This window comes from Empidonax traillii, unplaced genomic scaffold (genome assembly GCF_003031625.1).
Source record: "Empidonax traillii isolate 1590-97213 ecotype Southwest subspecies unplaced genomic scaffold, ASM303162v1 scaffold1388:size117283, whole genome shotgun sequence".
Taxonomy (NCBI): Eukaryota; Metazoa; Chordata; class Aves; order Passeriformes; family Tyrannidae; genus Empidonax; species Empidonax traillii.
The window spans coordinates 3,440-70,747 of NW_020956581.1; the positions used below are offsets into that span (position 1 = coordinate 3,440).

At 49.8% G+C, this 67,308-nt stretch overlaps 1 protein-coding gene across 1 annotated transcript; it reads left to right on the top strand.

The window, feature by feature from the left end:
* The first annotated feature begins 11,425 nt into the window (after window positions 1–11,425).
* COL6A3 (collagen type VI alpha 3 chain) lies at window positions 11,426–60,015 on the top strand. The gene is made up of 45 exons (XM_027906981.1): window positions 11,426–11,553; window positions 12,455–13,066; window positions 16,634–17,236; window positions 21,191–21,793; window positions 24,232–24,831; window positions 26,157–26,723; window positions 29,388–30,008; window positions 31,140–31,739; window positions 32,312–32,914; window positions 33,321–33,923; window positions 35,282–35,628; window positions 36,144–36,222; window positions 36,565–36,710; window positions 38,154–38,246; window positions 38,658–38,711; window positions 39,587–39,658; window positions 40,564–40,590; window positions 40,704–40,748; window positions 40,856–40,909; window positions 41,068–41,130; window positions 41,524–41,589; window positions 42,314–42,367; window positions 43,153–43,188; window positions 43,668–43,730; window positions 44,028–44,090; window positions 44,768–44,830; window positions 45,293–45,355; window positions 45,534–45,584; window positions 45,707–45,742; window positions 45,839–45,901; window positions 46,032–46,094; window positions 46,816–46,848; window positions 46,937–46,973; window positions 47,073–47,084; window positions 47,247–47,740; window positions 48,398–48,497; window positions 48,982–49,680; window positions 50,883–50,991; window positions 51,908–52,158; window positions 53,143–53,397; window positions 54,790–54,864; window positions 57,049–57,228; window positions 57,342–57,395; window positions 59,326–59,496; window positions 59,633–60,015. The coding sequence occupies exons 1-45, from the start codon at window positions 11,466–11,468 to the stop codon at window positions 59,671–59,673; spliced, it is 9,612 nt and encodes a 3,203-aa protein (XP_027762782.1). The 5' UTR covers window positions 11,426–11,465; the 3' UTR covers window positions 59,674–60,015.
* The last annotated feature ends 7,293 nt before the right edge of the window (window positions 60,016–67,308 follow it).

The following is a 67,308-nucleotide window of genomic DNA, read 5'->3' on the forward strand; positions in this document are numbered from 1 at the left end:
TCCCCGTAATCACAGGAGCTGAAAATCTCGTCAAGCAGAAGGGCTTTTTTTTTTTGCAGGATGCAGTTGGTCAGGGCTCCAAGTTTCACCTTTTGAATTATGATCTCTCCTCCAGGCCATGGATTAAGAGTATATATATACACTCAGAGTAGATATTCACACACAGCCTGGGGCGGGCTTGCTTTTGTTGCTGAGATTTTTAGGAGGGGGAAAAAAAAATCCCATAGAATCATAAAATCATCAAATGGTTTGGGTTGGAAGGGACCTGAAAGCCCATCTTGTTCCATCCCCTGCCACGGACAGGGACATCTGCCACTAGCTCAGGTCACTCCAAGCCCCTTCCAACCTGGCCTTGGACACTGCCAGGGATGGGAAGGAGGTTTTAAAGAGGTATTTTAACATCTTGTCCAGTGCTGCCAGATGGAAAGGGCAGAGCTCTTATCTTTCCTTACTTCCCACTCTGACTTGCCCACCCAGAGGTGCCCTTGCCCTTTTCCCTGGCAGTTTCAAAGCCTAGAGAGGTACTGAATGCAACAGAAATACATCAAGAAACATTTGCACAGGGGCAGACAGACAAACAGAAAGAGAAGGAGAAAAGCAGAACCAGGAAAAGCTTCAGGGTGCTGGTGGCATGGGAAGCAATTGGGATGAAAGCAACAGCAAATCGTTTCAAACTAATGTAAATTAAGTAATTTGCAGCCCTGCCCTTGTTCCTGCAGAGCAGCTCTCTGCATTGATTTGCAGCCAGGAGAAAGATGGGTGTGAAGGCCCCAGCTGGACCCCACATCTCCAATCCACTGTGTGGATGCTCAGCCAGGGATGGAAAAGTAACAGAGCAACCCTTGGTTTTGGTGGAAATCCCTGATTTCAGGGCGAGCAGCAGCCCCACCTTGCAGGGGCAGTTTTTACTTGAGGGGGGAAAAAGATGACTTTGGGTTTGGTGGCTGCCCAAGGAGCCCCCGGAGGACAAGCCAGCAGGTGGTGCTCGAGGATGGAGCCAAGGTGGGACGTTCCTGGGTGTCCCCCTGCACAGGGGACCCGGAGCCAGCCCCCCCCCCCAGCTTGTGTGAATCACACGGGGGGAATCCACAGAGCTGCTTAAATCAGGGGGAAAAACAGCCCAGCTGAAGCAAAACTTCACCACCCTCCACCAGTTCCACTGAAGTTTTTTATGAGGGGCTCCAGCTGGGACCCTTATTCTGGGGATGGGAGGACACCAAGGTCCCCTTTGCATCCAGGCAAGGATGTGGCACACATGGCTTTTTTTTTTTTTTTTTTTTTTTCTGTCGTGGGTAGAAAGAGAATTCCTCAAAACCCTTCTCCTGACTCATAGCATTAATCACGTCTAGTTATTAACACACCAGGGACAAAATCTTGCTAAACTTAATCCCAGCCGCCTCTACAAATTACCAGTGTGATGTGATTCAGTCTCTTACTAATTATCAGAGGGTTTGCTGGTGTCTGGGGCTGGAAAGAAGTCTGTCCCTGCAGATTGTCACCCCCCAGGTGTCACTCACCCCCAGAACGTCCCAGCAGCCACAGAAGGGACCTGCCTGGGTTCCTGTCGCTGCCAGGATGGACTGGGAGTGCTTTTCTGGGGGTCACCAACACAAACTGCTAAAGAAAGGATTGGAAAGGATCGTGAGTGAAAGGGGAAAAAAGTAACCCCACCTCAAATAGTCCTGAGCGTCCTGGCTGGCTGCTTCCCAACTGTGTGCCAATGACAAAGCCCCTTTTTGGAAAGCAAAACCTCTCAGCTCGGTCATTACAGCCATAAAGGCAGTCAGATGGGAACTGAACAGCTCTTACAGCCCCATTAATTACTGGAGCACTGGAAAAAAAGTCATTTCAATATTAAAACCATATTAAGACAAAGAAAAGAAAAAAAAAAAGGAACAAATGCTACAACAAGAAATGAGTCTAACTTCCCAGTTAAATATGTTCTTAATCGAGCTGTGATAGGCACTCAGCACAGGTCGTGCACGTTTTACTAGCACTGTTACATTATTTATCTGGAATCCTCTGTCTTGGCTGTTTTCACTACAGTTCTGAGGGTGCCTGGAGCTTTCCCGTGGTTTGTTCTTCTGGTTGTTTTTTTTTTTTTTTTTTTTTCAGTCAAATAAAAACGTTTCCCTGTGCTCCTCCATTGCCACACAGAAAATTCTGGTTTTCAGAGGTGTATCTGAAGTAAAGGCAATAAAGATCCCAGCTGCTATTGAACTGATAGGACCAGACCATACTGGTTACCACTAGTGGTGGCAAACTGGAACCACTGGACCCCATCTGGTGGATGTAATTCTTCATACAGGATCATGAGCTGCTGCTTTACTGGGATGCTGGTGCTGCTGAATCACAGAATGGCCTGTGTTGGAAGGGACCTTCAGGACCATCTCACTCCCACTCCCTGACACGGGCAGGGACACCTTCCACTAGACCAGGTTAATCTGGAGCCTGTCCAACCTGGCCTTGAACACTTCCAGGGGTGGGGCAGCCCACTTGGGCTCTCTGCCTGACATCCAAAATCACCTGGAAAAGCCCTTGGTTTGGATGCTGCTGCTGCTGACAGAATGCACCTCCACCATACGTATTTTATCCTCCAGCTGCTGTCCCTCACCCACCGTGAGTGAAAATACAAATTAAAAGAATTAAAATAAAATAAAAATAACCGGCTTGTCAGCACTTCCCAGCTGCTCCCATTCCCCCCATCCCTGTTCAGCACCCACCGACCCCCAGCTGTAGCTCCCTCCTGCCAGGCACATTTGTTATTTGGGAACATTTGTTTTGTTTTGTTTTGTTTTGTTATTTGCCTCTGAGCTCCAGCCTGACAGATCTGGAGGGGGGACACGACACTCGGCTTTCTTTGAGGCTCGAGGCTGGGGAGGGTCACTCTGGATCCCACTGCGAGTTCGGCGTTCAGTCTCTGCCAGCACCAAGCCAAGCCCCATTTCTAGAAGGAGCTATTGCATCACTTCAAGGGCTCAGCACTTTCCTGAAACATTCCAGCTATTTCTTTATGGGGCTGGTCTTGCAGAACAGGACAAAAACCCAAGAGCAAACATCGTAAATCCCCATTTGAAAGGAGGAGAACTTGACTGTTTGATTCCAGGGACTCCATCTCTGTTCCAGCCTTATATGGAACCAAACAAGAGCAAGATGATAAGAATTAATGTTTCCATACCCTTCCTTGGAAAAAAAAACCCACCCAAAAACCAGTCTAGGCTGAAATGTTTAACTTTGGCTAGTGATCTGCTCTCGCTCGAGGCAGAGGAATAAAATTAGTCCCAAATTCATTAGGCTCTGCTGAATAAAAGGTTAAAGGTATTCTTCCACGTTATATAAGTTTAAAAACTTCCAGAACTCGATTCGTTGCCTTTTAAACTTTTCCTTTAAACCTATATGCATTTTAAAGTACGCATCCTTATGCTAAGGAATTAGCTTTTATTTGTAAGTCATGCTATAACATAAATCTCCCACTTCTTCATTGCATCTGGGTAGGTAAAAAAAACCCTTATGTTTTCAATAGGAAACAGCAGATCTCAATAAGAAACCGTATGAGGAGACTCTGCCGCTGTGTAGATGCCCGTGACTGTTCAGGGGGGAGAGTCTGAGCTTCCCGCAGCCTCGAGCATCTCGGAACGGCGCTTCGCTGGAGCCCCGCGTCACTCAGCATGGTCCTTGGCACCTCCTGCCTCCTGCAAATACACCCCCAAGCCCAAAAGGCATAGTTTAATCGGCTCCTTCTATCCCACAGGGCTTTTTTTTTTTTCTTCATTTTTTAATTTTTTTTTTTTTATTTATATACATTTCTTCTCACAGATAAGGGGGAAGCACTTTGGATACCGCACGGTCAGCGAGGGAATGGGAAGCCACCCAGCGCGGAGGCGTCCCCCGACCCCCGGGTGGAAGGGGGGGGGGGGGGAGATTATGTGTGATGAGCAGCTCTGAGCTCAGCCCCGGCAACGCCAGCACCGACCATCTGGATCCAATTTGCGGCGCCGGCTGGCCCGGCCCCCCCCCGGCCCTGCCGCGCCCGCCGCCCGCTCGGGCCGCGCTCAGCCAGACGGACAGACAGACAGACCCACGGCAGCCGCCGCGCGGGGACCAGCGCGCCCCTTCCCTCGTCCCACGCAGCGAGGCAGGCAGCCCCCGGCAAGGCTGAGCGGCACCGCATGCCATGAAGCAAGGGTGAAAGAGGTGCCTCGGAGCAGGAAATCCTGGAATAAGCAACTTTTTTTTTTTTTTCTCTCTTTTGGAGGTTTGCTCAGGGGTAAGTGTCGCTCTCTGCGCGGGAGCCCTTAGCCTGGGCTATGGCCCTGACCAGCTGCTGCGCCGTTTATCCCCTCCTCAGCGGGGTGTTAGTACTTGGGGAGTTTTGTTGTACTTGGGGAGTTTTGTTGTACTTGGGGAGTTTTGTTGTACTTGGGGAGTTTTGTTGTATTTGGGGAGTTTTGTTGTACTTGGGGAGTTTTGTTGTACTTGGGGAGTTTTGTTGTACTTGGGGAGTTTTCGAGGAATTTTGGACAAAACCCATTCCCGGGTTTGCATCAGTCTTGGAAGAGCGGGGTGTGTGTGTGTGTGTAGGGGAGGCGATTCTGCCGGCTTGCTACCCTGGGATCCTCCTCCCGCAGCTGATGCACCGCAGTTGTTACGGGGACACGCCTGTCCCCGCCGCTGCAGGTGAATGAATCCATTCAAAAGAGCTCAGCGGAGTATTTTCCGCCGCTCCTGCGGGGTGGGTTTTGCCTTTGATGCCTCGAAATCGCTGCAGCGGCAGTCTGATGGGATCGGGGCAGGGTGACGTGGGAAGGCAGTGCCCCGAGGAGGGCATGTAATATTTTGGGGAGCCTCTTGAGCACAAGGAGGTGGGAGCATGAGTGGGACCCTGCAAGGAGCGCGGCTAAGGGGGTGTCTCGGTGCCTCTTTCCTGCTCCCAGGGCTCAGGGGGATGTTTGATAGCCACCCTCCCCCCTCCTGTCCCAAGGTGAGGCAGGATGAACCCGGCAGAGATGCCGGTTCCGTGCCACTCGGGTTCTGCTGCCAGGCATGTCCCCACTGCTCCGGGGTGGGCCAGGATGTGGCTCCAGGAGTAATCCTCATCCTCCTGTGGTCATCCCCACGGAGGGAAATGAGCCAAACAGACTTTCCCCTGAGGGAACGGGGCTCTCCAGCCTTGCTGTCACCTCCTGTCTCCAGGGCTCCCGTCCACGCTCCCCGCCGCCTTCCCCAGCCCTTTTCCCCCGTAGCCCCAGCTGCCCTCGGCTCCCTGGGGCTTTGAACAGCAGTGCTGTCGCTGAGGGGGCGGCTCTGACTAATGCTGGAGACACCGCTGGGCTCGGCAAAGCCCTCCCTTCCCAACCGGAGCCTGGAGCCACAAATGGTTGTGGCCAAGCTGGTTTCCTGACCAAGCGCGGGGGCCAAAACTGGCTGGAGCAGAGGTGGCCAAAGCCACTCTGGTTCCAGCGGGTGTACTGGGAAACTCTCAGCTCATTTCTGCCTGCTGTGATGATTCATGTGTGCTCTCGGGGGAGGAATCCTGCGTTTTTCAGACTTCTGGCTTTACCCCGTTACTTACTGGTTTAAGGGAGGAAAAAAAAGTCAGTGTTTGCGGTTGGATAATTACTGTGCTTACATAGTGCTGTTTCTGGGGCACAGCCACCCAGTTTAGGATGTTTGTGGAGGACAGACAGATGTCTCCAGCCTGAGTGTGTTGCAGGGAGCCGGGGGATTCCTCCAAGGCTGTGTAGGAACGCAGTGGCAGAGGAGAGACTCTGCACTTCCCTGGCACCATCCCTTGAGTCACCGCTATCAGGGCTCAGGGGAACAGACTTTTCATCCCCAAAACTTACACCTTCATTCCATCCTGCTCTTTGCAGAGGGGTTGGCCGTGACCAGGGCTGTGAAGGCATTTTTAGGACAGGAGCGGAAGGCTTTGTGCTTGTTGCCACCACATTGCCATTCATTCATTCATTCCCTTTCCATTTTCCAGCACTCTTCCCGGTCCTCTCTCTGGTTTTTCAAACATTCCTACCATTTTCCATCCAAATGCATTAACTTTCCCCGATTTCAGGGTGAGCTAAACCAGCCCCTGCTTTACTCCCACATGTAACGGGGGGTATGTTCCTCTTCTACTTTTGCTACGTGCCTGTCCAGGAACAGGAGGGGAGGGGAAGGGAACATCTTATTCCTTCCATTAGTACAAACTGTGGTAACTGCACAGCCTTGCCAGCCTTGGACTGTATTCCCGCAGCCTGGATGCGCTGGAATTCCAGGGGTGAGGCTGTCCCTGTGCTGGGCGTGCCCGGCAGAGGGTGGCAGTGCGTGCCTGCTCTCTGCCGCGAATCACAGCCAGCCTTTACCCCTCCGCGTGCCCATCACTTTTTCCACGTTTTTAAGTGCTCTGTGTTCCACATTAAGCAGCCGATCGGTTTGGGTGGAGAGGCTCCGGGAGGCTTCGGTTACTATACATAAAGAGTCATTGATCTTCGAGGGAGTTTCCTCTTCTTTTTCTAGCAAATACTCCCTTTCCCCTTATTAACGCCTCTATTTTAGTCTCAGCCTTAGGATGGAGAAAACAACCAGATTTTAAGCCAGCAGCACGCTTAGAAGGACAAAAATGGGTATATGATTCATATCAAACTCCAACAGCCAGGGAGCTAGCCCGGGTAGGACATAAACACAGCCTGACGCTGTCACTTTGCTGAATTGGAGCTCACAAGGCTTGCAAAAGGAGGAAGATTTTTCCACCCTTTCAGGCTTGTTTGCTCTTAATATTCAGATCTACCTTTGTAGGAATAATAAATGTTTTCAGGTGCCCCTCAGCCCAACAAGCCTCACCTTCCCAGTGCCACCTGGCAGCAACCTGGATGGCTTCAGAAGAGCCCATGCAAATTTAAATGGCTCCACCTGTAGCCATGAATAAATCCAGGATCTGCCCTGTTCAAGCTCACCCTGAGCCTCTAGAAGTAGCTTTGCCTCTCCTGGACTCTGTGGAGTCAGGTGAGATTCAGTGCTCTGTGATGAAGAGGCAGCCAGGCATGGGACACACCTAATGTCCCTTGGAAAGATAACCCAGCTGTTTCACACGGAAAAATCCTGACATTTAGCCCTCACATGGGCCCAAATCACTGCCAGGAGTGGCTATTGGTTAACAGTTTGCCCAGCTCAGAGGAATTTAACAGGGTAGTCATGCAGGCAAGAGAGAAGCGTGCCATCTGTGCCTCCACGGCTCCACGTCAGGAGTTCAGGTTTCTCCTCCCTACTTGCTCCACGGCTGTGACCAGATGCATGTCCCAGTGCTGGGGGTGCAAATAGATGTTCTGGGTGGCTGGCACCCACTTTCAAGCCACTGGCAGGCCTTACAGCAGCCTCTTGTCCTCACTGCCACTTCCTATGGATGTAGATACAGCAGAGAACAGCCAAGCCGAGGGGACTTGAGGCCGAGCAGTTTGACTGGGAGACAGGGTGATGATGGGCAAGGGGAGATCCCCCACAAAGCAAATTGAGATGAAGGCAAAAGCAGCTCGGTTTTGACTCTGACATCCCCGTGAGACAGACTTTTAGAGGGGTGTGGAGGATGCTCACAGCACCTCATCTCCTGCACCATCTCTGGGATGATGCTGTGCCCTCCCTGATCCCCTTCCAGGAAGCCTGTCCCAACAGCTGAAGATCCACCTCTTTCCCCCAGTCCAACATGGTGCACCCCCCATGCACAGGGAATTTCGGAGATGACATTGTTTCTCAGGGGTTTTTTACTCAGTATATTCCTTGGAGATGCTCCAAGGCTAGGCAGGAAAATTGGACAACATGTACCGTGTTCTGAGGCAGAGGGGCATCCCAAAGGTCCCTGGCTGTGATAGGTGGCAAAGCTGCACCTTAGGGACCTTAGGGACCATCTCATCCCATCCCCTGCCACGGGCAGGGACACCTTCCACCAGCTCAGGTTGCTCCAGCCTGGCCTTGGACACTTCCAGGGATCCAGGGGCAGCCACAGCTTCTCTGGGCAACCTGTGCCAGGGCCTGCCCACCCTCCTCGGGAAAAATTTCTTCCCAATATCCCATCTAACCCTGCTCTTTGTCAGTTTGAAGCCATTCCCCCTGATCCTGTCACCCCATGCCCTTATCAAAATGTAAGCCACTGATTTTGGATTTCCTGCTTAGCACATGCCAAGAGTCAGTTCTGTCCACCTCAGCCCTTTAACCTTAACAAAAAAAAGCATCAAACCACAAAATGCCAGGACAGAAAACCCCTCTGACAGCTTATTTTTTTCTCTTAAGAGTCCAGCATGACAGATAACATTAGTGCCTGAAGCACTGTCCAGCTGGGAATTCAGATTTAGGAGGGATTTTGCAACATCAGTTATTCCCTCTACCCTACTGATTGCACCTATCTCTATCCCTGCCTGACACACATCACATCCCTATGGCCAAAGCCAGGGGTGCTTCCCCTCCTTCCCAAAGCCAGGCAGCCCAGCTCAGAGGCAGATAGGATGAACCTAAGTGGTATGCAACAGCTGCAGGAATTTTCCCCTGCCTTTTATGTTTTGCTTTCTAAGTCTCCTCATCTGCTTTGCACTCTCACAGATTTTCTTTTAAATGCATTCCAGTGGAAAAAAAAAATACAACAACCCACACACACAAGCACATGATTGCTTAGAAAGTGAATTCGAAACATTGCCTCAAGGGAAACACACACAAAAAAAAAAAAAAAAAAAAAAAAAAAAAAAAAAAAGAAAAAAAAGATGTAAAATGTTGAATTTTATGCACGGAGAAATATGCAATACGCAGAAAATAGCTGCTGGGGAAAATATTTAAGGAAATCACTTCATTGTGTCAGGGATAGAAATGATTGCTTTTTGAGAGCGTTATTGGGAACAGATGTATTTCTCCTGATGGAGGACATATTGTAATATTAAGAGGTCAGCACACACCATATAAACTCTAGACACACATAAACCCTTCAGATTATTTAAGGCTGTAGGAGTTAGTCTTTTAGCACACGAATCAATGATTAGAAAGGGTAGCCAATTTATTATTGCTTGGGAAAAGGCACTGTATTTCCCAGTCTGGGAAAAGAAAGAAAAGCTGAGACGGGGTGTTGCTTTGGTATTGTGTTATCCAGGTCCACCCCGTGGTGCCTGTGGGCTGTGGGAAGGTCACAGGGGATCCCATGGGCTGAGGGGGGGATTTTGTGGCACCAGGGGGGTTTCACTTTTCCCTTCTGCTGCCTTTCATGGCTGTAAACAGGCTCTGTGCAGCTGCTCAGGGTAAAAAAACCCAGAGCTCCCAAATGTTTGCTTCAGTCCTGTCATTTATTTGCTGGCAAGACATTCATTTTCACTGGTTTATCCTGATGCTCTGCTCGTCCCCAGCTGTTGCTGGGATGGGCTGCCAGCATTCTGATAACACAGGATGATAACGTGACTTCCTACCCTTTGGAAAAGAAATATGAGCACTTTGACAGCATTTTTTTTTCCTTAGCATGAATTTTAGTCCGTGTTTTTCATTCGTTGCTTGCAGCATTTTGAATCTATGGCATCCCACCCTTAAAGGGGAAGGGAGCACCCAAGACTCTTGGGTGCTCAGGGTTGAAAGGAAAGACGAAAGTCAGAGGGTCCACAAAAGCTTACCCAGTTTTATGAGGAAATTACACACTTGGCATGGAAATTGGTCTGTCCCTCCGTGGGGAAGAAGAGCTTTTCCCTCTCCACGTGTCCTTTAGGTGAAACTAGTTTTTCCAGGAGCAAGCTGTCCATCCATCAGGGAAACAGTCCAGCAGAGCAGGTTTGTTCCCACTGGAGGCACTGGTAGGTTGGGCTTGGAGCGGAACAGCCAGGGGGATGGACTGGTGCCAGCTTACAAATGTGATTTTTAAATTTATTTATGAATGACAGTGATACCTCTGGGCTGCAACAGCTGCCTCTGTGGATTGAGGGATTGCCAATAACAGGGAAGACTTGCTGTGTCTTCACTAACATGGTGTGCTGACTGCTGGCTCTGGGTGTCTGTCAAATGTCTCTCCATCTGGCACCATTGCTAGTATTATTATTGTTATAATTATCATTATTATTCACAAATATGAAGGGAAAGGTAGAAGATAGCTTTTTCCAAGCTCATAAATGCCAGAGTCAGGATCCAGTCAGGTTTTGGGAAACCAGGTGAAAGTTGTCCCCTCCCTTCCACTAAACTGCCCAGTGATAGCCCTGAGGAGTGTTTCTCCAGTGAAAGTGGGGTTAGCTGTTTATTTCCAAATTTTCCCAAATTCCCAGCTCTTGGTTCCGTTTCCAGCAATGGCCATCAGTGTAGTTACCATGGTTTTCCTCAAAAAGGGGACTAGTCTTTCCCCTAGCCCTCTTAGGCTCTTGTATTGGTCATAACTCTCTGGATTGATGGAATTGGCAAGGATGGTATGAAGAAAATTGAATTATCTTTTTTTTTCTTTTTTTTTTCTTTTTTTTTTATGATGATGATGACCCGGTTAACAGTTTGATGTATTTGAGCCACTTTTGGCTGATTTGAGTAATTGAGCTCCTTTTGGGGAATGAAAGGTATTAAATCACTGCGTTCCCTTTCGGGAGGATATTTTCTCAGTTAAGCAAGCCTTGCTGGTTTCTGTTCCGTATGCTTGCAAATGAAGATTAAATAATAAATTTGTCATCTCCATGGCAACAGAAACACAGCTTTCCTGACAGAGACATTGTTTCAGAAGGCTTGCCAGGTGGATCACAGATAACAAACTTGCTTGAATTATATTTTTGGCTCCAAGAGATAAAATATTATTCCTGGGGCCTTTCCAAAAGACGATCAGCCAGCACAGGCCATTCCACCACCGGGGCTGTGAGCTTGGGGGAGTCCAAGGCCTTCTTGCCGTACAGCCAGATCATGTGGTTCAGTCGGGTCTGGAGCATTTAAATTTCCATTTGTACATTTGGGACAGCTGAAAAGGTGAGCTGAGGCTAAGTGGGATGTTCAGGGCAATTACTGTGGTGTTTAGAAAAAAATAAAGTAGGAAAATGGCAACAGCAAGAGGGAACATCTCGACCAAGATGTTTCAGCTGGTTGTCCACGGGTGAGGAGGGCAGGTGAGAGGCAGTGATGTATTTTGACGGTAGAAATATAGGCTCAGCAGCTTCCTATGGACTCAGTATGACCTGGGACGGGACAGGCAAGAAGAAAGTCATCTGAGTCCACAGGGGTGATTAGATGTCAATCACGTGAGTGAGGATTCCTCTTGCAAAGGACTGCTTGCTATGAAGTAGACTGTCCAGCAGTAAAATATTTTCTTTCCTGCCCAAGTGCCCCCAAAGCCTTGTAACACCACGATGGTTTCGGCTTTTCTATCTCACATCTCATCTGTGCCTGGCCAGCTCTGCCGCCGCTTCTCACTCTCCCTGTTTTTCTCCCTCAGGTCCCACACTGGGTGCTTTGAAACGAAGGGAATAAAAGAAAAGCTCAGATAAAAGACCAAAATGAGGAAACACCGGCATTTGCCCTTCGTGGCACTGTTTTGCCTCCTGTTCCCAGGCTTCTGCTCGGTTCGTGCCCAGCAGCAGGCAGGTAAGACCGGACTGCTCCTCCTCCTGACTTTGACTCTGTACAGATGAGCCACTAGCTCGCCCTGTTTGGTTTTTAACACGCATGTCGATGGTTATGTGGTGGATTGACGACCTTCTGCTCCGCAGCTCCCACCTCGCTGAGGGTCCCTCGGGACCCAGACCTTACCCGGGTGCCTCCCCGAGCATGTCGCTGGCCCGTGCCGTGCCTTGGAGGGTGCTCTGCGGGGGACTGGGCTGTGGGATGCGCACCCAGCGTGGCCCTCAGAGGGTTTTCGTGTGGGCAGAGCCGTTCTGCCCTCCTTGCATGTGTAGGATGGCTTTTAGCAGTGAGAAGAGCACTGGCCGCTGACCTGCAGGGAGGCTGCTTTAAGAGGAGGTGCCGGTGCCTTTGGGACCGGAGCTGGGTGTTAACAGCAGGAAAAATGTGGAAAACTCCTGCCAGCACCCAGGCTGCTTAAACCAAGGAGCCCTTCCTTTCCCTGAGAACCGCCACAGAGCCAGCAGGGCCCTGAGTCAGCAAAAAAAACGTGCAGGAGACTGAAATGGAACGAGCCTAAATTCACACGTGGAGCTGCCAGCGTCTTGGTCTGGCTCGGGGCTGGTGCCCAAACCTGTGAGGTGAGGGTCTGGGAGTGGGGAAGCACCTCGGCTCGCCCTCCCTGGGCAGGGTAGGGCGCATGCTGTCCCCTCCTGTCCCCCAGCACTGCGGTGTCAGGGCACTGACGGCTGCCTGGGTGTTCTGCAGCGCTTCTTGTTGTGCTGCGGGCGATGAGGGGAAGCTCCGCTTCACTGTCACCCTGCGGAACGGGCTGCCGGTTGTGTTAGGGCGAGGAGGCGTGCTTGTGCTGACCGTAGACAATCCTAAACCCCCCCCTCCCCCCCCATCTGTTTTTTTTTTAAAGCTGTCAGAACCGTTGCCGTGGCTGATATAATATTTCTAGTGGATTCCTCCTGGAGCGTTGGGAAGGAGCATTTCCAACTTGTCCGAGAGTTTCTGTATGATGTTGTAAAAGCTTTAGATGTGGGAGGAAGTGATTTTCGCTTTGCCCTGGTCCAGATCAGCGGAAACCCCCGCACAGAGTTCCAGTTAAACACCTACCCCTCCACCCGAGACGTCCTGTCCCACATTGCCAACATGCCTTACGCGGGGGGAGGCGCCGAGCCCGCTAAAGGATTAGAGTACCTAATCGAGAAGCACCTCACTAAAGCTGCTGGAAGCAGAGCCGGTGAAGGCGTGCCCCAGGTTATCATAGTGCTGACGGACGGCCGGCCCCAGGGCGGTGTGGCTCTGCCCTCAGCCGTCCCCAGATCGGCCCCTGTAAACGTGTTCGCGGTCGGCGTGCAGGAGGGGCAGCTAAAGGAGAGAGCGGGCACGCCACCCCTCGATGCGCACCGTTTCAACCTGGAGAATTTTACTGCTCTCCACGGCATAGTTGGGGACTTAGTGGCGAGCGTGCGCTCCTCCATGACTCCAGAAAAGGCTGGGGCCAAAGGACTGGTTAAAGACGTCACAGGTAATGGCTGGCTGGTGGCATCTGCTGGCACTGCGCTGTTTGGAGCCTCTGTAGGGGCGAGACTGAGATGGACGTTCAGGGGTTTAAAAACAAAGGTTTGAAGTGCGTGGCCCGGTGTTTGTGGCCACCGAGCGTGCCGTTGTTTGCAGACCGGACTGGTATCCCTGCTGGGAATTAGCTCAGGAGGGCAGCAAGCACGCCGTGCCTGTCCTCTGGCACACGTGGCGTGGAAATGCAAATGCAGGGGGCCCTGCGGAGTTTTTGCTCTGTGCTAGTCACTCCCAAGGCAGGGAAATAGGGCGTGAACACACCAGACCCGGTGGTGACTGACCGAAAATCCTCTGGAGGGTCACTCCAGCAGTAAGGTCACTGCTGATGGCAGGGACACCATGCAGGATGTCACCTCGCAGCTAGCGGGGGTGGGGAGACAGGCAAAGTGCCGCTCCAGGGAGTCACATTCTTGGCTGAAGACAGCAAAAGAAGTTGGGTGGAGAATTTCTCTGCTGAAAGCCCCACCCCTTAGCCCCTCTCCTCACGCACTTGGGAGAAGGTGTGTGGTTGGAGAGTCACGGGAATGCCTTCTCTACAAGCCGGTGGCTTCCACCTGCTGGAGTGCTGGACCCTTCCTACAACCAAAACCTCCCTCCAAGCCACGTTGGCTTCGATGGATCTGCGCTGACCGCAAGACAGGGGCCCAGTTTTCCCGGAAAGAAAATAAGACAGTCTCCCTCCGTCCCTCCTCTGTTTATGACATAAATTCCAGCATGGAGAGGGCCTTCTGAGCAGCTTTGTTGCGTTTCAAAACACAAGTCCTGGAGTTCAAACCTTTCTTTTTATTCCTGAGACTCCATCTGAAGGTCGATAGCTTGTGGGGTGACGTGAGGCAGCGGGAGTGTGATGAGGCAGCGTAGCATTAATCTCCCTGTGCTGTCTTGCCTATTAACCCTCACGCCAGCCCCGCTGGGTGCTCTCCATCTCTGCATGACACCCAGCAGCACCAAAAGGCCGTGCTCGTGTGTGTTTTTGTCTTGCAAAGCGCTTGGCAGGGCAACCATGCAGGCCACGTGAAAGCCATGGGGGAGCAGCTGCCCCAGAAAGATGGCAGAAGGCTCACTGATGCTGAGAAAATGATACCAATATACGTGGAAAACGGGTGTTACACCCAACCTGATGACAGCACTGCAGTGGCTGTTGAGCATCTTCGCCAGGAAGGACCCCAGTGATTCCTTCCTGAAATCAGTAGAGGAATTGGTCTGTGGCAACTGGCTGTCCTCTTCTGGGCCATGCCAGCAGGTGACCCCATAGCATGGAGGCACAGACATTTCTTTAAAAGCATTGGAGCCAAAATCCTACTCTGTGTATATCATGAATTCCCAAGTTTGTTTCTCCTCAAAGATATTTTTTGCAAGTATTTCCTTCCCATCCTGTAGCACAGATTTGAAAAATCCCACTGTTGTAGTTTTGCCCCTGTGTGACTTTCAAGGACAATACACAGAGTGTCCTTAAACATGGGAATAGTTGTTGTGGGTCCTAAACCTCGGATGACAGTAGATTGAAAAGCATAGTACAAAGAACGGTTGGCTTAAGAGTTCAAGGAGTAATTTATTGAGCTGATAAGTAGGACCATCAGCACCGAGTTTGCCCTGATGGATTTGTTCAGGCTGAGCTGTCTGTCTCATCTGACCTTCCTTGCTTAGTTGTGTAACCAGCACGCTTTTTACTTGTTCTCCACACCGGCTTGTTCCACAAATGTGCACTGAAGTACAAGGTTTGTTTTTTTTTTTTTACAGTGATGACAAATTATCCAACGCATCTGTTTCAGATCTGTTTTCTCTCTGGTGGGAGCGGCCCGAGCTGGTGTGATGGCACCCATTAGTGGCTGAAATCTTGCTCCTCGAAAGAGATAAGCAGCCCTGGGCACAACCAGCTCGAGATTTCCCTTTCATTTGTTTGATGAAGTAGAAGGTGTACATCCCAACTGAAAATGGCACGGGAAGGACAGCCCTAAGCACCCCTAAATTTTGTCTCCGAGGAGAAGTAAATCCTGTAGCTCTTTGCTGAACCCTGCTGAAGTTCTCCAAACCAGCACTGGATGTTGAGTTGGCCCAGGGGAGTGATGGTGACCTGGAGACCTTGTTGCTGGAATTGCAGCATTATTTGAATCTCCAGAGGGCATTGCAGTAAATGAAAACATTTACAGAGGAGCAATCTAACAGGCAGTAAATAAACAAATTGGCACTGCTGGTTAATAGCAGAGACCTTAAGTTTATTCCTGGCCTTGCCAAACTACCTGTCAGTTTTTCTACCGGTTTCACCTTCAGCTTTCAAAAGTTGAGAGCTGATTGATATTTCTAAATGCTGCTTGCCATTCATTTGCAAGTAGTCTGAAATTTGAGTTCTTCACAAGATTGGAGATCAATAGCATGGAAATACCCAAGCATGCTTGGGGTATTTGCTTTATTTTTTCCAAGCACAGAGCTCTTGGTGGGGTTGGTGGTAAAATTAGTTGAGCAAGAGGAGTAAGAGCAGGCACCAGGGCATTTTGGGTCTGCTTTGGTAAGTCTCACAACAGAAATGCTCCCCCTCAACCCCGTGTTCATGCCATATACAAACATATACAATGTTTGGTGTGTGTATATTCTCAAGCAAATGCTTGTGATTATCTGGTCACAACAAATAGAGTTGGATAATTGTGTCATGACTGATTTCATCACCCTTTCTTAACCTGATTCTGCATTCTTTGATTGAATATCCAGAGTCCATAGAAAAAATACAGACCAGACCCCTCTAGCAATAACCAGCCCGTCCTTGTGCATAATATTTAAAGTGGGACAATTTTTGCATGGCCTGGGTTGAGAATTGTGTGGGTCCACTTTGCTGGACAAGTTGGATGCTGGCAGCTGGTCAAAGAGTTACAGTGCAAGAAAAAAACCTTTTCAATTGTTTCTAACAAATGCATTTCAAATAATAGTCCTTCATGGTGGGGGAAGCCAGTATATTCAGCCCCTGTGTTTAAGCAGAAGACAGCAGGATTGTGACAGAGAGGCTGAAACGTTCCATACATGCAGCAAATGCTGGCTTTTTACCTTCCAAAAAATGAGAGACTGCAATGATAAAACCCCCCAGGGAATATTACTGTCCTCACCTGCCAGCTTCGGTGTGAATTGCCACCAAAATCCACCTTTTTCATGTGGCTCTGTCTAAACATTTGGGCAGTGCTGGTGGAATGGATCTCGGTTTCCCAGGTTTTTTATTTTGCTGAGTTTTCTCTCTCCTTGTGTGCCGGTACTGCTGACCCCTGTGCAAATACAGCCACCGGCTCAGGTTGTGTCCACTCGAGCCCTCTCCTGATGGGTCGTGGGTGCTGCTGGGAAGGGGCTGGGAGTTCATATTCAATCAGAATGCAGAACTAAGAGGCAAAACGTCACCTCCTCAGTGATCACGTGTTTTGTTTTCTCGTTTTTGTGTTTCTTACTGGTTTTCCAAGAAACATGTCAGAACACTGTACGACCGCATGTAATCACCCATTTTAATGCTTTCACCTTTTGCATTTCTGTTTTTTTAAAGCTCAAGAGTCCGCTGACCTTATTTTCCTTATTGATGGATCAAACAACATCGGAAGTGTCAATTTCCAAGCCATACGCGATTTCCTTGTAAATTTGATTGAAAGCCTCAGAGTTGGAGCTCAGCAGATACGCGTTGGGGTGGTGCAGTATAGTGACCAACCCAGAGCAGAGTTCGCTTTGAGCAGCTACTCCACAAAAGCGGATGTCCTGGATGCCGTGAAGGCTCTCGGCTTCCGCGGTGGCGAGGAGGCGAACACCGGTGCAGCACTGGAGTTTGTGGTGGAGAACCTCTTCACCCAGGCGGGAGGCAGCAGGATAGAGGAAGCGGTGCCTCAGATTTTAGTGCTGATAAGTGGTGGAGAGTCTAGTGATGATATCCGAGAGGGCTTGTTAGCGGTGAAGCAAGCTGGTGTGTTTTCGTTTAGCATTGGGGTCCTGAATGCTGACAGTGCAGAGCTGCAGCAGATTGCTACTGATGGAAGCTTCGCATATACTGCCCTGGATATCCGTAACCTCGATGCTCTTCGAGAATTATTACTGCCCAACATTGTTGGAGTGGCCCAAAGGCTCATTTTGTTAGCGGCCCCAACCATTGTGACCGAAGGTATGTATGTCTTTCTAGACCCTTGCCTTTCCGTGAATCGATGAATGAATGAGCTTTTGCACACTTGACAAACTCTTTAATTTAGCTCTTTAATTATCTAAAGAAAATTTTTTTTTTTTTCAATTCACCTCTCTGGTCTGGTTATGGACAAAGACAAATAGTCCTGTGGCTGATGTGCAGAAACTCGTTGGACCAGTGGGTTATCTTTCAAAAACCATGAGGTTTTGTTGCACTGAATCACGTGAAATGGTGTTTTAAAGGACAGAAGCAGAGTATAAAAAAAAGAGTATTAAAAGGCTCATGTATAATCCTTTTTGGGGTATCTAAGCAGCACTGTCAGCTGTAAAGCATTTATGTCACGTAAGCTTACATTATACGTCAGTTGAAAGTGTCATGAGCATAAAAGGTGACTGGGGAAGTTAATGGATCCCTATTTACCAGAGTTGAAGTGCCCAGCTTGCTAAAACAGTAAAATTCCATACCTCGTGGAAGCTGGGGGCTGTCCTTGGGAAAAGGGTGACGCTCCTGTGGTGTTAACTTGGTTAAAAGGCAAGCAAGCCCTTGGTGCTTCTGAAGTGAAATCTCTACCCGGCTAACGTGCATTTCCCTTTGGTCTGTTAGCTGAGAAAGTTTACAGCTTCCCACGAGGCCATGGGGCATCAAAATCCAGGTGTCAACGTTCCACTTAGGTCACTTTGTCACCCTTAAGCCCCACTGACTGTTTCTGGACTAGCATTATTTTGGGGTTCAGCAGATCTGGATTTACAGAGCAAGCAGGTGATTACGAGTTTCTCACCTTCTGGGTTTAGGACTAATTTAAATCCACCGATGGAGAGGTTTTATGAAAGACACAATATGTCATGTTTCAGAGGCCCCTGGAAAGGGCCAGGCTGGAGTTGCTGCACTTCATTAACAGGATGCTTAATGCAAACAGCACTTTTGGGATCCCACTGCCAGTCTGGAGTTCTGTACACACTGTTCCTCATGATGTATGTTGACATATAAAACTGCATTCCAGATGTCTTCACTGATCTGTGTCTAAACATGATTGCTGTCCTGTGGCTCAAATCAAAGGGAGGAATTTGCCTGAAAGATCATTTTATGACCTTGCCTTGATTATTCCAGGAAAGAACATAAAGAGCTTTTCCTTGTAGCATCCTCCAAGCACCATATTTAGCTCAGGAAGATGAAGTCAGTGTGTCTGGTTAAAATGTGCATGCTAGGACCCCTGCAAGTCAATGGAAGACTTCTCTTTCCTCCCCTCTGATTTTTAACAGTTTGCATGGCAAGACTGAAAATGTGGGTGCCTTTGGTTTCATCTTCAGTTGCCTGTTTCTCACTGAGAATGCCCGCTCATCCGTGGAAGGTACCACAGCAGCACTGGCCTGTGCAATTACATGCAGGTGGATATGCTAAATGGAGAAGTGGCTATTTTCAAAGGAGCTTTAGGGAATTTCCTATCCCTAGCACCCATGGAAATCAATTCTGACTGCTCTGCTTGGTTTGCATCAGCATCTTGGAAGCCTGGAGTGTAAAACACTGGTTTGGGAGACACACCACAGCCTGAAGTGGGTGCCAAAGCCATTGGGGTGCCATGTGTTCCTGTGAAATACTGAAGTCACCTCACTTCACTTCAGCTCTCTGGCTGTACACTCATCCTCCTGGGATGAATGGATATCTCAAAGTGACTTTCTGCCTCTCTTCTCCTCTGTCCTTCAAGTACTGGGGGAGCCTGGATGATTAAATTAGATGAGGTGCTTCACCAAAGGTAGCTGGGATGGCAGTGAGGAGGGAACTTTGATGCTGACACCCTCTTAACGTTCCCAACTTTTGGAGTCAAAGATGCAATGCTTTGATCCCAAACTCTTTGAAATTCTTGGGAGGCTTGCCATCAGCTGTACAGGGCTTTGGATTAAACACTAGGAGATGTGTACAGCCTTGCTTAAAGTCTTTTGCTCCAATTGTATCCACTGACATTAGCATCATGTGTTGTTTCTTCCTCTGGGTTTTGGTTTTGGTTCTTGCATTCCTCTAGGGAATCACAGTGCAGGATTTGAGAGCTGCAAGAGGAATGAGCAGTGGAGGGAGCTCTTCCTTTCTGGCCTCCCTCATCTTTCTAAAGCCCCTTTGATGTTTTTTCCCCAAACCTCTATATAAAGTCAAAAGTTTCCAGGGTCTCCATTTTTGGGTTTCTAGCTGCTGACAAGCTAAGGACATGCTTTGGGCTCTCTTCTGGGTGATGCAAAAAGCAGGGATTTCAACCCTTGTTATCAATTTGAGAAGTTTTCCTGTTTCCAGCCCTCTCCTCCTTGGAGTAACTGCTGAGATAAAAAGCCAGGCTGGAGGGGTGAATGCTGGAACGGGATCACTGAAACAAATGCTCGTTGCTTTGTTGCATAGCTCAGTTCTGACAGCCTGGGCAGCCAAAAGCAGCTCACAGACAACTCACATTGCGGCCCTGGCCTCGGGGAGGGCACCACCAAATACACTTGGGGCACGTTCTCGTCGCTCCGTGTCCGAGAGCACCGCGGGGGGGCAATTTCAAACCTCTTTTTTTTTTTTTTACAATTGACAAATGAAACTGTTTGCAGCACAAATCTGGGAGAGGCTTTTGCAAAGGCTGGGGCTCACTGGTGGAGACAGGCCTGAGGGCAGAGGGGCAGCTCAATCCACAGGTATCATCCCAGCTCTAAATCACTCCCTGGGCTAGCCCGGCCTCAGGCTGAGGAACCCGACAGCCACCAGCCTTTGGGAGCACTGCTATCCGTGGCCAGCTGGTGTCTGGCCAGGGAGGACTGCAGCCAAAGCTTTGTTCTTTGCTGAAATCCAAAGTAAACAGCCCGCAGGCAGAGGAGCCCCGAGGGGCTGCCCTTCTGCATCCAGGCAGGGCGAGGCAGTGTTTGCTACCGCTCGCCCTGAGAGCTGTGAGATCCCAAACGTGCCAGGGCCCCTCTTCCCCCAGGCCCTGTGCTGGGCATAGCAGCGAGCCTGGGAGCTGGTGGGCCTGCCTCCTTGAATATTGACTCCGTCTCAGGAGCTCTTAGGTGGGCAGGGGATTTAAGGACGCCCCAAGTCCAAAGCACAGTGAACCACAGTGCTCAGCATAACTGGGAAGCAGCACAGGGTTTCCTCTTTAACATCAGTGGCATGAAATCAGGGGCACGATGATGTGAGTGAGGTCATCTAAAAGATGGTTTTAAGATTAGGCCCAGTGATGATCATATAGAAAACTGTTATCATAATGGTATTGGTCTTGTTAATATTTACCTTTTAAAAAATATCATTGCTGTTTTAAATATGATGGTACTTTGGTTCTAATGCTGCACAACAGGACTTTTTTCCTTCCTAACTATCCTTCTTCAAACTTAGCCAGGGCACTGGAATGCTCTCCCATGATTGGGCTAACTGTGCCAAGAAAAATCCTAACATGTTTTTGTTAGATAAGGAATAAAATGTAGGATTTGAAGACCCAAAATCAGGTATGTCGAGTAAGTGGAGACTGTTCTTTACTTGTGTCACTGGTCTTGGGAACTAATCCTTCTGAGAGGCTCAAGCACGATTCAGACGGTTTCACTGCAGATAGAGGGAGCATCACCTGCTTATTTCATCTGCTGTGCCAGCTGAGTGCCAAGATTTCTCCTCACTGTTTGACTTTCATTCTTTGCTTTGACAGGTACAGACAGTCTAATGTTAAAGCTTGTTAACAACACCATTTTTGCCACTCTGCAACTCTTCTGCGTTTCAGAAAGGGGAAACATTCAGATTTACTATTAGCCTTCTGGTAGAACCTGAAAAGCAGTTCTGTTTTGAAAGCAAGAGCCTTTTAAAGGTGTTGAGATTAACAGTACTTCAGGCAAACACGTAGTTTCTAAACATTGCTGAACTGTTGATATAGAAACGATGCGGAATGTGCCGAAGGCTTCTGCTAACGTGGTGTTCATGTGTTACTTGCAGTTATTGAAGTGAACAAGAAGGACATAGTCTTCCTGATAGATGGCTCAACCGCCCTGGGGGCCGCCCCCTTTAACTCAATCCGTGATTTCGTTGCCAAAATTGTCCAGAGGCTGGAGGTGGGGCCTGACCTGATCCAGGTGGCGGTGGCGCAGTACGCGGACACGGTGAAGCCGGAGTTCTACTTTAACACCCACCAGACCAGAAAGGACGTGATGACCAACGTGAGGAGGATGAAGCTCATGGGGGGCACGGCGCTCAACACGGGCTCCGCCCTGGACTTTGTGAGGAGCAACTTCTTCACCAGCGCCGCCGGGTGCAGGGTGGAGGAGGGGGTGCTGCCCATGGTGGTGCTCATCACCGGGGGTAAGTCCATGGATGCTGTGGACCAGGCTGCGGCAGAGATGAAAAGGAACCGGATAGTGACCCTGGCGGTGGGGTCAAGGAACGCCGACCTGGCGGAGCTCCAGGAGATCGCCCACGAGAGAGATTTTGTGTTCAACCCAGAGGACTTCCGCCTGCAGTTCATGCAAGCCATTCTACCTCAGGTGCTGTCGCCCATCCGGACGCTCTCAGGAGGGCTGATTGTCCAAGAACCACCCTCAGGTAATTAATTACCCTTTTCTGATTAATACAGTTTATATATTTGTCAGCCCTTATTTCTGTGCCATGTGGAGATAGTGGGGGGGGAGAAAAGCACCAAACAGATGTTCCAGCGTGGTTAAATGTTGTCTCTTGGTTCAGTAAGTGCATGAACAGGTTGGTGTTACAGCTTTATCACCCCTTCCTGAAGGTTTTTGTCCTGTTCCATATTTGTCACCAGGGCCTGGATGTGGAAGATGGGTTTTACTAGTTAGGTACCAAAATTGTTCAAAACATTGTTTTCCCTCCCTTAGGGTTTGTGTAACCTGTTAATGGGGCACACGGGGAATGTTAAAGTCTCTTCCTCAGTTTGAGAATCACTGGTGGTGGGTACTTGCTCAGGAACACAGACGTTTCTTTGGGGTGTGAAGAACATAAACCCATTTGTTCATGGAGATGTCCAGAGAAAGCTACCCTGACCCTGTTGGACTGAGACTCACCCTTTAAGAACGTATTTACAGTTTCCTCATAATTTATTAAGCTCAAACCCTAAGAGGGGTAACTGAGAATACTGCAGTGTTGTTTTTAATTTAGTCTGTTTAGAAGATGATCCAGAGCCCCATGTGGATTCTTTTTAGTTGGTCTTGCCATTGACACCAGTAGACTTTGGAAGCAACCCAGCTGCCAGGGTTGTGGCTTTTGAGGGAGTCTCCCCTGCACTTCAGGACATGTTCTGGGTGCACAGAGATTTTATACCAGATTTCTCAGGATTTCTTCCCCACAGAGATGCCTGAGGTTGAATCCACGTTGTGCTAGATCAGATTTGAACCTTGCATTTCCATCTCATGGCATTAAAAAAACCAGGACTTCTTCCAGCCCCCAGAAAGGTCAATAGTGAAGTTCCCATCGGCTTAAGTGGCTGTTAAACCATGTCCGTATTTTTTCTACTTTATAAAGTAATTTAAAATTATAAACCAAGTGCAAAAGAAAGAGAATGTTTGGAAAGAACCCATAAAGAATTAAAGCCTGTAGCTGATCTACATGCAGAGCAGACATTCTGAGGTCAGTTTACCAATACTTGTCCTTAATTAGGATGAATATCACAGGACTTATCATTTAATAAGCTTTGTTTCAGAGCGTGTTTCCTGCTAATACAGTTTTGCATGGCTATACACCAGATCTCGCATTTTTATTTTTCAGTGTAAATTCAAAATGTTCCTGTATTTCCCTGTTTAAAGCTCATTTGAGCAGCTTCTTCTTTTTTCCAGTCTTTTTGTTTTACTGTACTCGCAGCAATTCCCATACATAATAAGCAAGGGATCAGATCCTACTCCTTTAAATTATTAGTAGCGGTAACAAAACTGATTTTGACACTGGGCATTCCATTTTAGCTGGATATCGCCTCACCCTGGGCCTTGAATGGGATTTTCTGGGAAAAAATTAAAAATACAGGAAGCCAAGACAATCTGTAAAATCTGAGAACAGTTCCTATATCCCAAACAGTCCTTTTTTCCCCCTTTTGTTTTCAATATCTCAGTATTTGTATATTTTATATATGGGACAGCATGCTTTCGGGGACAAGGCAGGCTAGAGGGATGGATGAATGTAGCCATAAATACTCTAAACAGAAAAACAGTGGGCAGAATTAGCAATGGGCATAAATAAATTTTGAATAACTCTTTGGAGGAAGGCATCCAGGAGAGATGAGTTAGATGAGTTATCAGTTCTCTGAGACCTCATTTAAAATCTTGGCATTTTGGTCTGTGATCTGGACATGATGTGTTTAGAGCAAAAAATAAAACAACACAGGGTGATAGTCCTGTGGTTTCTTGGGCTGTAGGTCTGTGTGCTGGGGCACAGATGTTGGGGATGCAGCCCAGGAAGGGCTTAACCTTAAAAAGGAACCGAGAACTGGCTGGTTACTGCCCAAAGTGGGAAATTTCTCCTCCTTCACCAGCCTCCAAAATGGATGTCTGTAGCTGCAAACATTAAAGCGATTAAAGAGAGTGATATCATTCCCTAAAGCTTTGCTGGGAAGGCCCAGGTCAGTGTGTGGTGACTTGCAGATGAGCAGGGTGTCTGTCTGTAGGCATAATTCGGTGTCGCTTCACCAAAATGAACCAAACTGCTTTGTGCCCGTTAAGGACCCGCCCCAGAGCCCACAGCTCTGGCATCAGCAGCCGTTGGGAACATCTGCCACGGGAGAGGCTCTTGATAAGCCTGGCACTGAGATGAGTTTTCAGTAGGAGTCAGAATCCTTCCCTGCCCAGTTCAGGCATTTCCACCAAGGTCCTCGTTACCTCTGTGCTGATCACACCCTCGCTCTCCTCTCTCTCTCTCTCTCTGTCTCTCCTAACAAGGCCTCCATGCGTGTACGGCATATGCTGCATGCACACATGAGAAAGATACGTCCGTTTTTGTTTGCTGTGATGTCTCACGTTGTTTTCTGTGCTCTACCGCAGTTCAAGTAACCAAAAGGGATATCGTCTTTCTTTTGGACGGATCACTCAACGTCGGAAGTGCCAACTTCCCCTTTGTGCGGGACTTTGTCGCCACCCTAGTTAACGACCTTGATGTCGGCAGTGACAAAATCCGGGTTGGCTTAGTGCAATTTAGCGACACCCCCCAGACCGAGTTTTCCCTGTCCTCCCACCCAACCAAAGCAGACATAATCCAGCGCCTGGGGCAGCTGAGGCCCAAGGGGGGGTCGGTGCTGAACGCTGGCTCCGCACTGAACTTCGTGCTCTCGAACCACTTCACGGAGGCCGGTGGGAGCAGGATAAATGAACAAGTGCCGCAGGTCCTAGTGCTGGTGGCGGCAGGGAGGTCTGCAGACCCCTTCTTGCAAGTTTCCAATGAATTAGCTCGAGCCGGAGTGCTGACCTTTGCTGTTGGCGTTAGGAGTGCGGATAAGGCAGAGCTTGAACAGATTGCCTTTAATCCAAGAATGGTGTATTTTGTGGATGATTTCAGTGCTCTGGCAGCTTTGCCCCAGGAATTAAGTAGACCTATAACAACCTATGTTAGTGGAGGTGTGGAAGAGGTTCCACTCGCCCCAACAGGTAATACCTATCTTCCTTCATGTTGACTGCATTAAGTTGATCTTGTTTAAGTTGATTTCTCCTTTCCAGTGCACACTTTGGCATCTGTCTAAGCCCTGAGTCATCAAAGTGGTTATGGCTGTGCTGAACTAGGTGATCTTTAAGGTCCCTCCCATCCTAAACCGTTCTATGAGTCTGTGAATACATGGCTTGCCACTGGCAGCCCTTCATTTTGTTTAAGTCACTGGGAGCGTGCTTTAGAAGCCACAGTTTTAAGCTTTTTGGTAGGTCAGGACCAAAAGAGGATTGGTGTGAGTCTATGCCCACCAGTCACTGCCTCGGGTGTTCCCTTTTTTGTTGCCATGATGGTGACACAACCTGTAAATGCATTACATGCACTAAATCAGGCAATGGGAGCGTGAGCTTTTGGCCACGAGGACTGGTGTGGAAAGGTTAAAGTCACCCCAGAGAGCACAGAGGAGCGGAGGCCTAGCCAGGCACAGAAGGCCAAATCCATTCCCAGAACCACTTGGTCAAAGTGATGTTACCAGGCTGTCACAGAGGCTGGATTTGACTCCCCGATATTATCCTCCAGCATTAAATCCAAAAGCTGTAGGCGGGTTTAACCCTTTTTAAACAGGTGTTTTCTCACTGATTCCATTATTGTGGCTATGTGCTTATGAGGACATGGGAACAACCAGGATTGGTTAGTATGGAAAGGCCATCAAGATTATTGTGAAAGATGTTAAGACAGGCACGAGATGCTTGGGTTTATCTTGGGAATTCAATGAGATTAAAAGGGCATCAAATGGAAACAGGTGAAAGGCTTTTTCTCCTTCCAAAGTCATAACTTGCCTCTGGGTTTAGATGTTCCTTGTGATGCAAATGGCAGAAGATACAGAAAATGCTTTGTGTATGTGTGTATGAACTAATCTCTCTTTGTCTTCTACTGAGCCTTTAAATAGAAAAAAGACCCCAACACTGCTGTTCTACTTCATGCTTGTGTTATTGACGTATTGCTAGACCTTAAACATCACTGAATCAGCCAATTTATGTCATGATCTGGGGTGATGCAATATGTGGTATGTCTGTCTGGTGCATGAATTTATTGGGTCTTAGGATAGAGGTGTTCTTGCTTCCCTTTCTTCCTCAGATAAATAAGTCAAAGGGGCTGTTTAATCCTGTAGACTTGGAATGCTTTGGTAAATGGGACTACTGAAAGGCTGAAACCCAGCTGACCCGTAGAGAAGTTTTCTAGGATGATGTGTAAGGAGAAAAAAAAAAACAAAAAACAACGCCTTCATATCTCTTTCCCCCCTCTCTTTTCATTTGTGAATTTGTTCTAGAAAGCAAGAAAGACATTTTATTCCTGATCGATGGCTCAGCCAACCTCTTGGGCAGCTTTCCTGCCGTCCGGGACTTTGTGCACAAAGTGATTTCTGAGCTGAGCGTGGGAGCCGACGCCACGCGCGTGGCGGTGGCTCAGTTCAGCGACACCGTCCAAGTCGAGTTTGACTTCGCCGAGTACACGTCCAAGCAAGACATGCTCCTCAAGGTAAAGAGGATGAAGATCAAAACCGGGAAGCAGCTGAACATCGGAGCTGCGCTCGACGAAGCCATAAGGAGGCTGTTCGTCAAGGAGGCCGGGAGCAGGATCGAGGAAGGGGTTCCCCAGTTTTTGGTCCTCCTCGCTGCCGGGAGGTCGAGCGACGATGTGGAGGAGCCATCAGACGTTCTGAAGCAAGCTGGAGTTGTGACCTTTGCTATCAAAGCCAAGAACGCCGACCTCGCAGAGCTGGAGAGGATCGTTTACGCCCCGCAGTTCATCGTGAACGTCGAATCCCTCCCTCGGATTTCGGAGTACCAGCCAGACATAGTCAACCTGTTGAAAACTGTCCAGCTTCAGCCAACAGGTACAGGGAGCCCTGGGGTTTCCAAGAGGCTGAAAGAAATTACTTTAAGTGCCTCATCTCAGTTGGCAACTGAGGCATTTGGGTCTGGTGGCGTTTAAAACAGTTACAAGTAGAAACTGGCGTTGCGCTTAGATTTTCCTCTCCTCAGACCCCGATGCAGCAAAGTATTAAGGTTCAAGCTGAATTTTAAAGATAAGTAAGGAAAAGACCTTTTCATCAGCTGGATGAGCTGCAGTTGGTGCCGTTCCATGGGTACAAACCTGAAATAAGAAGGAGCCATTGCCCCAGAGACAGTGCATTAATTGATGTGCAGTGCTGGGCAAGGGCTAGAAGAAGCAGATACAGGCTCGTCTCAATTTCTTTTTCCATCCTCCCTCTTCTGGAGGACTGGTAGGGAGTAGGGAGCACTGCAGAGCACTGGATTCACTCTTGCTCTGTTGCTTCCTACAGGATATGATGGCAGTTTCTGGGTTTTGTTCCTATGCACCAATAAACTAAATGCTCTCGACTCTCTTGTGATCGGAGCTCAGTAGATGAGATGGATTAATTGAAGAGTATTAAAAAAAAGAATCACAAAGAGGATCACACTGCCACCATTATAAATTCACTCTGTGGTACTGGAAATTATGAAAGTCCAGCTGTGTGATTTCCTGAGGCAGCCCTAATTTGAGCATTACCTCATCTCCGAACAGGAGGTGGAGACAAGGAAAAGAGCAGCAACATCCACGTCATCTCTCCATAAAAGTCCTGGGCAGATGGACTTAGAATCATAGAAACATAAAAAAGGAATAGGGCTGGAAGGAACCTCAGGGTGCCATCTGCTACGTGCCCTTGTCCCCAACAGGGTCTTCTTGTCCAGAACCAGCTGGCATGGGTCTAATCTGTTCTGGAAACCCTCTGGTGGAGATTTCCCAGCCTCCATAATCAATCTGTTCGAACCCTTTGATCTGTATCAGTAAACATTTTCCCTTAATGTCCAACTTCTGCCTCCTTAGTGACACTCTAAGCCTTTTACATCTCCTTCAACTCCAGAAGGATGCAGATGTCAACTCGCTCCCATGTTTTGTGTACTGTGCTCGTCTCTGTCCTCATGTCACCAGCTCTGTGCCCAGCTCATTCAAATGAGTCTTTACTGGTAGGCTTTGTAGATCATCGTCTGCATTTTCACCCTATCCTCTCCAGCATCAGTCTGCTCCAAATGACCTGAGTGTAGCAGTGGCATCCCCTGATTATCTCTTACCCCACCTTTTCCATGTGGATTCATTACCCTTCCCGTACTTGTGCAGCTTCTGCCCCAACAAAAACTTGTGCAACTAGTGCTCTTGAATTCCATCCTCCCTTTTCAAACCATTTGTGTCATGTCAAGATCATTTTAAATTCCTTGGACCACCAAGTACTATGGACAACTGTGCTATTAGCTCACTGATAGCTGCATCTACCCACTTTTCCTTTTGTTCTTGGCTAAAAGAGAGGCAATTCCTTAGAAAATCCGTAATTTTTTCTTCTTTATCCACTACCCAGAGACTTTTAATAAGACTTTTTCCCTGCTCTTGTATTTTAGAGGAAGTATATGAAATTGGGACACATCAGGCAATGTCTGCTCCCTCTTCCCACCTATGTCAATGTTCTGGTCCTGTGGTTTAATCCACCAGGTTTCCAACAGTCCTCTAAAGTAATAAATTTCTTCTGAAGTCTGCATTAAGAATTCAACTGCCCTTGTTATGTCTTTAGATTTCTAGCATTCACAAGCAGATATTTAAGATTTTCTTCAGAGGGACAGATCATGTTCCTGCCAAGAGACTTTTGGGAATGCTGTCCAGCAGTTGGTGTGTTTGAGAGCCAGGGATGTTTTCTGCTTGGTTAAGCCAAAGCTTTTCAATTTTCTGCTGATCAGTCACAGAATCCGTCAGCAATTCTCTGATCTTTGACAATTCATGTTCTTGGAGGTTTTTCCTTTTTTCTTTTTTTTTTTTTTTTTTTTTTTAATAGAGAATGTTTGGTCACAATTAACTATTTTTTTTCCCTGCCTGAAAATAGTAAAAAAACCCAAACAAACAAAAACAACAAGCCCCCTCCCCTGCAGTATCTAACATTTTAGAAGATCATTTCAGCATTTTCAGCTGGATGTCCTTTCAGTAATTTCTTATTTTTATTCTGGGCACTTGCAGAAGTATTTGTTTCTAAGTTCAGTGATACCTCAGAAAAGCTCTTCTGTCCCTCTCTTCACCATCTCTCCGTGAGCACTCCCTGCAATATGCCATTTCATCCTGACATTTTCAGTGTTTCCCGGGAGCAGAATATTCCTGATGCCCCAGACTCCACCTGCATACTGCAAAGCCAGTGCCAGCTTCCCAGTTCCCTGGGAAGAAGCAGGTGGCTTCTCCCAGCCTCAGGTAGGAGATGGCACCTGGAATACCCTGACATCCTCTTTCCTATGGATCTGTGATTCTATGACCCGGTGGGTAAGGCGTGGCATCCGCTGCACTGTGGCTTCCACCCATCTGCCTCTTCACCAGGGATTGCATCCGATGGCAGAGGAGCTGAACCACTTGTCCTGACACCTCGCTTTCCCCTCCCCGGGCTTTTGCGCTCCTTTGGAGAGTATTAACCGCTGCGAAACAGCATCTCACCTGTTCCCCCCCTTCCCTTGCTTGTCTCAAACAGTAGTTGAGAGAGGTGAGAAGAAGGATGTGGTGTTTCTGATCGATGGCTCGGATGGTGTCAGAAGAGGCTTCCCCTTGCTGAAGACGTTTGTCCAGAGAGTCGTGGAAAGCCTGGACGTCGGCCGGGACAAGGTCCGCGTGGCTGTCGTGCAGTACAGCAACATCATACAGCCCGAGTTCTTACTGGACACCCACGAGGACAAAGCAGATCTCATCAGTGCCATCCAGGAGCTGAAGGTCATGGGAGGGTCTCCTCTGAACACTGGGGCAGCCCTCGACTATCTCATCAGGAATGTGTTCACGGTGTCGAGCGGCAGCAGGATAGCGGAGGGCGTCCCACAGTTCCTGATCCTGCTGACTGCTGACCGCTCCCAGGACGACGTGAGGAGGCCCTCAGTGGTCCTGAAGACGAGTGGCACGGTGCCCTTCGGCATTGGGATTGGAAACGCTGACCTCACAGAACTGCAGACCATTTCCTTCCTGCCGGATTTTGCGATCTCGGTGCCCGACTTCAGCCAGCTGGATTCGGTGCAGCAGGTCGTCTCAAACAGAGTCATCCGGCTGACCAAGAAAGAGATAGAGTCGCTTGCCCCCGACCTGGTTTTTACATCTCCCAGCCCAGGTGAGAAGATGTTTGTGTCTGCACCGAGAGCCAGCGGCAAAATATGATGTTTAGTAACATCATGGTTGCAACACAAACCGAGAAAAGCAGAGATGGTCACGGCTAAGACCCCAGGTCAATCTTGGTCTCACTGTTGGTGCACTGCTCAGGGTTGGTAGGAGCTGTGTCGTTAAGCTGAGCCACCTTTAAGCCCAGTCTCCCAAGGTGGTCCATGCTGTATCCACACGGAAGACCCAAGAAGTGAATGCTATTTCCTTAACCTTATTTTAAGTGGATGGATTTTAAGTCCATGCTGTTCCTTCTGGAATGGAAATTGCATCATTTAGATGCAACAGGAACACCATCACACTACTGTAAATCAAGGTCAGCTCTCTGCTAAATGTGAGACTTGCTGATTTTTCTTATATTTGCCACCCTCATTCACCAGGGGAAGGGGAATTTGAAGTGGTCATCGGGAAAAGGATCAGATCTTCCATTTCTGGTCTCACTCGGAATGAAATATAGCCAGTGCATGCCTGAGATGAAGAATACCCCAGATCAGTCCCTTAGCAGTTCACTGTCCTGCTCTCTGTCTGTTCCTTCCCTTCTGAGCCAGACCACTTTCCTCCATCCCCATTTATCAGGGAGATGTACTGCAATAATTCGAGCTCTGTCCCGAATTACCACTGCAGAAAACACCTAATTAGGAACCAAAAAGCCATCCTGGAAAGGCAGAAGCTGAGAGAATAATAAGATAGAAACTTTCCTAGAGGACAAACCCGAAGAAAGAGGGGTGGTTCTGAGTGTAAAACCATCCCGGGCTGCCTAGCAACCTGCCCTGAGTAAGGACTGTCACCAGGACGTGTTTCCTTGGGTGGGCGTCCCACAAGGAATTATTTTTCCAGGTGTCCCCTGCTCCCTCTTGCTTCCTTTGCTCTGGAAGTTGCTGTTCTTGCACCCTCTGGGAGATGTGCCTAGCAGACTGGTCCTGTCTCGGTGTGCTGCCTGCTGGGGCTCCCAGGAGATAATCACGGGCAAGGAGGCAAGGAGCATCCTCCCCAGGGCCAGAGGCAGTGGTGTAGATGATGAGCTTAGCTGCTCTCCATGGGCAGTGCTGGGTGCCCCCTCTGACCGCTACCTTCTCTCCCGCAGCGGGCGTGAAGAGGGACGTTGTGTTCTTGGTCGACGGCTCCCGCCACGCCGCCCAGGAGTTCTACCTCGTGCGCCAGCTCATCGGGAGCATAGTGAGCAACCTGGACGTGGGCATCGACACCACCAGGATCTCGGTGGTGCAGTTCAGCGAGCACCCCCACGTGGAGTTCCTGCTCAACACCCACTCCACCAAGGACGAGGTGCAGAGCGCCGTGAGGCAGCTGCGGTCGAAGGGCGGCCAGCAGGTGAACCTGGGGGAGGCCCTGGAGTTCGTGGCGAAGACCATCTTCACCCGGCCCTCGGGGAGCCGCATAGAGGAGGGCGTCCCTCAGTTCCTCATCATCCTCTCCTCCCGCAAGTCCGACGACGACTTCGAGTCCCCGTCGCTCCAGGTCAAGCAGGTGGGGGTGGCACCCATGATGGTAGCGAAGAACGTGGACACCGAGGAGATGGTGCAGATTTCCCTGAGTCCCGATTACGTATTCCAAGTCTCCAGCTTCCAGGAGCTGCCCAGCCTCGACCAGAAGCTGCTGACTCCCATTGAAACCCTGACGGTGGACCAGATCAGGCAGCTGCTGGGAGATGTGCAGCCCCCCATAGGTAAGGTGCTGTCAGGACTGGCTGGTCTCTGAGTTGCTACTCAAGTAAATGTTGCCCCAAAAAAACTTCCCTTAAGTTGAAGTTTTCCTTAGATAAAAGCAAATGTGCAGCACGTGTACAGTCGTGGAAGGAAACTTTCAAATAGGTGGAAATTCTACCCAACCCCCTAAAATACATCATAACTTATAATTTTCAAGTCAATACATTGCCTATTTAGGTTTTCAGTTCAGATTCTGCAATGTGTACGGTTGTCTGTTCCTGTCTAGCAGCTCTCTAGGAAACAGACATAAAGATGGAAACATTGACAAATCCAGGTAAGAGCATTAATGAACAGAACAGATGAGGTTCTAAGTGAGGCATGCTTCAAACATCAGGCAGACCGTTGGCACACACATGCCCACCTGCACACAAGCCCTTTTGGAGAGGCCCCCCAGAACACCGTGACTAAAGCCGGCTAAGATGTGCCACGTGGCTTTATCTCACACGAGAGCAGATAGCGCAGAAATCCTCCAGCAAAGCTCCAGCAAAGGCTCGGCACGCTGGTAATTTCCTCTCTTCTTGCTTCCCCGCAGATATCTCTGGTGAGGAGAAGGACATCGTCTTCCTCATTGACAGCTCCGACAGCGTCAGGCCTGACGGGCTCGCTCACATCCGGGATTTCATCAGCAGGATCGTTCAGCAGCTGGAAGTGGGGCCAAACAAAGTGCGGATTGCGGTGGTGCAGTTCAGCAACAACGTCTTCCATGAGTTCTACCTGAAGACCCACAAGTCCAAAAACGCCGTCCTGCAAGCCATCCGCCGTTTGAGGCTTAGAGGGGGCTCCCCCCTGAACGTTGGCAAAGCCCTGGACTACGTGGTGAAGAACTACTTCATCAAGTCTGCGGGGAGCAGGATAGAAGATGGGGTGCCCCAGCACCTCGTCGTCATCCTCGGAGACAGGTCCCAGGACGACGTGAACAGACCTGCCAACATGATCACCTCGACGAACATCAAACCCCTGGGTGTTGGAGCCAGGAATGTGGACAGGGACCAGCTGCAGATCATCACCAGCGACCCTGAGCGCGTGCTGGTGGTACAGGACTTCACAGGGCTCTCAACTTTAGAAAAGAGGGTACAGAGCATTCTCGAAGAACTTCCGATACCTACAACAGAAATACCTGGACCATTCTTACCTGGTAAGGCTGCTATTCTTCGGGTAGACTTTCCTGAACAGAGCACAGATTGTATCTGAACAATGTGAAAATGATTCCCTAGTTACACCTTTTGATTCCCGTCCCTTTAGTTGCATGGATGAAAAGAACACTGATATAGATTTTGCTGAAGCATAGGAAAGAATGGAATTAAATCTGGAAGGAGGTGAGGGTGTCTATCACAAGAACAAGTGAAACCGCATGAGGTGTTACACAAAACCTTTCTTCTTGTGTGGATGTAAAATCCTGCCAATGGTTGATGAAACTAAAATGGTAGGAAAGAGGGAGAAACTTCACTTTGCAAAGTGATGCTTCGCAAATCACTGAGCCACTTAAATATTATAGATGCTGCAAACAATTGTCAACAACTGCGTTTGTGGTTTCTTTTCAGGAGGTAAAAAGCAGGCTGACATTGTGTTTTTGCTGGATGGCTCCATCAATCTGGGGAGAGACAACTTCCAAGAAGTTCTTCAGTTTGTCTACTCTGTGGTGGATGCCATTTACAGGGATGGGGACTCTATCCAGGTGGGGCTGGCCCAGTACAACTCAGATGTCACCGACGAGTTTTTCCTCAAGGACTACTCCACCAAACCTCAGATCTTAGACGCGATCAACAAAGTCATCTACAAAGGCGGGCGAGTGGCGAACACTGGCGCTGCCATCAGGCACATCCAGGAGAGGCACTTTGTGAAGGAGGCCGGCAGCAGGATCGACCAGAGGGTGCCCCAGATCGCCTTCATCGTCACGGGGGGCAAGTCCGTGGATGACGGGCCCAGGGCCTCGCAGGAAATCACGCAGAAAGGCGTGAAGGTGTTCGCAGTGGGCGTGAGGAACATCGACCTGAAGGAAGTCAGCATGTTGGCCAGCGAGAGCGCCATGAGCTTCCGAGCGTCCACAGCCCAGGAGCTGTCCGAGCTCAACGAGCAGGTCCTGGTCACGCTGGAAGCCGCTATGGAGGAGAAACTGTGCCCAGGAGTAACGGAGGTGACAAGAGGTAAGCACAGTTCTTTTGGAACGCGCTGAGGTCGTTCTCAAGGGTGGCTTTAAGTATCCAGGGTGTTTTGATGGACTTACCCTGCCTGAGGTGCAGCATGGGCTCGTTCCTCCTTCGTGAGCGTGGGGGGGGGGCTGCAAACCTGGTGCTGCTGTTCACGTGTGTAACGTGGTGTAACGTCACCACAGAGGTGCCATCGTGGTGGAATTCACTTCACATATGACAGTCAGGCACCAAATCACTGGCCTCCTATCAGTGTCTTGGAGAGGCTCCTTTATTTAGCTGCCTTTGGACTGTCTCACCGCCTTTCCCCCAGATGTGCAGGGACATGATAGCAGTATCATCTTAACAGACAAACTTGTTTAGTGCCCAGATGAAAAGCGATGGTCCTTGTTTTGCCCTTGGTGTCTGTTACATGCTAATTGGACTTCTTGGCCATTGGGGCATACGGAGTGTGCTGGAAATCATAGAATCGTAGAATTCTAGAACGGTTTGGGTTGGAAGGGGGCCCCAAAGATCATATAGTTCCAACCTCCCTGCCATAGGACACCTTCTGCTAGACCAGGTTGCTCCAAGCTTCATCCAACCTGGCCTTGAACAGTTGCAGGAATGGGGCAAACTGTGCCAGTGCCTCACCAGGAAAAATTTCTTCCCAGTGTCCCATCTGACCCTGCCCTCTGTCAGTGGGAAGCAGCCTGATTTCCCCATGCTCCAGACCAACAGTCACCTTGATGGCTGCAGGGTGGTTCCACGCCCACTCTAAATATTCCAGCAGAAAGGCAGACTGGGCATCACCTTGTGAGCTTGGGCTGAGCATCTTCAAATCCTGTTTCTTTCCTAATTCCCAGCTATCCTGTGCAAATCCTAGCTACACCTTTCAGGGATTTGGGATCAGTTACCTCGTTGCCACCTCCCTCTGCATCCCTGAGGCTGTAGGACTGTCACTTCAAGCATGGGCAAAGGGTATAGGTACACTGTGCAAGTACTGACAGGTTTTCATGCCGTGGAAAAAAAGGAGCAGTCTTGGCTACCTGGTGAAAATGAAAATTGTTTTAGGCAGCTCCTCCCAATGAAAAAAGAAAAGAAAAAAGAAAAAGAAGGAAAAAAGTTAAAACTAAGAACGTGCAAATTTTTCCAGGTTGTCATTGCTATGATGAAAGGAAATAGAAGGCACTTGTGTATCAAGTGGTGGCAGTTCTCGGTGCAGAATGTCTTCATGTCACCAGTGACTTAAAGAGTAACCAAAAAAAGCCATTACTTGAAAAACAATCATCATGTTGCTCAATGATGCTCTTCTCTCTCTCTCTCTCTCTCTCTCTCTCTCTCTCTCTCTCTCTCTCTCTGCATTTCCCTTTCAGATTGTGACCTGGATGTGATAATTGGCTTCGATGTCACGGACGTTGGGCCCGGCCAGAACATATTCAACTCCCAGCGGGGTCTGGAGTCGCGGGTCGAGTCGGTGCTGAACAGGATAACGCAGATGCAGAGGATCAGCTGCACTGGCAACCAGGCCCCCAACGTCAGGGTGGCCGTCATGGCCCAGGCGCGGGGAGGGCCCGTGGAGGGCCTGGACTTCTCCGAGTACCAGCCCGAGCTGTTCGAGAGGTTCCGGGACATGCGCGGCCGCGGGCCCTACGTGCTCACGGCCGACACGCTGAGCTCCTACCTCAGCAAGTTCCGGTCCTCGCCCGCCGGCAGCGCCAAGGTGGGTCAGATCCACGGCCACCGCGGGGGTTGCTGGCCAGGGAAGCAACTTTAAAACTCATAAAAAAAAAAAAAAAAAAAAAAGGCAACTTTAAACTCATAATGTGTTTTTTTTTTTAAATTATTCAGTAAATCAGTAGATTTACTCACCATAAATTTGGTCACTTAAACCCCTGCCTGTTTCCTGCACTCTTCACTTCATTGTCAGGGTCCTTGTCCTGACAGCTGACTGAGCATCGCTGCAGCCAGTGCCCACAGCCACTGCTTGGCTGCAAACTATTGCTCTCCAGGCATTTCCCTGACCATGCTCTAGCAACAGGCACACCTGCAGGAGGCAATATGCAGGAACCTGGCAGAGAAACACCTGGAAAAAAAAAAAAAATGGCCTGGAAAAGGCGCAGCGGTTCCCCCACCTCGTCTCAGATGAAGCGTCCCCTGGAAAAAAAAGGCCCTTCAGCTTGCACTTTGATCGTGTTTCTGAAACTTTGTGACATAAACTTATTTCTTCTCTCCCAGGTCATAATCCATTTTACTGATGGTGCAGACGCCCCGATAGATCAGCTGGAGACTGCTTCGTCTACTTTGCATGCAGAAGGTAAACCTTTTACTCTTCAAAGCAGTGATTACAGTCCATGTTAACATGTGGCCCATTTTACCCCCATTTCTCATGAATCCACTGGCTTTTGGCAGTAAGGAGTAAGGGTTTCACGAGTTCTGCAGGCACTGGCTGTTCTTCACTGCTTTCCTGTGGTACTTAGCTGCCTGCTGCCACCTAAGCACGGGGGTATCTTGCACTGAATGTGCCTGTTCTCAGTCGAATGAGCTCCCTTTGCAATCAGAGAGGTGGATGAGGATGTGTCGTCACAGGGGAGGGGGTGCAGGCTCTGCAGAGCACCTTGCCCCATCCCAAAGCCCCCTCTGCTCCCCCCTCTCTCAGGTGTCAGCGCTCTCATCTTCGTGGGGCTGGACCGAGTGAGCAATTTTGACAGAGTGATGCAGCTGGAGTTCGGCCGTGGGTTCACCTACAACAGACCTCTCAGGGTTAATCTGCTGGACCTGGATTTCGAGCTGGCAGAGCAGCTCGTAAGTACCTTGGCACAGGCAGCGCTGCCTTGTAATGCTGGAGGAAAGCCCGTGGCTGGATCTCCTGCAGGGCTGAACCACGACTGGATTACACCCTCTTGGCTCTGCTCCTTCCCCCCTCCCCACCTCACGTCAGCTCTTCTTACAGATGCCACAGCAATTAAAGGGAAGGGCAGATCATGGTGCTGCCTGGTCTCCTGCCCCTCCAGACGAGTGGGATGGGATAGGACACCATCAAAAGCTGCCATGCCAAAAATCCGCCCTCTGCCTGTATTTCTACTGTTGGGGTTTTTAACCGTATGGTAGTGCCCTGTCATACCTGGCCAGTGTCACAGCTTCTTGCAGAAGCACTGCTTTCTAAGTTTCTTTCCCCAAAATTCTATTTAGTTAGTTTCTGCTTAATATTTATGTAATCAGAAAAAGCAAATAAACTGTAAGTCACTGCCTGTTTCAGATGTGCTTTTGACAGACAAAGGAATAATCCTTTAAGGTCCCTTTCAATCCAACCCTCTCCATGCTTTTTTCTTCATAGATTACTGCTCTCTCATATACACAGACCCTCTTGAGTCTGTTTTGTTATTTGCTCTCAACCTTGGAATGTCCAGTTCCTCCCAATTTGTCATCTGCTACCATCATGATTGAGCTCCTTTTGCAGTAGATTTAATAAGATTGGGCTTAGCCACTGATCCCCGTGGTAATCTTGCTGAGCCCTTCTCCGCACATCAAAGTGCTGCCACTTGGGAGTGAACCTTGGGTTTTGGGATAAGAGCTAGTCTTGAGCCCATCCCCAAGTAATTCAGCCTGGGAAAACCCTTCCAAAATGTAAATGTGCAAAGCTGGCAGGAAACATTTGCAGCCAGCAATGTACTTGGCAAAGAAAGTGATTTTTTTTTTCTTTTCTTTCTTTCTTTCTGCTGGATGATGCAAAAACCAGCTGCAATTTCTCTGAGCCCATATCTTTCTTTTTAATTTTTTTTTTCCCCCTTTTACTATGCATTCACAAATCGTTCTCAGCCTGCGTGTTGCTGGTGAGCTGCTCACTGCCACAACTGTCTCGTGGCCTATTCCACATCCTGGGTTGGTTTCTTTGGAGATGAGATTTCTCTCTTCAGTGACAGGCTCTGCTCTGGGGACTGATCTCCTACTAGATGCACTCTAGGAATTCTGCCCCACGCAGCTCCCATTTAAACCCTTCCCTCTGATGTCCAAAATACAGTGTTAGCTTCTGCTTCCTAACCACGTAACCTGACCAGTCTTGCCAACACACAGCTCCTCCTCCTCTTGCTGTTTGGGGGTGTTTCGAGGCAGAGGGACCCCAAAGTGCCGCTGGGTCGATGTGATGTTCGTCACAGGAGCAGTTCCACAGCCTGGCAGGAGTTACAGCGCTGGGGCTCTGCCGAGTTTCTTACACCTTCCTGTTGTGTCCTGTGCTGTTTGCTGCAGGACAACATCGCAGAGAGGACGTGCTGCAAGGTCCCCTGCAAGTGCTCAGGACAGAGAGGGGACAGAGGTGTGCCAGGCCCCATAGGACCAAAGGTAGGTCACTTCATCTGGGGACAAAGGGTCCCCGTGCAAGGGACCCCGGTGGTGATGGGTGGGCGAGATGCCCGTTGGTAGTGGGTGATGTTAATGGGGGGATCATCTCCACTTATTCCCCTCATTTTAAAACTGACTCTGGTCCATGCACTGGGGGCTGAGAGCTGTTCTTCTTCCCTTTCCCCACAGCCTCTGTGTTGTAAAACATCCAAGGGGGGCAGGGATGAGTGGCTGAAAGGAGGAGGTGAAGCATCTTGTGAAACAATTTAGGGACGTTAAAAGGAGATGGCTTCTCTCATTAACTTGTTTACACCGGTGACCAAGCGGCTGCTTTGTGCAAATCCAGGGAAATCTTGAATATCAATCACAGAACTCTGAAAGAAATGCCTAATTCTCTCTGTTGTCTTCCAGGGTGTCACGGGTGACCTTGGATATGCGGGCTATCCTGGTGATGAAGGAGGACCGGTGAGTGCTTGCCCCTGCTGAGGCAGAGACCTCACAACAGCAAAGCATTTAGAGGCTTTTCCACTAAATATTTTCTGCTGGGGATGTGGGTGTGGGTTAGAAGAGACAGAAAGCAGAACTTTGAGGTGCCCCCTCCCAACAGGCTGAACAGCATCTCAGGTCCCAGCTGCTCCTGGGATAAAGTCAGTCAGGAGCTTCCTGAGAGCTGGAGAGGCATGACGGGGGAAGAACTCCCATTACTCGATGTGACCCAGGCCTGTGCTGTTCCTGCAAGGCAAATAAAACCCCCAGCTTCATCCTGCAGCTGCAGAGCTCTGCCAGAGCTTTCCTGCAGCTGAAAGATTTGAGCAAGTCCAAGGATGGAACCAAGAGGGATGTTTCCGTCACGTGGCAGACAACACGAGTCCCATGACTTCTCACTTAGCACTGCTTCATCCAAACTCTCCGTGAATCCCACGTCACCCCTGCAATAAACATCCCTCCCGGGAGGGGAAGCCGAGGCCAGTTTTACAGACCGGGGCCAAGCGCTGCAGTGAGACACTGCCTGCAGTGCGGTGTTTTCCTGGGGCTCAGAGGTCAGGGTGGGATTAGATGCCTCTGCAGAGCTCTGGGGGTTTCACCTCGTCATTTCATCTTTGAAAGAGAAGTTTTATAAAGCTCTTTCATAGCTGAGGGTTTGGGAAGGGTGTTAAATAAGTGATAAATAAGGGCTTGCAGTTGGTCTCTACGCGAGGGATGCTGCAGGCAGGAGATGGTGGGGTGATCAGGCAAAACCTGATGTTCCATTTACTCCTGTGCCTCTTGTAGCAGTTAGGCACAGAAACACGCTTAGCAGGCAAACCCTGACCGTTGCTTTTTTCCCCTCCATGCGACAGGGTGAGCGTGGACCCCCGGGTGTGAACGGGACACAGGGTTTCCAGGGATGCCCCGGGCACAGAGGAACAAAGGTACGTGTGGCACCAGCCTGCACGGAGCAGACCCAGAGCCCAGTGGGTGGGAGTCCACCAAAGGCAGCTCCTGCTGCTTTAGAAGGTGACACAACAGCTGCCACGTCCACTCCAGTGGTGGTGACCGCCTGGCCAAGCACCAAGGCTTTCAGCACAGCAACTTTAGCGTTGCTGTGAAGAGCGAAAGGGAAACCCAGAGACACCCAGGCTCAATCCACAGACAAGGCTGATCTGTTTTCTGCAGTCTGGCTCTGGGGGAAAGATTTGGGAAGAGGTGGATCTCTTCACAACACCCCAGAGTGGCTCAGAGCTGGGACAGTGTGTGGATGGAAATCTGCTGTTGGGGAGCAGGGAGACGAGTGAGCCATGGCTGCAGCTTTAAAGAGGAACCTTGAGCTAATGGCTCAGGACAGCAGCCAGAAAAGGTGGGGAAACATATAATATTTCTGGGAAATATTCAGTGAAACTAAGGGGATGTTTCCTGCCATTTGCTCTGACCCCAGGATCCTCTGTCAGGGAGAAAAGGAGTGCATGAACCAAGCCCATTAGGTGCAGCTAACTGAGTCTCTTTAAAAAAGTCTCTCCAGCCTTGTCGAAGGCACCAGGACTGATTAATAAAAAAGGGGGTGCAGGGAGAAAAAAAAGTCAGGAGTGGAGAAAGAGTTGTGGCTAAGGAATGAGCTGTTTTATTGGATAAGCTGGATTAACCCCACGATCCACATATTGTATCTTGGCACAAGCCTTGAGGAGGCAGCTGAAGAAATGTTGGCATAAGAGGAAATAGGCAAAGTTTTGCCCTGATCCTGGCTCTGGGTCTGCCACCAAGTCCAGCCCTCCTTCTCCACCACTTTCCACAGCAATGAACTGGACAAAAATGGAGTAACTCCCTTTTCTGCTCTCTTTAGGGTTCTCGTGGATTCCCAGGAGAGAAGGTAGGGAGCGATTCCCTCCCGCCACGGCGGTGAGCGTGAATGTACGGACACACTGGGATCTCCCTGTTCCCTTTTCCCTCAGTCAGCATTTCCCCTTTGCCTCTCTTCCACAGGGCGAACTGGGAGAAATGGGCCTGGATGGTATTGATGGGGAAGAGGTCAGTCATTTTAATGGCTTTGCTCTTTGGATCAACACGCCCCAGCGGCGTGTTTAAGGAGCACCTTGGAGGTGGCAAATACGCTGAAATATTTCTCTTTTTTTTAGGGAGACAAGGGTTTGCCTGGCTCCTCTGGAGAGAAGGGATACTCTGGAAGGAGGGTAGGATTTTAACCACTCCTGCAGTGGGGCTAAGGGGTGGTGTCAAGGTGGATTCGAGCCAGGGGAGAGGGGATGGGTAGAGGGATGAGGGCCTGGGTAGAGGTGCTTTTGACAGGCCAGGTTGGGCTGCTCTCCCAACCCTCTGTGTCTTCCTGCAGGGTGATAAGGGAGTTAAAGGCGAACGAGGAGAGCGAGGTGACCGTGGGCTCCGTGGAGATCCGGTAAATACTGCTGAGGCATCTGCTTGGTTTGACACCCCCTTCCCCCTGCTCCTGGGGGTCATCAGCACAGGCTGATTAAATGGTGCTGGACAGTGGCAGGTCCAGTGACAGAGCAGGAGCTGGGAGGGGACACGTGGGCACCACATGCCTCTTGATACCCACCTGCCAATCACTGTTTCACTGTATTAAATCCCCCTTCCTCCCCTTCTTCAGTGTTGTTATCTCTCCCTTGAAAAGCTGTGTCTGCCTGAAAACAGCAATAATGCTTCATCTATTTCAGTCAAAAAGGAAAAAAAAAGAAAAGTTGGTTCTGAGCTCTAGCAGATCAATTTATGATGCCTGATTTTCATGTCCCGCTTACACAGATGTTTCTCATTGCTCTGTTGCTTTCAGGGAGATTCAGGAGCTGATAACACTCAACGGGGCTCCAGAGGCCAAAAGGGTGAAATTGGACCAATGGTAAAATTTCTTTGTTGTCTTGTGTTGTTGTTTGGTTTTTACAATAGGGCGGGACAGAAAAAGTAAGGAAAAAGGGTACTGCCAAAAAGGTGCAGGTTTCTTAAACTCATCGTGCCTTGTCAGATGTAATGGGTTTTTTTCCAGAAGATGTTTCCAGAACATTTCTGGAAAATATTACTCATTTGAACTAAAACTTTCTCTGTGAAGATGTCAATTTAGAAGATTTTTTGTGTAAAAAGTGCCTTTAAAAAAAAAAAAAAATTGTTATTTTACAACGTCTTTTTTGATATTTTCACTGAAAACAACTTTGTGTATGGAAATTAACTTCACACGTTCTTGTGGGTCATATACAGGGACAGAGAACTGTTTAGATGATACCAAATCTGAACCTCCTGATTCACCTTAAACCTTGGGGGGGGGGTGGCGTGTGAACCCCACACTCTCTTTGGAAAATTTCAAACCCCATCTGTTTTCAAATCAGCTCAGAATAAAAATGCACCTTAAAATGTCAGAGGGCATTTCCCAAAGATTGGGGATGTCAAATTGTGCTGGCTCAGAAACTTGATGGAAAATCTCTGTGACTTGATAGAAGGATTCCCACCAGTGCAGGACTATTAAGTACCTTGTGTGAGAACACGAAGGGATCCAGCTTTTGAGAACTGAACCTATTTTCCCAGTGCCTGCTCAGCTCAGGGCTCTCACTTGACTTGTGTTTTTCCCTTAGGGAGAACCAGGACTGCCAGGGCTCAAGGGCCAGGACGGTGGAGTCGGGAGGAAGGTGAGCTGCCAGACCCCAGTCAGCAGGGGGCCAAGCTTAGATGGACAAGAACTTTTTCCCTCCTGCCTTCCCATGTGTTTTGTTTCACAACCATCAGGAATGCAACCTCAAAAACCAACAAAACAAGCAAACAAACAAACAAAAACAAACAAAAAAACCCACAAACAAACAAAAAACCAAACCCACCCAAGCTCAAAAAGGAAAAGCCTGAGGGCTTCCTTGCTCGTTGAAGAGACTTTAAAGGTCTGACCCTGAATTTATTCCCATGCAAATAACTCAGTGCTCAGATCAGTGGAGCTGCACCTGATTTATATATAAGGCCAGGCTGGACAGGGCTTGGAGCAACATGGCAGGGGGGGTTGGAATTAGGGTCCTGAAGGTCCCTTCCAACCCAAACCATTCCATGATGCTGTGATATGCATCTGCCATTTGGCTGCTGGTTTTGAAAAGGCAGAAAGCCAAACTGGAGCTGGTGTGGCTGGAACATCTGGAGATGCATGCCTTCCCTGCTCCCATCCCAGGGATGGTGACACACTCCTGCGAACGTGAGGGAGCAACACACCTACGTGGTGGAGTACTGGGGGGTGTGAGGAGGGAGAAAACATGCCAAAGGTTGATTAGAGACAGCTGGCCATGAGGATTTCTCTTTCCCTCTCTCCCCAGTGGTTTAAACAACTCCAATTTAATTTTGGACTCTGAGCAGCGTAGATACATGGACGTAAAAGCCATAGAGAATCACGTGGTTACATAGTCCAGTAACAAACCTCGTTGTTTCTCCGTTCCAGGGTATGACAGGACGAAGGGGACAGATAGGGGTTAAGGTAAGTGGTGATGGGGACAGCACTTCAAGCTCCTGCCACACCATGGGCCAGCCAGCCCCAGCACCCAAAGACATGTGCCAGGAGATGGGCCTGTTCCTCTCACCTGCTCTCTCCTCCAGATTTCCCTGCTCCTCCTACTCAGGCTCATCTCCCTGCATGCTTCGAGCTGGACTGGGTGCAGAACCAGCCGTGCTGGGGCTGCCTGTCCTGTGCAGCATTCCCTGGCCAGATGCTTTGTCTGCACGTGCTGCTGGAGCAGTGTGACAGGGCCAAAGCATAAAGGGGCTTGATGCCCATTGATTGTAGGGGTCAGATTACCCCGCCCATGCTGTGCTTATTCTCTGCTAGAACTATATCCTGAAGAAAGAGCCAAACCAAGAAAAAAAAAAAAAAAACAAACAACAACCCCTCCCCCCTCCAAAAAAAAATAAAAAAAATTTAAAAAATCCATCCTGCACTGTTCTGTTCTGTGCTTGCAGGGCACCAAGGGCGCTCCGGGTCAGGCGGGGCCGGCTGGAGAACAAGGCATGCGAGGGCCCCAGGTCAGTGAGCCTGCAGCAGAGCAAATGTCCTGCCTCCTGGGGCTGCTGTGTCGTTTCCTCACAACCCCTTACCCAAAGGGTCTCATCAGCATGGGGGGACTGTCAGGATTTGGGTGTTTTTGGGTACGCTGTGGCCTGGCTGTGCTGCCCTGGGGCATCGAGCCTGGTGCGCTCACACCACCCAAAGTGTGATGAGTTTGTGGAACACCTCTCAGGGGCTGCAGCGTTTGCTTTCCTTGGGGACTTGGTGTGTTTCTGCCTGTATGTGTTGACAGTCTCTCTTTTCTCTCCATGCAGGGCCCACCTGGCCAGCTTGGCACACCAGGCATAAGAGGAGAGCAGGGTGTTCCTGGACCCAGGGTAAACCTTCTGCTGCTTCTCGGGCACTGACCCAACAATATCCTTGTTGAACTAACAAGATTCAGCCAATGTGTGTTTCCGTTCCCTAGGGCTCCAGCTCTGCTCCACTCTCTTATAACACACTCTTCCAGCATGATGCTCCTCTCAGCTTACGCTAAAGATTTCTTGATCAAGAGTTATGGAAGAAAAAAAGTTAAAAGCAACCTCAGAGGGGTCAGGACTTCAGCGTTTGGCCTGTTATGGTTTGCCATTTTAGTTAAAGAGCACCCCTGAGTGACTGGCAGGGCATCTTCTGTGACCTTTCAACCTCTGAAGCCAGAGTATGACCATCTCACATGCTTGCTGGGGGGCCCCCCATATATTTATTTCTCTCTCCTACTGCATGGACATAAAACCAGACAATCTTTCATTTCCCCATCACCAGCATGATTTTTTTCCCCTCCTGCTTTCCCATGGTGGGGGGTCTCTAAGGACAATGTGAGGGCGCTGCTGAAATTTTTATTGATATGAGCTGGATGTCCAGCTCTTCATGAACTGGACTTCTAAATTTCCTAAGGTGTTTTGAGAGGCACCACCAGCCCTACTAGTCAGTACATGATTTTCTGTGGTCACCCCAACCCCTGGGTTCTGGCACCCAAGTTTTCTTGACGGCATGCCTCTCCCTATTTCCATTCCAGGCTGGTGGTGGACCCCCAGGAACCCCAGGAGAGCGTGGCAGGATCGGCCCCCTGGGGCAGAAGGTATGTCTCCCTGAGCACTTGGCATCAGCAACCAAAACAGCTTCTTGATTTTGCATGAGCTTAAAAAAATACATGAGATGAACCTCTCGGGCTTGTACAGCGTGGAGTGAAGCAAGGTCAGCGCTCTGCTTGTCTCATTAGGCTCCTGTTTCATTGAACAGAGGGGCAAAAGTAATTAAGGAACTGGGCAGATTCTCAGAGGATGCCCAGGTGGGAAGGTGGTTGTGCTGGATCTCTCCAGACCCTCCATATGACTTTTATCTTTCCTGAAATCACTAAAGGCCCCACTAAAGAGCAAGAATTTTCCAGAATTGCTGGCTGTGTAGGTCCAGCCGTGCCTTTCTGCCACAAGGACCGCTGCAGACTGGTTTGGGTACAGAAACCAGTGCTGATGGGGGGTGGGAAAGGCTCAGAGCTGCCTGGAGTTCCAGCACGTGCTTTAACAGGTGCTCCTGTTTGCAGGGTGAGCCTGGAAACCCTGGACCCAAAGGGCCGAATGGGCAGCCGGGCCCACGAGGGGAGATGGTAAGTGTGGCCACGCCCTCACACCTTTGGGGACACTTAAAGAAGTTTGGGGAACCTTTCAGAGCTTCTCAAAGGCCTGTGGCTTCAGTGGGTTCTTTCTGTTGATGCTGCTGGACATGTGGGGTTTTCAGCTATTTACATATGACTCATATTAACAACTTCGGCTTTCCGATTTTAGGGCGATGACGGACGAGATGGAATTGGGGGCCCAGGTCCTAAAGGCAGGAAGGTAGGTGTATGCTCAGCCTGCCCACCTCCTTAACAAAGACAGGGAAGTTGCCAAGGTCTCCAGTGCAGATGGAGGAGGGCATTTTCTAAAACACATTCAAATAAACCTTTCTGTCGTTTCAGGGAGAACGCGGCTTCGTAGGCTACCCGGGGCCCAAGGTAGGGTGCAGCCCCTGAGCTGTGCATTCCTTTTCCAAGGAATGTAGCCATGATCCTGCAGATCAAGAGCTATAATTTGTGCTTTTCCCCAACCAGGGTGGACCTGGTGACCGCGGTGTTGCTGGAGGCCCCGGCCCAAAAGGAAACAGAGGCCGCAGGGTAAGTCGGATCGTGGCACAACTTTTCCCTTCTGCCTGAATGCCCTGAAAAGATGTACACATCTTTTCCCCCAAGTGCTCCTGGCATTCCTCTGAAGATGTTCACAGGTAGAACTTCTCTCTGTCTCTAGGGAGACGCAGGAGAACCTGGGGCACCTGGTCAGAAAGGAGAGATTGGATATCCTGGACCATCGGTGAGTGTTCCTTCAGCTGGCATCAGCATTGCTGGTGGAGCCTCTGACTTCACCCCTGGAGAGAACCCTGACTGAGGAATGTGGTGGTCCCTGCTGGTGCCAGGGATTGAAAAATAAGCCCATCACCACCTCCTGCTGATTTCAAGTTGGGCAAATCCCTCTTTATTTGTCTTGGATATGTCTCTAAATCTCTAACTGGCTGTTTATCACTGATAAAATATTTACCCGTCCTCCAACTGAAGGAAAAATTCAAGAGGCACACTCTAACCAGGCACTAGGATTTCCCCATGGCAATATGCCCCTTAAAATTCCTTTTGGGATATTATCAGCTCCTTATCATTTATCACCCCACACAGAATGTGGTCCATGACCAAACCTGGCTAGCACAGAGCATCCTAAAGAGGCCAAGGTGACTTGAACTTAGAGCATCGTTAATTATAGAAGCAAAGAGTCATCAAATGGTCTGGGTTGTGAAGGACCTTAAAGATCATCTAGTTCAAACCCCCATTTTGGGTTTGGTCTCAGCTGTGTTTAGTCCCCACGTGGGAAAGCACTTCCCCCTGTGCTGGAAACGCAGATGAAAACAGACAGGTTTTCCCTTGACTTCTGCATAACGTGTGGTTAAATAATAGTTCTGACAGCGTTCATGTGGCACCCTGAAAATACACATTGCTCCCAATTTATTTATTGATTGATTTGTTTGTTTGTTTGTTTTAAACAGGGACTTAAGGGCGACAAAGGAGAATCCAGAGATGTAAGTGTGGCACGATTTCTCTCTTGTTCTGAAGTCCTCTTTGGCTGGCTGTGTGACATATCTCCTTTCTCCCCTCTTTTTCCTGAAGCAATGTGCCCTTGTGCGGAACATCAAGGACAAATGCCGTGAGTACACCAGTGCTCTGCCGAGTCCCTTTCTCTACCCTTCTTTGCCCATCATGTTACGTGACTGGCACTGACCACGCTGCTTTTTTCTCTCCACAGCTTGCTGCTACGGTAAGTCACATTCGGCCCTTTAAACCCCGGGGTGACCGTGTGCCAGAATTGTTTCCCTCCCCACATGCATGGTGTGGGTGATTTACCCCTGCTGTGGACGCGGTCCCTGCACCCTGGCAGGTGTCTGAAACTTAATTTGTTCCCACCGCACATCCCCGGCAGGTCCCAAGGAGTGCCCCGTGTTCCCTACCGAGCTCGCCTTCGCCATCGACACCTCCTCGGGCGTGGGCAGGGAAGTTTTTAACAGGATGAAGCAAACCGTGCTCAGGGTCGTCAACAACTTGACCATCGCTGAGAGCAACTGCCCTCGGGGTGCCCGGGTGGCTTTGGTCACCTACAACAGCGAGGTCACCACCGAGATCCGCTTCGCCGACGCCAGGAAGAAATCCAGCCTCCTCCAGCAGATCCAAAACTTCCAGGCAACCCTGACCACAAAGCCGCGCAGCCTGGAGACTGCCATGTCCTTCGTGGCCAGGAACACCTTCAAGCGCGCCCGGAGTGGCTTCCTCATGAGGAAGGTGGCTGTGTTCTTCAGCAACGGGGACACCAGAGCCTCCCCGCAGCTCAACGACGCCGTGCTGAAGCTCTACGACGCCGGGGTCGTGCCCGTGTTCCTCACCAGCAGGCAGGACGCGGTTCTCAGCAGAGCTCTGGAGGTTTGGGCTCGCTCACCCTTTGTTTCCTTCCCTGCTCGTGACCTCGGTTTGTGGCTTGCAGGGGAGACTGATGGCATTGGATCCTACAGGCAAGCGAGGGGTTGGCTCCCACGGGCCTCTCGAGTGCTCGGCGCTGAGAAAGCACTGCTGGCCAAACTCATCCAGTGTGTCTCCTTGAGAGAGAAATCCTAACTCCACAGTCACCACAGCACGTGTTGTGAGACGCTGCTGGGGTTATCATGAGTCGTTTGTGCTCCAGGCCATGGCTCCAGGGTGCCAGATGTGCCATAAAAACAGAAGGAAGGAATCTCCATAGTGAGAAGGTCTGGCAGAAAAGGCAAAGGGTGGGAAGGTTGGAAGTACATTGGCATTGTTGGCAGAGGGAGAGTGGACGTGCAGAGATTTAAAGCCAGAAAAAAGCCCCGGACAAGCACGCTGAGCACTGGTTCAAGCACTTGATCCTTTTCTTGGAGTTTATGACTCTAAACCAGTCCCACTAACACACATCAGGGCCCTGAGGCTCCTCCAGGTGGGATCCACCAAGGCCGCTGTGCTGAGCGGAGACTCTCTCAGAGTTGGGCACTGCCTTCCCTTACTCTGAGCTGAAAACAAGAGAAGGCAGCATTGCTAACACTGTGTTTCTCTGTTTCTGATCAGATCAACAACACAGCGGTCGGCCACGCCATTGTTCTTCCAACCGGCGGCAGTCAGCTGAATGAAACTATCCTAAGGCTCCTGACTTGTCACATTTGTCTGGGTAAGGCATCCAGTTTCTCCTCTAGACAGTGATAAATCCTTCTGGTCACACAGCACTGAGCTGTAAGGGGTGCAGGAGGGAAGCCCAGCTGGGAGTCAGCCCTTGTGTTGATGAAGACTTGGGTTCTTGAGTTGAGCAAAAAACACTGGCATTGTGAACGAGGCCCACTGGGGGTTCTCCACTTTCTAAAGAGAAGCTCCTTTTTAGTCTGGTTCCCACTTTTCCAGCCCAAATACTGGTAGGTGAATGCTCTCAAAAGATGGCCTTCTGCCATTTATGACAGAGATCCCCTTGGACAAAGGAGCAAGTAAAAATTCTAAGTGCATAACTAAATGTAGTGTGAAATGAATTTGGTGTCAAGTAATGGACCAGTGAATGCCATGGCTTGATAGTATTTAGTATGGTTCAAGAGATTTTTACACTGGAAAGAGAGGGTGAGTTTTAGTTCCTTCAGGTGAAACCTGCTACATTTCTTCCCTATTAGATGTGTGTGACCCCAATCCCATCTGCGGCGCTGTTACCCCGAGACTTGGATTCAGAGACAGAAGGGCAGCCCCGACAGATGTTGACACTGACATAGCCTTCATCATGGACAGCTCGGAGTCCACCACCCCTCTGCAGTTCAGCGAGATGAAGAAGTACATTTCCCACCTCGTCAGTAACCTGGAGATCAGCTCGGAGCCAAAGGCATCCCAGCACCACGCGAGGGTGGCCGTTCTCCAGCAAGCTCCGTACGAACACGAGGCCAACTCGAGCTTCCCACCAGTGAAAACCGAGTTCTCGCTAACAGATTACGGGTCCAAAGAGAAGATCATGAACTACCTCCACAGCCAGATGACCCAGCTGCACGGCACGAGGGCTCTGGGGAGCGCAATTGAACACACCATAGCTCACGTTTTCGAAAGCGCACCGAACCCTCGGGATCTGAGAGTCATCGTTCTGATGATGACGGGCAAGGTGAATAAACAAGAGCTCGAGTACCTGCAGAGGGTCGTGACCAGTGCAAAATGCAAAGGGTACTTCTTCGTGGTCCTGGGCATCGGCAGGAAGGTGAATGCCAAGAATATCTACGGCCTCGCTAGTGAGCCGACTGACGTGTTCTTCAAGCTGGTCGATAAACCAGGAGAGCTCCATGAAGAGCCCTTACTGCGCTTTGGCAGACTGATGCCATCTTTTATCAAAAGTAAGTCCCAACATCCTGCAGCCAGAGTGTTATGGAAGGGGCCACTCAGAGGGGTTAATCTCACGGGTCTGGTCTACCTGCCTGTTGGTGGTGGGAGGGGGTGGCTCTTTGAGCAGTGGGGCCCACTGAAATTGGTCTCTTTTTGTATCTTCTGTGCTGTTCGGTCCATTTGTGGCTGCTCATAGGTTTGCCTAGTTGAATATGTCTAGGTTTTGTTCACTTTGTCCTCCCCATCCCATCCCATGTGGGCTCACCAAGTAGAGTTTGTCCTTCTGTCTGCTTTGACTTGGTCTCCATGGGCTCACCTGTGGGATCTGACCTCATCCTGCGTGGCTTGCCACTCACATCTGCAGTGTATCTCATAGGGTCTGGTCCTGCTGAGGCTCTTGGCCCTTTGCAGCCTGCCAGCACTTCCTTGGAGCTCCTTGAACACCCAGTGAATCCTTCTTCCCAATTTCACCATAAACACCATGTCTGGCAGGTGGCCACTTGGGTGGCTCGGGCTGAGATCTGGAGTTACTGCCTGCAGACTTAGGGACCAGATGGGCAGGATTCTTTGCTCAGGGATAAACAATGCTGCTGTGTTTGGGATGTGCAGACTGTGCCTTGAAAATGTGCATCTCAGCTGAGCTGGAGACCCCAGGCTGGATCTCCAGCAGCCAGGGATCCTAAACACAGCCAGCTAGCAAGGACAAGGAACGGACCTTCTCTGGGAAAGCTGGTTTTAGCAAAAATTCCTGAAAATTAGACTAGTGGGCTGATAAACCACTGATTCAGGCATGTCTTGCACTAGATGGAAAGCAAACATCTGGAAATAAATGTTTAGGTTTTCTCAGTTTGCTTTTTCCATTAACTGCTTACAGCAGTCCTGGAAACTTCTAACTCTTGAAAAAACATCCACCTGTGTGGTTGGAAGTGCCCTGTTACAAGAAATCTGTTTACACATGACAGACTGAGACACACAGCCCTCTGGTATCTTGTAGCTATGACTCTGATGTTTGTTAACTGGAATAACAGATATCCCAGTCCAGGGTGCTGCAGCAGCCACACCAAACATCAAGAGATATTCCATAGCAAGCAAGAAGAGAGAAGCTGTTTTTTTTTTTTTTTTTAAATGAATAAGAAACGCATGTATTGTATTGCTGGTGGGTAACCATCATCCTCAACACCGGTGTTTAATGTCTCACTCTCTCTGTCTCCAGGTGACTTTGCTTTCTACCTGTCTCCAGAGATAAGGAAGCAGTGTGAGTGGCTCCAGAATGACCAGCAAGCCAGGAGCCAGCACCCTGTGCACACTGGGCAGAAAGCAGTGTAAGTACTGGTTTGTCTGCCAGACAGGAAAGTGTTGCTTTTTGTCTCCCTCTTTGTCTCGGAGAGGAGCCTTCACTTCCCAGTCCCTGTTTGGAAAAAGAACAAATAAGCAACTCCAATACCAACAATCAGGATTATCCTTTAATTAATATAATTTTAATAATATTGCAGTTAATTTTGATAGCTCCTTTAGTGCTGTGTCCAAAGAGCAATAGAGATATCCGATAGAGAGGGGTAGACAAGTATATGTATCATTTTCAATTTTTGGTTAAATTTCATGTTTATATATGTATAAAAGTATGAAGGACGTATATGCTCCTTTGACTGTGCAGGTCAGGAACTCCAGAAATCACAATTAATTTGGGGGTTTCTGCTCAACACACTATTTCCAGAGGCTGGGCTGCCCCGGGTTATCTGACAGATAGAATCCATCACAGAATGCATCCTAGTACTTTCTGAAGAGAAGTGAAGGCTTGTGTCACCAAGACTCCCTGCTGGCACAGAGCTGTGCTGGCTTTGGAAGGTTTTTGAGCCCCTTGAAATTAGGCATGTTACAGATCCGTCTGCTGAATCATAGAACGGTTTGGGTTGGAAGGAACCTGAAAGCTCATCGAGTTCCATCCCCCTGCCCTGGGCAGGGACACCTTCCACTAGACCAGATTGCTCCAAGCCCCTGTCCAAGCCGACCTTGAAACACTTGGAACCCTCTCACGTGCGTGTTATTGTTGGTGGACAGATAGACTTGTGCCCTGAGTGACGAGCGGTGCTCTGCAGCACTTTTCAGCGCTTGGTTGTGGGCAAACCAAGAGCTGGCAAAGACTGCTGACCTTGGGGGGGTTCTTGCCAGTGTTTCTCTCTGTCCCGTCCTCTCTGCTCGCAAAAAGGAGAGCCGTCTCAGCCGCTCTTGCCCCGGCAGGTACGCGGCACCCAACGCGACCCTGAGCCGCACCCTCAGCACCACGCTCAGCGCGACCATCAAGCCCGCGGCCAGCACCCGTGCCAGGACCACCACTGCCAGCACCACGGCCCAGGGCAGAGCCAGCGAGCAGAGCACGGCCAGTGCTGCCCTGCCAGCCAGCTCCACCGCCACCAGCACCACCGCCCACGCCAAACCCGCCGCCCGCGCCAACGCCAACACCACGGCCGGCGGCAGGAGGAGACAAGGAGGTTCGTGCACGGCTCTCCCCACCCTCCCTCTGCGCCACGCTGGGCTGTGGCTGTCCTTCCTCCCTGGGGGGGTCACAGCTGCGGCAGATGTCAGTAAAGAGAACAGATTTCATGCTTGCAGGGACAAGCTTTTAGATGCAAACCTGGAGACCTGCGCTGGGGGCCGACTTGTCAACCTGTGTGGAGAATTCTGTGCAAAAGTGGTCGGGGGGGGGGGGGAGGCTGCCCCCAGGCAAAACGTGAGCAGAACAGCTAAACGTGGGACAGTCCATCCAGCAACAGGGAGCTTCTCCTGCTAGCGTGGCCCTTTTGCTTTCTATGATTTCCTCGCAGCATTACCCCTTGGCCAGGCGTTGCTGTTGATGGTGATTCATACAGTGGCATTGTTTGAACTCTCTCTCAGCTAATGTGAATAGTTATTTCATCACTGAATCAGCGTGGAGACCTATTTGGGAGCTCTAAAACTCTTTCATGAGTGAGCACAGTTCATGTAACAGAGACTTCCCATGTGTTTTTGCAAGGGGATGTAGGCAGATCTGCAGTAGCTGAGCAAGTAACGAGATGTGTCAAAGCCCAGAAATGCTTATCCAGTCACTGAAGGCATGTCCCTGCATAAAAAATGAATAAAGAGCAATATATGAAAGAAAGCAGCTGTGAAGCCCTTGCACCCTAGAGAAGGATCTGACTGGACACATTTAGAGTTCTTGGGAAAGTGCTGGGAATTTCAGGCTTTGTAAATCTTGAAAAAAGGAAAAAAAAAAAAAAAGCTTTGATTTGCTAGATTGCAACAGATGATTAGAAATAAATAAATCATCAAGGCTATGGAAAGCAAAGCCCCCCTGCAGTGTGCTGGGTTGAGCCTATGGGATAGCAAAGTCCCAGCCTTGGTTTCACATGCCTTGGCTGTCAGTGGCCTAGGGTGAAGATCCTGCAGCACTGAGGCACTTCTTTCCCTGAGACCTTTCTCCTGATTCTGCCTTGCAGCGAAGGCCCAGGACATCCAGGTCACGGATGTGACGGAGAGCAGCGCCAGGCTGCGCTGGGCCAGCCCCGAGCCGCACCAGGCCTTCGACATCACCGTCACCTCGGCACACGACCACTCCCTGGTGCAGAGGCAGAACCTGACTGGCACTGAGCACGTGCTCCAAGGGCTCAGGAGCGGGCAAAAATACGTCGTGGTCGTCACCGGCTACCAGAAATCGCAGCCCAAAGTAACCTACACGGGGACGTTCACCACGAGTGAGTGCCTCTGAAAAACATGTCTTTTTTTTTTTTGGTTTTGTTTCATTAGATGGACACAAAAAATGGGGGGAAAAGTATGTTAAGGGACAGGGAATCAGTTGGTAGCAACAGCCCCAGCCCTGGCAATGCTCAGTTGTGTCGCTGCATGTCTGCAATCCTCCAGGCCAGCAGCAGGTTATGGCACGGAGCAAATGTGTTTCTTTTTGAAAACGCAAGTTAAACTGCAGTGTGGTTGAATTGACACAGACTGTGGGATAATTAAAGCCAGTCCCAGAGTGGGATTTGTCTTATTGTACGTGCTGGAGGGTTTGTACAATGGTGCAAAAGGTCTGGGTGGGGGTCCAGCCAGCACTGCTGCAATTAATAGTAAGAGTCAAATTAGTAAATTCAGTCCAGCCTGATTGCAAAATAAGCAAGAAAAGCTGCTTCTCCAATCACCATTTCCATATCCTCCTCTCTGCTTCCCATACTATCCAAAAATAAAACCCACAAGACAGAGATTAAATGGAGGGTTTAGCCCTTCGGGGATTTGGGGATCCGAGCTCCATGTGTACAGGTCCCATGTGAGCCTCACCAACCTGAACCCTCTGGCGTGGCCAAAAGTTGCTGCCCAAGACACAGTCAGGTTTTTTTAGTGCAGTTTGGCACAGAGGTGACTCGGCTTGGTGGTATGAAGTTTGTGCTGGTCCTGCCACTGCTGTGTGTCTGGCTTCTTCTGGCACTTCAGATCCCACCTCAGTGCCCACGGAGAGCCTTCCCTTTGGCTTCAGTGGGTTTGGACCAGTCCCTTACCTTCACCAGCAATAAACATTCCCACAAAAACGTGGAGAAAAGGCATCAGTGTGGAGAAGTAACATTTGCATGTGCTGAGTGGGAGCTCCTGCTGCTTAGGGAGTGTGGCCCAGGAGAGCCATGGAACAAGAGAGGGCCCCTCGTGGACGTGGTCCCCTGGAGGATGCCGTTTTTATTCCGTTGCCTCTAAGGCCAGAAGAGCAAAGTTAAACTGGCTACAGAGTGGGCACATCCAGCTCCTGAGCCCCTTCCCAGCCAGTGCTGTGGGGTGACCCTCCCCAGCAGTCAGGTGGGGCCCTGGGGATGCTCCCTTGCGAGCACCCCTGAGGGTGAGAGCTGGGTTGTGCAGCAGAGCCGCTGGCCGGGAGGGAAGGGAAGCCCTCCAGGCGCAGCTGGGCGGCTGTGGGTGACTCATCCCATCAGCTGCCTCCAATTAACATTTCTGAGATGGATGTGTAGGGTAAACAGATCCAGGCCCGACTCCTGCAGCCCGTGTGCATCCCCTGCTCCGGGGCTGGGGCCAGGCAGTTTGTTTGTGGCTGAGCTGATGCTGCAGATGCTCTTCCCCTTGGCTGACCCCCTGCTCCTTCTCCACAGAGGCCTCGGCGCAGACCAAGGTGTCCCTGGCCAACATGATGCTCAACACCGAGCCCCTGGAAGGGCCTGAGAGCGGTGAGTGTGGTGGGAGTGCTGGGCTGGGGGGCTCTGGCAGGACCCCACTGAGAGCCAGTCTTCTCCTTGCCTGCTCCTAAATCCGTCCTTTCCCGGAGTCCTCTCGGGACAGGAGGATCTGTGAGTCCTTTGCTTTGCAGAGCCGACAGGTCATGATCGAGGTGGCATCCTTGGCCATGTGGGTCTGAGCCCTCTGTTGGGGTCTCTGTCCCGTGAGGGATCCAGAACGCCCTGAAGTTGCTGTGGTCTTCATGGGGAACTCAAACCCGGTCCTGTTCCTATAATGAGGATGGGAGATGAGCCACGACCCAAGTGCTGGCCACCCTTCAGGGACAAATTGTGTCCCATAGAGGCAGCATGTGTAGATGTAGGTGTGGATACAGAACATCACCTGATGCTTGCTCATTCCCTCCCTCCCCATTTGGGGCAAACCCCAGGTCTTGGCCCCTGGTTTTAACACACAGCTCCCAACAAGGGCTTGGCCAGACCAGACAGGGCTTGGAGCAGCCTGGTCAGTGGTGGAAAGTGTCCCTGCCCATGGCAAGGGGGATAACTGGATGACTTTAAGATCTCTTCCAACCCAAAACGTTCTGTGATTCTACACCCAACAGCCAGGGATTGCCAGAAGTCACATTTGCAGACTAATTGGTAGCCTCCCTCCAGTTTCACCCATCTGCCCCTCCCCTGCTCCTCTGCCACGGGTGGTGGATGTAGTAAACTGCTAAATGAGTGAGCTGTCAGCTCCTGCTCTGTGGTTGTTCCCATTAACCTGTGCCAATAACCCACGATCACTGTAGCTGTTAATACGTCATTTCATCGCTTTGGTTGACATCGAGCTCATTGTATCAGCACCGTTACACTCAGCTGTACCATCAGTGCCAGGCTGCAGCTCTTCCTCCAAGGACCTGGAAGGGCTCTCAGCCTTCATCAAGCAGCACACCCAACCATGGAACTGTTGTCCAGAACCCATCCCTGAACCATCACTCCCATGTTTTTCTTTAAGTGTTTTGCTTGCGCTGTGGCTCATTTTCTTCCCGAGGAGATGCTGCTGCTCAGTGTGCTCAGCCAAGAGCTGGGGAGCTGCTGCTGAGCTCTGGCTGCTGCTTGTGCTGAGTGGGATGAACATGGACCTCATGCCTGGCTGGTGGCACCACTGGAGGGGCCGAGGGCTTGTGCCAGGCAGGCACCATCTCATTTCTGCCTCCCTGCATGGCCCATCATCCCACCCTTCCCGTATGTTCCCGCTCCTTTGGCCTTTGGTCCCTCTCCCTGGCACTGCCATCCCCTCAGAAGCCTTGTCCCCACCCTCGTGGCTTCATTTAACCTGTTGTGTGCCAGCCCCTTGGAAACAAGATTTGCAGGCTTTTCCTGCTCGAAGCAAGATGGGTGTGCTCGCCCTGTGCTCCCACACAAACCTCTCTTTCTCAGCTCCTCTTGATGACCCACTTGCAACAAACGCCCCTGCCCGAGGATTTATGGCAGCTGGCAATTTAGGGGGGGGGAATATTCCCCAGGGATGCTAATATGAAGGTTTTCACCAGGCTGAAGACCTTAAAGAGGGCAGGGAGTTTGGGAAGGGTTTAGCCCAGTCTCTGTGCAACAGGAGAGACCCGCGTGCAAATCTTCTCACAGACCTTGGAGGAAGCCCCAAATTCTGCCCTCCCTGTATAGGTAAAACAGCATGGGTGGACTAGCATTGCTGATTAAAACTCTGTGGTATGAACCTAAATTACCTATTTTGGGGCCAGGAGAGCAGCATATGTTTAAATCTGCACCAAGCCTTCAAGTCCCCCAGGTGCAGCTTGCTTTTGGAGATAAGCACTCTGAAAGATTCAAAGCTGCAGCCAAGACAAATAGCTTTGAAAATAGGTGGTGGGCGGGGGGGAGTTGTGTGAGGGCTCAATCCTGAGTGCACCAGCAGGGAGTAAGGGGCTCCCACCATGCTGCTCCAGTTTGGAGTTTGGATGCATGACAACATCAAGAGCGAGGAGAGGTAAGCTGGAGGCTGGGGAAGGTTTGCATCCAGCAAGGGAGATCAGGGGAGAAGGAAATGCCACCAGTCCTACACTGGGCTTTGTTTTCCTTTTTTTTTTTTTTTTTCTTTTTTCTTTTCAGTCTCTCTTTGCTTTTTCAGCTTTTTAACCCTTTCAGAGTCACTTAACCTTTGCACCTTTTGACATGCAGATTGGCCAGACCCTTGCTTGCTGGACTTTGACATGGGCATGCAGTGCAAGGACTATCAGATTGTGTGGTTCTTTGACTACAAACACAAGTTCTGCAGCCAGGGTTGGTATGGTGGCTGTGGAGGTAATGCCAATAGATTTGAGGCCGAAGCAGAGTGCATTAGCAAATGCTTAAAGCCATGTAAGTACCATGTGGGGAATGAATCCTTCTGTGTTTTATCCTGTTGTCAAATGATGTTTGGATGGGAGAGAAGGCACAGTTTAAAATCCAAACCCATGCTCTTTTTCCTCCAGCAGCAGCTGAGAAAGCCATGCAGCAGCCGCTCCTTGAGAAGAGATTATCATCAGGTAAGACCCAAAAAAAACCCATTAATAATCACAAAGGCAAATTAAGGACCCTCTCCCACCTTCTTGATTTTCTTAGGTTTATTTTAGTCTCCTTAAAAGGAGCTTGGGAATATTAGGCTTGGGAATTTTTGCCACTGGCAGCCCGAGTCCAGCTGTGGATGCCCCCTAAAGAAATGTGCAGGCAAGTAAGGAGGAGGCCACCACCAGCCAAGGGAGATGCCTGGGCTGGAAAAAGGAGGTTTGGGGGTTCAAATGGGGATCATGAATCCCTTGGTTGCAGTTTGAGGAGTTTCCCAGCCAGAGGAAGCAGTTTACAGCCTGTGCAGCAGAAACCCAAATCTTCAACCTAGAGCTTCACCTGCAGCTCAGCTGGGCATTGGGTTGGGCTCTGGGTTCAGCCCATACCAGGTGCAACACAGAAATGAGTTCTCTCCCAAACCTTAGGGTTCCTGGGGTACAAAAATGTGCCTCAGACACACCTTCCACTTGAAACCTTTTAAAAGCTGTGATAGCCTTTATTTATTGACTTCATATACATGTATATTTTTTTTTTCATGTGTAGATGTGGTGCTTGGTGTTGTAGTGGTGGACTTTGCAATGCTGGGGAATGGTTGGACTCGAGGGATTTTCCAACCTGAATGAATCTATTATTATTTATTATTAATAATAATAATAATAATAATTTAAAAATTTTAATTTTTTATTTTAATTTTTAATTTTAATTTTTTTTTAATTCTAATTTTCTTAATTTTATTTTTTTTAATTTTAATTTTTTACCATGACAAAAGTAACACTATGTGCCACTGAGGAGCCCAGGCTCATTTACTCCATGGGGTGAATTAAAACCCTGGCTTGCCGTGGCTCTCCCCATCTTTTGGGTCCACTGCCAGACCTGCTTTCTAGTTGGGATTTCAGGGATAATCCTCTGTGCCCTTCTTCCTGTTAAAATAGGTTAGAGGGGTTTATTACACCTTTGCTTTCAGCAGGCACTAAAGAAACTTACACAGATGCATTTGCCAGCATCTATTTACCCTCTATCTGTGTAGTCTTTCCTGTATTTTTTTGTGTAGGAGAAACCAGGTAAGAACTCCCAGCCCCTCGCAAAATGCTTTTCCTTATTGCTTGGGACAGGTTGAGTTAACTCTGCTTTTTTGGGGGAAAAAAAAAAAAAGAAAGAAAAGGAAAGAAAGGTAAAGGTGCCTTTTTTTCGTTAAAAAAGGGTCCTGGTTGCAAACATCCCTCCAGCAAGAGGAACTCACACTTTGTGTGTTGTGACTCCCCCTCATCCAGGATGAGGGGGGTGGCACGAGCAGAGGTGGCACGAGCTCCTTCTGCACCCCTGTGTGCAAGGGAGGTTTATGACGTGGTAAATTAATGGCTAATATCACATTTCATTTTAAAAGTTACTCGGAAGTTTCATTTTAACACGTCCAAGTGCTGTGTTGTTGTGTTCCCTGCTCACCCAGCAAGGGATGCAGGATAGTGTGGGCAGGGTGTGGTGGATCCAGGAGCACCTTCACACGGAAGATTTCTCTTTTCAGAGGAAGGCAGGCATTTTAAGAGGAAAATGCTGGTGCCAATACATTTTCCCTTGCAGCCCAGGCAGTCCTGTCCCAGATCTGAGACCTGCCAATCACCTCCTGCAGATCCTGGGGATTTGCAGGCAACTGCTGCTGGGCAGTGCCCTTCCTGCATCTCATCATCACTCTGTGGATATAACATGGACCAGGGCTTTGGGCCAGGGCTGGTGACTTCCAGGGAAAGGCCTTCTCTTTGCAAGGGAAGAGATGGGATTTAATCACAGGAGGCTTGCAGAGTCAGCGCCGTGGTTGCCCCGTCTGAGCTCGCATGCCAAGCCCTCCGCCACGCAGACACGGTCAGGAGGGGCTGTGCTGTCGCTGACCACTCTTGCACCTGCTTTTATCTGCAGCCATGGACATCTGCCGGCTGCAGAAGGACGAGGGGACCTGCAGGACCTTTGTGCTGAAGTGGTACTACGACCCTGAGACCAGGAGCTGCGCCCGGTTCTGGTACGGCGGCTGCGGCGGCAACGAGAACAGATTTAACACGCAGAAAGAATGTGAAAAGCTTTGCATCCCTGGTAAGGAGGGGCCAGCCGGACCCCTGGCGTTCCCAGTCCCTTGTCAGGCCCTGGCAATTGACCCATTTACCTCCCCCCACTGTCCTGCGTGGAATAACCTCATTTATTTCCTCTTTCTCTGTCAAACCCCTTGCAGGGAACATCAACCCTGGTGTGGTGACAACAATAGGAACATAGAACCAACGCATACCTCTGAGACAGCCAGGAGCATCAGCGCTGCCACCTTGCCCCTATAGAAGCTGAGGGTATAGACGACCTTGCACTGTAACGTTTCATGCTTTTAACTTCCGAGCAAACCCCGATTCAGGCAGGGTTCTGCTGCATGACCTATCAATATGGTGCTAAACTGTTTGTGGACTGAGTGCTGCACATGCCAGGGTTATATTGTATAGCTTCAAAACTGCCCAGTATTTACCTAACTGCAGGTTGCTGTTGTCTCTCAACGTGTCTCTAAATTACCCCTTTTTATCCTGATTCCGGCAGTTCGCCTGTCTAAGGCTCCATAAAAATTAGTAAAAAGAAGAAAAAAAAAAAAAAGGGGGGGGGATCATAATAATTTCACTGCAACTTGCTACCTGCTTGCTTTGAACCTTCTCGTAGCTGAGCGTGCCTTTACAGGGGAAGCCTTTGTGTAAGAGAGTGGCTGATTCAGATAAACAAGTGGTTCCGTTTTCACTCTTCCTCTTTTATTGTTTTCCTCCTTTTGCTGGATTAGATCTCAGACTAGATCTCTTTGTATGCATTTGTTACACACGTGGCCAACCGAACTAGCAAGGAAAAGGAAGCAGAGTTTCCAAATGCAAATGCACTGCTGGGACCAAGGCCTCAGTTTAACAAATTTTTAAATTGTGGTGTAGGATGCCTCTTCTGGCGTTCTTCTGATGTTGTATGTTTTATAAAATACGAAGCAAAGCAATCTGGGGTGGGGGTAGCGGTGGGTGGGAGAGGGATTTTATTTTTATTGTGGGTTCTGTGTCAGGAAGTCTATACAAAAAGAACTTTTAAATAAAGTCTAATGGAGGTTTTGAGAAACTCATGGGGTTTGTCTTTGTTAAAGCCACAATGGGTATCAGTGGAACCATTTTCCAGGGTTTGGAAAGCAGTTATTTGCTGGGAAATTCCCCCTGTCCCTTAAAGGCGAGATAGATGTAGTGTGGATATTCAGGGGAGCATCACTGAGATACTGCTGGTAACCTGGAGTTTTCCAGCTTGGAAACCGAGATGCCTTGGTTGTGAAATCTCCATCCCAGAGGAATTTAAACTCAGCTGGACATGGCATGGAGCAACTTGGCCTCAGCTGGCTTTGAGCAGGGTGTTGGGCCTGGGTGTCCCTTCCAACCGCTGTGACTCAATGACCCCAGAAGTATTTTCATCTGTCTCCTTTGCTGTCCATAGCCGTGATTTTGAGCTTAGGCTATTCCTGTCCTCATCTGAGCTTAGGCTATTCCTGTCCTCATCTGAGCTCACCCAAGGAAGCCAAAATTCACGGGAGCAACGCAACATATCCCTGCCTCTCCAAAAATCCCCCCTGAAAAGCACAAAGCAGATGAATGTGACAGCCCCAGGGCACGGGGCAGCTCTGGGGCTGATGTTTCTCAGTTTCCCTGAGCCCCCATTGTGGTCTGCTGGTAGGGGTGGATAACTTCTCTCATTTCCTGCTGGAGGTGCCTGGAGGGAAGAATTGAGCCTTGCAGGCACATGCCATGGAGAGGCCAAAAGCAGGGCAGGTCCCTGCATTGACTTCTGGAGAATGGAGTTGCATTGGTTAAATCTTGGGAAGGAGAGCCAGGGCTCCTTACACTTTAGGGCTTATCCAGTGTTTTCCTCCATGGATCAGGGTGGGACTGTCACAAGGAGAAGGCTTCTCCGTGCTCTCCCACCCCACATTTTGAGGTGCTGCTTTCTGAAGCACTTCAGGGGGGTCTCCAAGGACCGCCACGTGAGACATTCCACGTGCGTTGTGTACGACGACTTTGGAAGCACCAACCCCAACAGGATGATTTACCCTCCACAACACCAATTTACAAGACTGAATTTAGCTGATCCAACACCTCAGGCTCCCTGTTCAGTGCTGCTGCACACGATCATCAGGATTCCAAGAGCCTCACCTGGACTCGTCCAGCTGAGCGGGGCTGCAGATCCATACGGATCTGGAATCCAACAGGTCGGGCAGGGAGAGCTCACAGGGCTTCCCGTGGGGGCTTTACAGTTTTAGGCACCCCATTCTTGGCACTCAGAGCAGCCAAGATCCCAAAGCTTCCCGTCAGTACCAAGCCACTTGGGTGGGGGAGAGGGCAGAGCAGGACACGGCTCGGCTGGGGACGAGCCGAGCCACATGGCAGCTGCACTTGGGAAACTGCACTGTTTATTTGGCACCCTCTCCGAGCACATCACAAGGGCTTTATTAAAAAAAAAAAAAAAAAAAAAAGAGGGGAAGGGGTAAATGTTATTTATTTATTTATTATTGTAAGTGGGTCCTGCGACGGCTGCACCCGGCTGTGGCTGCTCCCGAGCACACAGAGCAGCCTGCCCTGCCCCTCACCGCGAATGGACCATGCCCAAGACCCCCTTTTTCTGCTCTCATGGGGTACGAGAGCTGCCCTTAGGTTAAAAGTGATCCTTCCCTTCGTCCTCCCACCCCTCTGCAGCACGGGAGAGGTTTCCCAATGCCTGTGCCGCCTCCGTTTCCCGGGAAAGCTGCTTTCAATGGACCGTGCAGACCTCCGGGATGCAGAGGAGCAGCCCGGGCTTTCACAACGTGCCGGGAACGGGGGGGAAGAGGAGGAGGAGGAGGCTTGGGAAGGGGGCCCCGCATTCCCTCCCATGCCTGGGGCGTTGCATCGCCTCTCCCGAGCCTTTTAAGGAAGCACGGTATGCCCCGGGCCCCCGGCCAGCGGCCACGAGGGGCTGCACATGGAAGTCATTGCAGCTGGGAGCGCATCTGCCAGCGTGGCTGCGGGACCAGACCGCGAGTAAAAATAGCTCAGCCCGCTCTGCTCCCGCCTGCCCGTGGGGAGCCCCCGGATCCACGCCCTGCTGCTTTTGGGGTGGCCTCAGGGTCCCCTCTGAGCCGGATTTCTTACGGAGACAATCCTGTCTAAAGCTCCTGCATCAGAAGTGGCGTCGCCTCAAGCCCTGCCCAGGAGTGGGACAGCAGAGACACCAGTGTCAGACTCCAGTCTAGAATTCCCCCCCAAGCTGAGGGTGCCTTGTGGAATAAAAGAACTTCACTGGAATTGCTTTAAATCTCCAGAGTTTTGCAGGAAAGGGTCAGGGAAACCTTCGCAGGGCTGATGTAGGCTGAGTTGACCCTGACATGGAGACCTGCATGAAGTCCAAGCGAGCCTTGAATTTAATGCTTTGTCTTCAAATCTGAGTGCTAATTCTGTCACAGAATCATAAAATGGCCTGGGTTGGAAGGGGAACTTTAAAATCAACTCATTCCACCCCCTGCCATGGGCAGGGACACCTTCCACCAGCCCAGGTGGCTCCAAGCCCCATCCAACCTGGCCCTGGACACTTCCAGGGATCCAGGAGCAGCCCCAGCTTCTCTGGGCACCCTGTGCCAGGGCCTGCCCACCCTCACAGGGAAGGATTTCTTGCTCTAATCCCCAATCTAAACCTACTCTCTGTCAGTTTGAAACCATCACCCTATGTCCTGCCCCTTCATGATCCTATAAATAGTCTCTCTCCATCTTTTTTTGTGGGGTCCCTTCAGGTACTGAAAGAAGATGGGTGATTTACAACCAGCAGAGCCACCAGCCCTTCTTTTACCACTGACCTTCCTCATGGAGCATTTCACAGTAAGGTTGCCCAGAAGAAGCCACAAAATCCTACATCCCCTCCTGCCCCCACACCTCCTCCCTAGAGGGAGTTAAACATTGAAAGCAGAATTTAACCCTTAAATTTAAGGCATCAGCAGCATTTAATGCTTGGTTAGGTTCCCTTAGTGCTCTAGCTTTGCATTTAATCATAGCCTTCTTGGGAGACCTTTACAGGGAGAGGCAAAGTGGCTTTGACACATTTTATTAGCCGGTATTAAATTTATGACATCCATAAAGGAAGCCAGTCCATAGATGTACACATGTACCTGCCTAGATCCTTCCAGTTAAACAGGGGTTTCCAGCAATGCCCTACACGGCAAGTGTTGACATTGCAAGGTCAAGAGTTGAAGGAAAAGGATGTCTTCCACGCTGGGTGTTCCTGGAAATTAGGACTGTATCCAAGTGCTTCAGCATAGATGCAGATAGACTTGAAGCAGCTGAGCCTGGAGGAAAGGATCTTCACATAACTGGAGCAGAAATATGGGCGTTTTCTTGGCCAGGGGTCTTCTGCGTGGCCATCACCCTACCCTTGGTCCTTCCTGCAGCCTTCTGCTCGTGAGATGGGAAGGCTACATCTCCCAACCCTACAATTGTTAACCCTCTGAGCAACAATAAGCTGGGAGAAAGGGATTTGGAACCTCTTAGATTTTTCTAGGTGCTCATTTGCTCTCTGCCTGTGTTTTATAGCCCCCTAAGCTCTTCAGGGCAGGGTGGTTTCCCCCCTGGGAGCAGGACCTGGTTCACCACGAGTGAGCACCATCCCTGCCGTCTGAGCTGCCCCGTGTCGGGCATCCTGGGTGGCTTCAAATCCTTTTTAAATCCGTGACCCTTTCTCAGCCCCTTGCCCAGCAGCTGTGGATCACTCCCAGAGTGGCAGGAGGGAGAGCTTGCTGGAAGCACAGCCTCCCCGAAGGAACGTGGCGGGACGAGGAGCGGCAGCAGTGGCCGGGGCTGCGCTCCAGCTGTGGGATGATTTACGAGGCAGCAGGAGCACGGCTCTCGCTCAGAGAAACGAGGCAGATCCGAACCAGATGTCTAACCTTTATCTCCACGGCTGGGGAGACGGAGGAGCAGACAGGGGGAGAGGGAAAGACGTTGGAGTTTCCATGAGCTGCTGCTGCGCTGCCTTCCCAAAGCCAGCTCAGAAAGAAAAATGAGCACCAGGAGCCAGGAAAACTTTGCTTTGGTGAACTATATGTTTGTTTCGCCCTCTGCTGCTGTGGCAACCACACCAAAATCAAAGCGCGGCCGGCTGGGGTGACCTCATCCTATTGCTCCATCAAAATCGGATATTATAGAGGTATAACCCGGGCAGAGCACTGAGGACGTGCCCTTCGCTCTGCTCTCCAGGACAGAGCAGTTCTCCTGGGAGGGTGGGCAGGCCCTGGCACAGGTTGCCCAGAGAAGCTGTGGCTGCCCCTGGATCCCTGGAAGTGTCCAAGGCCAGGTTGGACGGGGCTTGGAGCACCCTGGGCTGGTGAAAGGTGTCCCTGCCCATGGCAGGGGGTGGCACTGGATGAGCTTTAAGGTCCTTTCCAGCCCAAACTTTAAGATTCTCTGATTTCCAAACTCCTAGCTCCATGCCTTGCAGCCAAGGAAATACCCTAGGCATAACATCCAGCTCTCACTTACCCAAAATTTCCTTCCAAACCTGGGATGAAAGCACCCCAGTGTGCTGCTGGGGATCCCCTCTGAGATGGGAGCGTCTCAATTTTAGGATATCCCAGTGGGCAAAGGCCAAATAAACCACTGTTCTTGAAAAGAAAGGTAGAAATTATTTAAATGTCAGTAAATTTATATACATATGTCTCTCTATATATAATATTTAAAGCTTATAAATGGGCTCTGCAAGATGGTGAGCGTGGTCAGTGAACCGAAGGCCTGGGGAAAAAAAAAAAATAAATAAAAGGTTGCTAGGGACAAAATCAGTAGTTTGCTATTTCTAAAATACCCCTCTATCTTTCCAGCAGTGATTAATTCGGCAGATGGGGAGGTTGCGTTGGAGGTTGATGAAAAAAAATGAGCATTGCATTAGACTGACTGGAATATTGCAGAGGGCATGACACAGCCTTTGGAAATAACTGGAGCCACTCTTCCACGGCGTCTGGATTTCAGGTTCCCCTGCTGCTTCCAGCCCTCAGAAGATCCTTTATATTTACTGATGGCCAGTCTTGGATGACAACGTTGCCACTTACTGTCTATCAGCTAAAAGCTTAAACAAGTGCCATTTGGAAAGGAAAGTTAAACACACTCACTCACTGCTCTCATTTTTTTTTCCCCAGAAATCTGGCAATTTTTTAGACAGGAATAGTTTTCTACAGAAAAAGAAAAGAAAAAAAAAAAGATAATCAATTGTTTAAAAAGGGAAGTTTTGCAGCAGGAGGATTAGACACGAGTGTGACCTTTCCCATCAAAACCCACAGCTCCACAGATCTCTCATGGCACTGCATTTTGCCCCCGTTCATTTTTTCAGGGCTGCTGGAAACGAGAAATGATTTTGAAAAAAGGCAGAATAGAATCCCTCGCTGGGTGCTGTGCATGGCTTGCTGGGTGCAGCTCCAGCTCTGGAATTCCTGGCACTTGGGAGTTACACAGGGGTGGATTTTTGGATAACCTGACTGACAGCTTGACACACAGCAAGATCCTGAAGCCTTTTCCAAAATAATTATTCGGAATCCCCGCTTGCATTGTGCTCCTTTTCTCTGCGCTTTCTCTTCCTTCATCCCTTTCCCTTGGGATGCAAACCGTGGGCAAAGGCACCACATCTCTGCATCGTCCTCTGTGCTCTCCCAGGAGTAGATGCAGGTGGTCCTGGTCCAGCAGAAGCATTATATTTAATACTATTTCTCCCTCAGGACGGATTATTTAATACTATTTCTCCCCCAGGGTGGAGAAAGGCAGAGGGGCACCTCTAGAGCAGCCTGGAAGCTGCAATCCCTCCTCCTGCCTTAAAAGCCTGTAGGTTGTAGGTGTCAGTCTGGGAATAAAGCAGCAGATTGGCCGATGAGACACCTAAAAATGCAAATGTTTCCCTGAAAAACCACAGTGGCCCGAGCCCACGAGGTCCCTGAGAACAGCCACAGCTCCTCAGACAGGTACAACACAGACCAAGCAGCTTGGGGACCTCAGAACTCCATTAGGTGACATCTCCAGATTGCCTGTAATTTTAGGAAACACGTGTTAGTTGTCCTAGCAAGCAGAATTAGAATCGTCATCCCAAGGGAGGCTATTTCTTGAAGCCAGCCAGCTTAGAGCATCCTGCCAATGCAGCCTAAAAGAGCCCCTTTATGCCCAACTTCCCAGCAGGACAGGGTGGATCAGGCAGGTTTAACACCTTCCAAGTGCAAAAGCCTTGTCAGGTGCTAGAGAAATACCTGCGGATTGGAAGAGCTTAACGAGCTCCAAAGTACTTGGGATTAAAGCCAGCTTCATCCTGAAAGTGGGAGGTGAGCAAAGAAGGCAGGTGGCAGTGCCTGAGCCCTCGGGGATGGGGTTGATCCCCGATTAAACAGCCTGAGGAGGAGAGGTGCCTGCCTGCACCAGAAATCTCAGGAATTTCCACAGCCCTGCTCTCAGGAAATCTCTGCATTTCTCACAGACAGTGCCTAGGAAGGGACACCGATTGCACAAGATGGTCCCAGCACTGGGGAAGTGAGAGTTCAGGAATAAAAAAAAAAAGAGAGAGACAAAAATCCCGAGCAACAACTCCTCTTGGAAAAAGCAGTCAAGAAGTTTGAAGCGCATCCAGACCACTGGTCTGGAAATCAAGTTGAAAAATCTTGTGACATCAGGCTCTCTTAGGGGGCCGCTGCTATTTCCCAGCTGTAAATCCCTGGGAACGTTGCTAGCAGCCCAGGGGGGACTTCAGCATCTTATAGAACCAGCTAGACCAGAGTCCTTGAACACCTCCAGGGATGGGGACTCCATCATGGGCAGCCCCTTCCAATGCCTGACCACCCTTTCAGCCAAGAAATCCTCCCTAATATCC

What these genes read in the sequence shown, in the direction of transcription:
- COL6A3 (XM_027906981.1), top strand. Translation starts at nt 11,466, where the DNA reads ATGAGGAAACACCGGCATTTGCCCTTCGTGGCACTGTTTTGCCTCCTG. An exon ending in CCCAACCATTGTGACCGAAG is followed by an intron (nt 17,237 to 21,190) that starts GTATGTATGTCT and finishes TGTTACTTGCAG; the next exon opens with TTATTGAAGTGAACAAGAAG. An exon ending in GTGGGCTCCGTGGAGATCCG is followed by an intron (nt 41,131 to 41,523) that starts GTAAATACTGCT and finishes TGTTGCTTTCAG; the next exon opens with GGAGATTCAGGAGCTGATAA.